This window comes from Coloeus monedula (genome assembly GCF_965178545.1).
Source record: "Coloeus monedula genome assembly, chromosome: 2".
NCBI lineage: Eukaryota > Metazoa > Chordata > Aves > Passeriformes > Corvidae > Coloeus > Coloeus monedula.
In genome coordinates this window covers 55,621,772-55,693,860 of record NC_138782.1, presented here as the reverse complement: position 1 = coordinate 55,693,860, position 72,089 = coordinate 55,621,772, and the positions used below count along the sequence as shown (strand labels likewise).

At 42.5% G+C, this 72,089-nt stretch overlaps 2 protein-coding genes across 2 annotated transcripts; both read left to right on the top strand.

Annotated features, from left to right (window-relative positions):
• Positions 1-13,256: 13,256 nt before the first annotated feature.
• CITED2 (Cbp/p300 interacting transactivator with Glu/Asp rich carboxy-terminal domain 2) lies at positions 13,257-15,957 on the top strand. The gene is made up of 2 exons (XM_082277065.1): positions 13,257-13,383; positions 14,016-15,957. The coding sequence occupies exon 2, from the start codon at positions 14,023-14,025 to the stop codon at positions 14,743-14,745; it is 723 nt and encodes a 240-aa protein (XP_082133191.1). The 5' UTR covers positions 13,257-13,383; positions 14,016-14,022; the 3' UTR covers positions 14,746-15,957.
• Positions 15,958-32,649: 16,692 nt separating this feature from the next.
• TXLNB (taxilin beta) lies at positions 32,650-68,931 on the top strand. The gene is made up of 10 exons (XM_082303269.1): positions 32,650-32,820; positions 38,144-38,560; positions 40,501-40,592; positions 44,386-44,556; positions 50,113-50,307; positions 51,968-52,087; positions 57,255-57,329; positions 62,518-62,610; positions 63,728-63,823; positions 64,911-68,931. The coding sequence occupies exons 2-10, from the start codon at positions 38,158-38,160 to the stop codon at positions 65,706-65,708; spliced, it is 2,043 nt and encodes a 680-aa protein (XP_082159395.1). The 5' UTR covers positions 32,650-32,820; positions 38,144-38,157; the 3' UTR covers positions 65,709-68,931.
• Positions 68,932-72,089: the final 3,158 nt, after the last annotated feature.

The window sequence follows — 72,089 nt, the reverse complement described above, 5'->3', positions numbered from 1 at the left end:
TTGCAGCTATTGCACTTGAGCAGCTCCTATTTGGGGCAATGGGTGCTTGTGTGGGAAGAACTGCTGTGGAAGCAGTCCCCATAATGCACTTATTGACAAGATTAATCCTCAGTTTTCCTTCAAAGTGATTGCAACCTGCATCAACATTCCAGTGATCTTAGATGGTTTCTGTGTATTTTCCCATATGGTTTTAGCAAGAAGTTTTAAAAAGTTATATGGCAAAAGCTTGATTAAAAAGAAAATAAAATCCCTAAATTGGGTCATATGTAGGACATTCCTCTTGGTAATCTCTCTGTATTATAGAACAGCCTCACAATTTAAATAGAAGTCAACCCAATTTACAAAATTGGATTGGACAAAACACTAGAGAACATGTTACAGTATAGGGAGTCATCATGCATACACAGTGCAGATGTACTACTGAATGACCTAACTTGCCCATTTGCATCTCTAATTTCTATGATACAATCTCCATTCCACACTGCAATTATTTGAGAAAGAAATTAATTTCTTGGTTTCAAGGAAGTTGGTAGAGGAATAGAGGGGTAAAGAGAGGAAATCGAATTTTGCAGAGCCATGATTCCAAAAATAATTCAGCAAGGAAAAATCCTGCAGAAGAAGAGGGTAGAAAGTTATGGAAGAGAATTGACATTCAGCATGCTGTTAAAACCTTGCATTGCTAGAATAGTGGCAACAAAGTCACTCCTTGTTTCTATTGCATTCTAACTGTTCTGTTCTCTTCCACTCTTCTTTGCCATTTGTTTTTATATTTACTGTTCCATATACCAATTAAGAATTCTTAGCAGGTCTTCCAAGCAGTAGAAATTTAAATTAGATTACAAAAAGAACCTCAAAAGCAGAATGAGATTTTAAATGGATCATTGAAACTAACTGCAAAATTCTTTTATCAGAAGGGGGGAAGGTAATACTTTTTAAGAGTGCTTTAAAATTAATCCAAAATGAGTGTCACTTATTTTCAGCATGTCAGATTTGGAAGGTCTACTCTGAGGTTAATGTGAAAGTGAATGTAAAAATATTTTAAGCTTTTTATTCGCCAAACTGGAATACCACGAAATGAAAACTTTAGGAAACCAAGGTGATATCAACAGTATAGTATGTATACTATACTCTACATACATATAGTATGTACAGTGCCCTAAAGCATATTCCATTGAGGGAACTGAACTGGGGTACAAGTTGCTCAGGGTAAGAGTTCCCCTTCTGCCACACAGAATAGTGAAAAAGGTATCCGGCTGCGCCTTACTTGAAGGAATCTGCGGCTCTGCCATGTAGTTACTCTGTGTTGTGTAAGTCCACAAAATAGGTGGTCCAACCTTTCCCCCACACTACCGAACTCCCATCTTTGCCTCCTGCCCCATGCTGGCATGATGGTCCTATGCTGACCAGAATCACAGTACATTTTGCCATTTAAACCTGTTATTTTTTGCTAGCAAAAGCCAACAAGTAGTAAGAAAGTCAACCTTCAAAAATTGCAGTGTCTGCTGTTTGGGACACAGTGGCCTTGTCTGCACCAGTGTTTTTTTCTGCAGTCTCTGAGGATTTACAAGGCTGGTCTAACCCCATCAGTATCAGGGATGCTTGGTGCACAGCTGCAGATGGAGCTCCCTAGCCAGTGACTGTTTCAACTCCATCCACATTGCCAAAGGTTAAACAGGAGCTCTGTCCCAGCACTTACCAGTGCTTCACAGCCTCTGAATAAAAAAAACCACAACAAAAATGAAAAAAAAAAAAAAACAAAAAAAAACAACAAAAACAAACACCCACATCAGATCCCCTTAAGGAAGAAAGTGTGTCCCTTCCTGTGAAAGGCCTCAATTTCAGAGCATCTCTGCTCTCTAGTGCTACACCACTTCCCACACACTGTCACAAGTCTCTAGTACTTGGTGCCATTATTTTCTGGCACCAGGTGATCTCAAACCCTTTCTTTTTTCTAAGTAATTTTCCATTCCCCACACCTATGAAGAAGAGTTTAATAAAGGTGATTCACCTAAAGCTAGGTGATCTCTGCACACAGTTTTGGCTCGTTCCCTGGGCCCAGCCAAGGGACTGACCACGGAGGACCACAACTCTCCTCCAGGCTGACAATTCCCAGCTCATGGGGACACCAAGACAAGCCTGCTCCAAATCCCAAAATGTGCCCAGCCACCTGCTCCAACAGGCACAGCAGCAAGGAGCACTCAGGCAGGTGCTGCCAGCGGAGGTGGTGCCAAGGGAGGGGAGGGTGATCCACTTGAGGCTTGAGGAGTTGCAGGGGCTGTTGTGTGAGGCCTGAGAAGAGGCACCGGGGATGAGTAAGGCTGGGGTGAGGCAGTTGTGGGGCAGCAGGCAGAGAGGAGCCCTGGAGGGGAAAGGAAGCCCAAGCTCATGTGCCTGATAGACCTGGTGTCTGAGAGAAGTCTCTCCTGCAGGCAAAACAGAAACCTGAGGAATTTTCCTGAGGGAGAACATGGTAGCCTCTGATCAGTACCAAATTTAGTCACACAAGCATGGAATCCCAGGGTTAAAAGTGAACCCTCAACAAGGCCCAAACTGGGGTGTGGGTATTTGGATGCATCCTTGATGACGAAACGTCATTTCTCTATCTTTTTTTCTTCAGCTTCTGACTGGCTGAGAGAGCTGCTTCTTCAGAGATTGCTACTTATACAAAACACAACAGCCTGCTGAAATGGATTTAGTTTATAAAGTAGCTCCCCATCGCAGCAGCACTGCAGTAGTACAGACCTGAAAGTCACCTGTATAGAACACTGAAAAACAACACACATAGCAACAAAATCTTCTGGGTCAACAAACAAAATTTTGTGAAAAGAAAGAAGGCTTTGATGTCAGTTCTTTGGATTTTGAGCAATTTTACGGAGTGGTAACAGGGAACCAGGGAATGTTACTTAAACAGTCCAAAGGCTTTGAACAAAGAGTGTTCACAAAAGGCTACTAAGGAAAGCCAGTTGTCAAGAGCAGAAGAGTGGGTAACACCCTGCCAGTCATGGATGCAAATCCAGTTAGGGGATAGCACGCAGGGGCAGAGCAGGAATAATTGGTTGGTTCTCTTCACAGCATTTAAGTAGTGGGGTGTCTCTAGGATCAATACAAACAGTGGCATTGTTTAATGTACTTATTGAGGTCCTACTAGAAAAGCTGGATCCATAAGAGCAGTGGGCAAGACAACGCTGTGAGGCACCTTGGTAAGCCTTGACAACACTAAGTAACTGAGTAACGTGTCAGCAAAGGGAATGCAGTGTAGATGAGTGCACAGTAATGCACCTTGGAAAGCGTGATTTAAACTACTCATATACACAGATGGGTTCTGAATTAATTGTAACCTTTCAACAGAAAGATTGAGGCAGCTGTGTGGACAGCTTAATGAAGATGTCTGCTCAGTGCTGCAGTGGTCAAACACAGAAAATAAGCTGTAATTAAAAAATGGTTGACAGAAAATATTGTAACATGATTATATTAAAAACATTCATAGAAAAATCCAGTCATCAGCCTCAGAGGGATGCAGAAGAGAAATCTGCCCAGAGAATAAACCGAGTGACCTTGTAGAGGTCAATCATGCCAAGTGCTGCTGATGTCCTGAGTTACAGACTGCAGTGCATCCTAGAATCTCAGCACCTTAACTGAGCAGATTGATAACTTTTAAAGAAAGAGTACATGAAAGTTTGTTCAATGAAGGACAGACTGGATGCGTCACATGGCATGTTTATGTACCTTGTTCAATAATAAGGAAACATGTAAAACGACATAGTCTCTCAATGCAGACTGTAACTAATCTGTAGAAAACTGGTCATAAACTGTTACTGTGGTAAATAGCTTTGTTTACCACCAAAACCGATGAGACTTAAACATACATTAAAAAAAAAGAAACACAGTCTCTCTGCTCATGTAAATAGAGTCAGCCCATTAACTGTTGTAATCAGTCGAACTGATTATACAAGCCACGGAGGTACCATTTCATCAGTTGTACAGAAGATAAAAACGACAAGAGCCTTCAATTTCCAATGTTCAAGAGTTGGCAGGGTTAAGACACAAATCCCTCAGATTTATGTCTCCACCAGTGATGATATAGCTGGCAAGTTGCTTTATATTAGAGTTTTGTCCTCTCAGTTGTACGGTCATGAGGGAATCCTTCCTCAGGTACAGTGTTGTTGAATGCCTGGTATGGTTGAATGATGGTTGAATGCCATCACGAGTTCTCTAAAAGACATTACTATTGGCATTGCTAGTTAGGCAGATACTGAACTTAGTGTACCAGCAGCTTTTTCTGTGCTATGAATACCTATCTTCAGGCAAAATACATGTAACTGAATTTCAGATGTCCTTTTAGCTATTTGTTCTTTCTGAAATCAAGTTCACTTGTGCTGTGCAAAAAAAAAAAAGAGTGAGGAATTGCTAGCCATAATACATGAGAAGCAACACGACAGTTAAAAATAGCATTAATCAGAGCTATAGACTTGAGTTTAAGGCAGTATTAGTCACAGAGCCATTTGTTTTATTCTGCAACACCTAATATAATACTCAAGACCATATAATTTTCAAGATTAATAATAATAATAATAATAATAATAATAATAGTAATATTCTTGAGCAGTCAACTAGCCTGGAGACTTTATACAAGAAAGACAATGAATGAAATGTTCAAAACATTGCAAACTGTCAGGAGTTTTGCCCTTAAATGTGAGGACTTTTAGAAAATCTGTAAATGAAAATACAGAGTGATGGATATTCCTCAAACTCTTGGAGGAGTAAAAGCAATATGTACACATAGTAGTAATAATCCTCTTCCTACCCTGGCATGGGAGTGGTGGGGGGGGAAGGAGATTGGAACAGCAGACAACCTCATTGAAGTAGAAGTGTAGGTCGGCCTTCACCCTTGGAGGAAATATGTTTCTTAAGATCTTGAAGACAACTTCAGATGGATGCAATAGCCCCAATACATATTCATGCTATCGCTGAACACCTTCCATACCAGACCAAATTATAGGATGTTTGTTTTATCCTGTATGGGCATTAGAGTGAGGGAAGTTGTTGGATTTAGCATTTTCTGTCTGAATGGAAATTGGTTACTGGGCTGTCAGAGTCTGGAAGGAAGAAAGAGGCAGTGGATGTGGTTATGCAAAGAAGTTGTTGAAGAACATAACTTCACTATGATTGATAATATGTTGCTGGAATGCTGCCATTCACCCTGTGAGAGATTTGGTGGGGGGTGTTGCACGTAGCTGCAGGAAATGGACTATTTAGAAGGAAAATTGCAGTGATCTTCCTGGACAAGAGCTATGAGGATTGAAAGTTTGCAGGGATAATTCATCCTGGAGCAGAAAGGAAGCAAGAGCCTCCAAAGAGTCTTGCAAAGGTAATTGGTAAGAGGCACTGGGAGTGGAATATTTAGGACACAGGGAAGACAGAGATGAGATGGGAGAATTTTGTCCTGTTGCTTGGATGGGACTGAACACAAGGCTATTAGAAGGGTTACCTTTTGGATGAGATTAAAAATGCCAGAGTGGATCCTGCCTGCACTGAAGTCAGTGATGATAATGACTATTTCTACTGACATTAAGGTGGCCGGAGCCCCACTCATGATCTGAAATAAATGCAGAAAACTAAGATAACTGTAAAATCTTTTGATGTCAAATATTTGTGGCCACAGTAGTGATTCTTAGGCATTACCCCAAAAAGATCTCTACTAGGCATTTTCTAGGAGAAAGGTATCAGTTGTTTCCACTTTACAGAGAGGTAAACTGAGGTCTATGGAGGACTTTCAGAAGGAGAAAGGAACTTGGGTGCTTAAGTCTGATTTTAATTACACTGCTGGAACTGAGAGAGAGGAGAGAACACATACCCATGTTTTGATGAGACCACTACACAAGCTATTAAAGGACTTGTTTTCCTTTCTGATTACATTTGGCCATTTAAATCCATCAGCTTCTACTCTAAAAGGAAAAGAGTGCATGCTCAATTCTAGAGTAATTAGGTAATGTTGGTATTACGCTCTGAAGCTGTGAAGTGCTAATTTATGTAAAAGGCGAGTAGTAGTATTATTAGTGCTTGAGTATGATATCATCAGGCTGACGAATGAGAACAGCAAAGTGTGAAAAATTACATACATCTGCTGTGCCTGCCTAAAAACAACTGAAACCAAAAACAATTGAAAAAACATTGATGGTGTAGTTTGCAACGCTCATAAAGATATGACTGATAAGAAAACAGGGTTTATATTTCCAAATAAGGGGCTACCAAACTTGAGTTTTGAGTAATTTTAGGAAATATAAACTATTTTGAATATTTACATTTGTTTAGATTTCATTATTTTTCAGGGGTTTGACTGACTTACTGTACCTATTTCAGAGCAAAACTTAAAACGTACTAGAATCAAGTCTATTGTTTCCAAATCCTAGGGCCCACAAAACAGCTACTTACACAAATGGAAACAACATTTGCTGGTGCCAACCAAAATGATAGGCTGAAGGAAAACAGGAAGTAATCCACATAGAAAGTGTGCAACTGATCTTGAGAGGGATAGCAGCAAGGCTCCTCGCAAGCATCGAGGACGGGAGAAGCACAGATAGGCATCTTCTACACTGAGAATGGGCTGTCTGAGCAAGATTAACCCTTGCCACAGAAAACAAAGATAACCTATCAGTGTTCCAGAAAACAGACAATGTGAAGTGCTGGATTGAGATGAGACCCAGTTTGAAATATAAAGCCTCAAAATACAGCTTTGCAGTAAAAAGGTTCTCAGTTAAAGAAAGGCAGTGAAAATCCACTGAAAAGACAGGTCAGACTGGAATGATTCCCAGATTCTTCATACTTGTAAAAAATAAACCACTGGAGAAGGTGTATGCAAAGTAAGTTGCCTAAAATGACAAATGAGATGCAAAGGTTTATTGCTTACAAATTCTCCTGAACCCACAGCATATTTCTAAAGGCCTGGAATGGATGGTGTTGCCATTACCACACAGTACACACATTATAATTATTTAATTTAGGAGAAGAACATAATCAAATCAAAAGAGAAAATGTAACTGAAACTGCAACTGTCTGCTGACAATGTATGACACGTGACTCCAACACGGCAGCTGCTTGTAACCCTTTATCATCAAAAGGACGACTAAACAACTTCCCTATTTCTTTAAATAAAAATTTTAAGTGGCAGAGTTGCTGGAGAAGCCTCAATGACCATAGTGATTATATGGAACAACTACTTTCCTACATACTACAATACCATTTTTGCACACACTTGTTTGCTGTATACTGAACTCTTGTAGTCCCATGAAAGTCAGTATTTCTCGCGTGATTTAGAGAGATTTTGCTGCATATGATACCATTAGGTTCAATAAGCATATCCAAAGTACGTGCTTATCCATATCTAAATTGGTGTTCAGCATTGCAACAGAACATTTCTCTTATATAACCATTATGTTCATTTTACTAACATTTTCTTCAAGTCAGAAATATTGAATTTGAACTTAATCAATGGAATCATGTAATTAAGTTTTTTACTGGGTATTACTAAATTCCAAGCCAGACACTCACACACAGCAGTGTCTCAAGTGGACTGTTGCGCTGTAAAGATGTGATCACCTGAAAATCTAGTCCCAAGTACAGACAGTTGCTGGATCTAAGTTGTGTCAATTTGATTAGCTAGTGGTCTGAGAAGTTAAGATTTTGTCAACCTTACTCATACTGAGAAGAATCTTACTTCCTGCACAGCCTCACCAACTTAAAATAGAATGTTTGTATGCAGATGCAAGAGAGTAGGGTACTGTGTGAAATGATCTGCCCAAAAAGTATGACTTAATCATGCATATAAATGTATCAGTACTGAGGCCTATATTTGTAATCAAACATCTTTTTCTTTTTTTTTTTTTTTTTAGCATTCCATTCTAATAATAAGTTTCAATTATTTGGTGGACTTCAAATAAATTACTTGTCAACTACCAGTTCAATTAATTACAGAATGTATACAACAAACACTTTAGGTGTACTCATCCAGGTCTAATACATACTTAGAAGTATGTGCACTGCTTTCTGATAATTTTTAATTAAATAAAGCATCTCATTCTACCTAAAAAAAAATTTTAAAGTCTTTCTTGACCCAAACCAGTAGTTTTAGCACATGGCTTAGTCTCCAGACGAAAAAATACTTGTTCATACAGCCTAGCTCTGGTGACTGCTTTCCACCTCTGTGCTCTATTTGAAGCTTGTGTTATTCCGTTTACTACAGAAGATGTCACTGCTTTGTCAAAAGCACCTGAATGTTTCCTTTTGTTACTTCTGGTTCCCACTGATTCCAAAATGTAAAGAGTAGTGAAAAGGTCTGTGTTGGGGTTCTATGTGACAAAGTACAAATGGAATGATGCTTGATTCATTATTTGCATATGTGTGTGTTTATTTTAGTATTTTTACATTCTCTCGTGCCTCTTCAGGAAATAATGTTCTTAATAAGTGTTCCCAGTTTTGCAGAGTTACTTTTTGAAAAAAGATACCTTGCAATGGAATTACACTTAAGGAAGGCTCTCCCTTGGGATCACACAAGTTTGAAAGACTGCACTGAGAGGGCATATAAGGGTAAAACAAAGGAGCTTGCCATGCTTCCCAAGACATTCTCACATTAATAAGATCATGCAGATAAAGGGTACAAAGCCACATTCATTATTATCAAAATAAAATATACTAGCACATTACTATCTTGATCCATCTAACAAAAACACAAAGAAATGTGGGTGGGAAGAGAGTAGCACAATTTGCATAGCCTGTGTTCCTTACTTTTGACCAGCAATTTTAAGTGTACATCTTTGGTTCCTGGCATACCAACAAGAGATGCAAGCACATCAAACCCTCTAACATATCCCCTAGTGCTTCAAGGAAGTTCCTTGCCCTGGGTAACTCCTTTCAGAATGATTTGTTGCTAATAAAGCACACCTGTAACCCCAATCCTCAGCACAGTAACCACCTGCAATCAGCACAGAGATGGTTTATCCTGTGAAACCTGTCAAAGAAAAAATTAATCCCATACAGACTAATTGAGATAGCATATTCTATGTGTCTTTCTGCCCTTCCACTGACTTTCTGCCACTAGCCAGCTCTTAGGAACACAATACAGATTTGCTTTGACATCACTCCAGTAATTCCTGGTAACATAGGCCACCACTGAAAGAAATCCCCAGTGGGTCATCTCTTCCTCACTTGGGCTGCCCACCTGTATGCCAGGTGCACTACCTCTCTGAACAGTGGCTTTCCCTGTGAGACCAGATTGTTGGAACAGGAGACTTAGATGCTCAGCTCTGGAAAATGCCTGGCTAGTGTCTGGACCAACAGAGGGGAGCTGTGATTGCTTTAGGAAGCTTGTGTGATATTGAACTAAGTAAACTGAGTTAATCCTACGTTTTCTGCCATAGTCTGGACTTTGGGGCTTTGGGGCTGTTCAAACAGCCAAACTTGCCAAGATAATTCCTTCCCACCTGGATACACAGAGGATCTCATTACCAGACCATGGTTACTCTTGTGTCCAACCTTTCCACTCAATCCCATAAGAATAACAGGTCTCTCAGTAACACACGTCAAAAAACAGAGTTCCCTTTTAGTCAAAACCCCAACAGCAAAAAAAACCAAAGTGTTCTTCTCACAAAGGGAGTTCCAGGCAAAAAAAAAAAAAAAAAATAAAGCATTGAGAGACCAAATAAGATTTCTCTGCTTCCTGGGTGCCCATCTGGACCAAACTTGTCATTGGTTTTCCTCAGGGTGGGCAGTGAAACTAGGGGGAGCCATCCAGCAAAGAGCTGGGGACTTTCTGCACCACAGTTCCCACCTCCATCCCAACTGCCAGGTGCCTCTGGAAAGGGTGGGATTGAAGGTAGCTTTGAAGGGGTCAAACATGAGAGCAGCCAGAAAATCATGGCTTGTCTTCTCAATAGCAGAGCATAATCATTTCTACTGAAAGGGCATTTCTTCCAGGATATCATTCTAATACAAAATTTCCTATCAGATAACCCTAGCAGCTGTCCTGACCTGGATTTTCCTGACTGCTTTGTGTCAGCGTGGGAGGGAACACACAGAAACTCACCTCCACAATCATCTGGGACAGACAAGTTACAGAGAGTTAGGGATTACATTTCCGAAGTTGCAAAAAAAAAAAAGATCCAAGTCCCCTGAAATTGGTTGCCCTGGGTATCTTGTTGCAGGGATATACCCCCAATACTCAACGAGCTTAAACATTTCCAGTAAATATCCGAAAACACACCATCTGGGATTCTCCTTTGTGATTCTCCTTTCCTTCCTTTCACCACACTCAGCAGACATTCCACTCTGGAAGGAGTGAACAGAGCCACATCTGCAAGCCAGCCTTCCAATCCAAAATGTTAACACTTAACCAAGGATACATCTTTTTCTTTCTTTTCCATCATCATGTTTGATATTTCTCAGTGATTCCTCCTAGATGGGGCCTTCAGTCACATTCTGCTTTCAACTCTACTCCAATTCTTCACTTGAGCAGTGACTCTGTGAATCTTGCTGCTTTCATTCCCACCCCTGGCCATCTCCGGCTTTCTCCTGATATGCAGTGCCCTGCTTTCTTGCTGTCTGACTGAGGAACCAACTCGTATGCAGAAGACTTTGAAGAATATGAGTGAAAAGATTTCTTTAAATAACCATGGCTTAGATCAGGAGTGGCAAACAAATGAGATTCAGGGTTTCCTGAGAGCTCAGTGGTGATGGCCTCATGCTTTGTCCTGCCTTCCCTTAGCTGCCAGTCACAAGTCTTCCAGCCATTTCCTGGAAAGCAATCAACTGACTGTGTTCCCACTTTGCTGTGGCCATAAACAGTGACAGACTTGCCTTGCCTGGCACTGCTCTGCTGAGCCTTATCGGGATCCCATTGCAGCCCTCAATGAAGAAAGCACCATCCTGCCTAATTCTTTATACGTGGGCTATAAATACCTGAAGTTATGTTTTGTATGAGTGAGGTGTCATGGAGGCTGTGACTTCCCTACTATTGCTTCTGGCAGTCTCATGCCAATTGTCCATAACTCACTTTGGCAAGCTGGCAGCTTCCAACACCTGAAAGCTGAAAATAGGAAAGGGCATTTGCAGGGTGGTGATACAATGTGCGCTCAGCTTTAAAAAGGATCGCAAACTTAAAGCAGTGGAGAGCAAAAAGGCATACCAGTACCACCATGGATATGTGACATTAAACAAACCACCTGTCATGATACACAGCTGACTACTTGCCAAATAGAACAGGATCTTCTTATTATTCATTGTTTTGTCCTGCAAAACCTGCACACCAACGAGAAGGAAAAGTCTCCAGAAGGGTACTGTTACTTTTCTGACCATCCCTGGCTGTATTGGAGAGCCTTATTCACTGGCAGTTTCCAGATGTCCACCTACTCATGTGGATTTGAAGACCAAAAGATGAAATCGTGGTGGGTACCCTACTTAACTGCTGCAGGAAAGGGAGCTGCAGGATAAGGTAACTTCCTTGAAGTAACTCACATTTTTAAAGCTTACTGTCCTCCCAGCAGTTTGATTTCACCCCTGTTGTTCCTCACAGCTGGGATGTCAGCCAGGTATTTTCCTGGCATCCCATGTGTGCCCAACCACTGCCACCTGCCCACGTGGCTTTGCTAAAGGATTGCACCAGCCACAAAGAGACATTCATGCATCACACCTCAGTGCATTCCAGCTCTGCCTCCATCCCAAGGAGAGACAAGGCAGAGCTAACCTTCCTTTTGGTTTCATAAGTCACTGTAGCCAAGCAAGAACCCGGCCCACCCAAAAGGGGACAAGACGGCTGCCACATGGACAGCCTCTTGAAGCATCCCATTTGCCCTCACCTGTGCCTCCCCAGGGAGGTCCTCCTGCACTGTGGTGCATCCTTGCAAACCACATGGAGGAGGAGAAACCCCATCCCAGCCTACGTGATGGCCGCTTTGACCTCAAATTCACAATTCTTTGTGCCGGGGGTGTGGGGGAGTGTCCTGCCTACCACTGTCACTCTCTGTGTGCCTGTAGATGGCTAAAAGAAGAAAAACAAACACGGGAAGCAGAAAGCCAGGCAAAAGCACTGTGGAAAAGTGGGCCACCATCCAGCACTTCCCTGTGGCATGCTTCCCCCAGCCCCTCAGCTCTTCCCTGCTACTTCAGCATGGCTGCCCTTCAGAGAGGAGCTGGAGGATCCTGGAGCAAAAGGCAGGAGCGCCGGCCTCGGGGGTGGGGGACGGCTTGGATACGCATGGCCCTTGCCGGGACTGTGCAGCGAGTCAGGGCTCTGCCGGGCAGGGGGAGCGACAGGGGACGTGCCCAGCCAGGGCGATTGCCCGTGCAAAGCGTGTGCCCACCCGCACTCCGCATGTTCTGTTTTTCTTTGCCATTCCAATGAAAACAATCGTAAATAACGGTAATAAACCCCACCACACCGGCCAAGGGCAAGAGTGGGTGGGCACTCGTCCTGCACAGCGCGGGTGCAGTGGGGAAAAAACAAGAGATGGAAGGACGTGCGAAGTGGGGAGCGTGCCGGTATCCCCACACACACCTCCCGCATGCGGCGCCCGTGTTCGTGGAAAAAGGTGGATTTCGGATCTCGCCTCCCGGAGAGGGGCCGGCCCCAAGAACGCCCACGCGGGTTCTGGGGCCTCACGCCGGCGGATCCGGGCACCTGCACCGCGGCGGCGCCGGAGGGACGGACCTCGCCCTGCCCGGGCAGCGCTGCTGGAGCGCTCACCCCACGCGTGTCGGCGGCCGCCGCGCTGCAGCGACACGAGCGGACGGGGCGGAAGGGGCAGCGGCGATGCCCGGGCGCAGGGCCGGACGGGGCCATGGGCGGCGGGAGAGCGGCCCCGGGGTGCGCGGCGTGCCGCTCCTGCCGCCCCGCCGTGGAGCCCCGCTTTGTTCCCGGGGGAGGCGCTGAGCACGGGGTGCGCGGGTGCCTTCCCGACCCGCCTGGCCCTTTCCCGCGTGTCTCTGTACACGCGTGTGCCCCGCTGCCTGCGCGCGCGCGCTGGGTGTTGGGTGTTTGGGGTTTTTTTTTTCCTTTTCTTCTCCCCCCTTCCCCTCCCTTCCCCCCCCCCTCCCCCCCCCGCCCCGCTTGCTCCAGGTTTTACTTCTGGTTGCCTGTAAGGGTTTTGCTCCTCCCTTCTGAAATCCTATATTAGCCGCGGCCAAAGCCGTGTAAGGAACACAGCTCATTGTTGGCAAGTGCCGATGCGCCTCGCGGAGGGGCGAGAACCAGCTCCGGGGCTGCGGCAGCGATCGCGGCGCCGGTCACGTCAGCGCCGGGGAGAGGGAGTCGGAGAAGCCCTCTCTATGCTGGGTGACTCTCGCTGACTTGATTCCACCGCCACCTTTGAAGGAGAAGAAGAAAGAAGCCGGGAGGTGAGTGCGGCGGTTCTCGTGGCTGGTGCCGGCTGTCCCTTTTGTGTGCAACAGAGAAAACGTGACTGTATAAACACGCGAGGAAAGGTGTTTCTCAGCTGCCTGGCTTCACGTCCTTATCTATGCATTACCGTATTTTTACCAAAATAATTGAGACTTAATTCCAAAAGTTGCTGACAGCGGCTAGGTGGGACTTGCCAATTCTTTGCTTGTTCCCCGCAAGTTAGTGAGAGTGCCGTGGGAATCCGCTGCCTTCGCGGGCGAAGCCGGGGGGCTTGGGCGCCTCCGGAGCGTGCGGGGAGGCGGCGGCGGTGGCCGAATGCGACGCTCCCCGCTGATAGGTATGCGCGACTTGGAGTGGGAAGACGTGCTGCCCGCCGGATTAGCGGAGGGGACCGGGATTTTCGTTCCGCGGGCTCCCCTTTCATTTTTCCCTTTGTACTCCATGGTGGAGTAGTACATTGTAAATTTTAGGAGATTTTTTTTTTCCCTCCACCGGGAAGGAGAGAGGACTGCAGGACCAGCGAAGTAATTTCTGTCAGAGCCGGGCAGATGCAGCTGGTCCGGGAGAGGGCGGCTGGATGTCCGAGGAGGGTGTATTTTCCTAATGTATTCACACGCTAACTTTCCAGGTGAGCCATGGCAGACCACATGATGGCCATGAACCACGGACGATTCCCCGACGGATCCGGCGGGCTCCACCACCACCCTGCGCATCGGATGGGCATGGGGCAGTTTCCCACCCCCCATCACCACCACCAGCAGCAGCAGCCGCCGCAGCAGCACGCCTTCAGCGCCCTGATGGGCGACCATATACATTACGGAGCTGGGAGTATGAACGCGAGCAGCGGGGTGAGGCACGCCATGGGGCCGGGCAGCGTGAGCGGAGGGCACCCGGCCGGCAGCATGCCGCCCCCCGCCCGCTTCAGCGGCTCCCAGTTCATGGCCCCCCCCGTCGCCAGCCCGGGAGGGCAGCTGAGCGCCAGCATGCAGCTCCAGAAGCTGAATAACCAGTACTTCAGCCACCACCCCTACCCCCACAGCCACTACATGCCGGACTTGCACCCCGGCAGCCACCAGCTGAACGGCGGCAGCCAGCAGCATTTCAGGGACTGCAACCCCAAGCACGGCGGCGGCGGCGGCAGCGGCTTGCCGCCCGCCGTCCCCCACGTCCCCGCGGCAATGCTGCCGCCCAATGTCATAGACACGGACTTCATCGACGAGGAGGTCCTCATGTCCTTAGTCATCGAAATGGGGCTGGATCGCATCAAGGAGCTTCCCGAGCTGTGGTTGGGACAGAACGAGTTTGACTTCATGACAGACTTCGTTTGCAAACAGCAGCCCAGCAGGGTGAGCTGCTGATTCATTTAAAACAAACAAAGGACTTTTATCGGTGCGAATGAAAACATTCCCCTAGACACGGTGTCTCACTTTTCAGGGCTTGAAAAGGTGAGAATCTGGAAAGCAGAGTCAACTATGCGCTTGTATAATTTTTTTTTTTTTTTAAATCGCTGCCACCTTTTTTTTTCTTTTTGTAGCTTTGTCACTCACCTTCCCTCCTGTAGTAATAATATCTAGCGAACTCTGCCTTTTTATGTTGGTTGCCCCCCTTCCGACCTCCCTCTCTTAATTTCCTCGCAGTAACGTGCCCATAATTATCCCACAGTGCCGAACTGTTAGATATTAATCTTGGCAAATTGCTTAATCTTGTGGATTTTGTAAACGATGATTTCCAATGACTTGAACTGCATTCAAATTCTGAGTGAACAGGGAAAAAAATTGCATTAGTTGGTTGCATGAACTTTGAAGGGCAGATACTACTGCACAAAAGCTGCCATCTTGCTTAATTTTTAACTATGCATTGCAGTGCAGACTTAATTTTTTTTTTTTTTTCTGAATACTCTAAACTGGAAGCTTAACAGATGTGGGCCAAACCTTTCCAGATCAGGAAAAGTAATACTGTTACTTAAAAAGTCTGCTACCCATTCCCCCTCCCCCATATGTACAGACTATAATATGGTGTGGATGGAATGTTGACTAGTGGCAAACATTCACAGATTTTTTTTTTTATTTTTTATTTTGTTTCTGTCTTCAGCGTTTTGACACTGTGCTAATATAGTTTATTCAGTACATGAAAAGATACTACTGTGTTGAAAGCTTTTCAGGAAATTTTGACAGTATTTTTGTACAAAACATTTTTTTGAGAAAATATTGTTAATTTATTCTATTTTAATTTGCCAATGTCAATAAAAAGTTACGAAATGCTTTAGTTTTTCTAGAAGTCATTTTACCAGTATTTTTCTTCAAAACTCTTCCCCACTGTCCCTGGTAAGTGGAACATCTATCTGTACAACCGTGTTGGTGTGCAAAAAGACATTCCAAAATAGAAAATACACTACACCCATATATATGTCATGGTGAACTCGGTAGATGAGCGGGATTTGAGCATACTTACAGCATAAAGCCTCATGCGTTACATTGTAATATGCCTGTCAGTGTGGTTTTCTGAAAAATAAAGTTGCCAAGGGTGCAACTTTTTTTGTGACTTGCCAACATACTTGCTTTAAATGTAGTTGTCCAGAGTTATGATGCATAAAGTATTTATTATATTTATCTATTAAACTTGTAATTTTATAAATCTGCTTTCATTTATATAGTAGACTTTGTTCTTTTGTATATTCATTATCTCACCTGGAAGACCTATGTAAAAAGTATTTGTAACATGGGAAGGGAGGGTGGTGGATGTCACCCTCTGCCTCTCTCTCACCTCACAGGGTTAACACAGGAGATTGCTGCATCAATCCAGATCTGTGTGACACTGGAACCGATTTCATTTCATTTCCAGTGACTTAGGAGAAGGGGAATATATCCTTGAAATATTCCTCAGTGGGACATCTCTGACCCCTGTCTCCCAGAAACTGCTACCAACTGAAGCCACTGACACAAATCCATACAGGTCTACTTAAAATATTTTGGAGAAAAATGCCCATTATTTTAAGGCAGCTGACATTTAGTGCCAACTGTTGCTGTCTTCTGCCCTCACTCGGCCTTTGGCAAAGCTCCTGCCCAAGTTACTCGTTCGGTGAGGGCTGTGGGATCAAGACCCTAATAATATATGTAATCCTGTTTAGCCATGCTTCCCAAGTTTGATGGAGAAGAAGTACTACCGAGCTTTCTTTTTGCTTACTTTTTAATCCATGTCTTCTGAATTAGGAAGAAAAACAGCATGGTGGATGTAGTTAAATTTTAAACCTGGTCACATAAACAGGAGGATATCACCACACAATGGGAGTGTAAATAGAAGTGTTTTAAATCAAGCTGGGAAATTAAACTGATTACTAAGACTGTCCCAGCTGGTAAGAAAAGTGATACTTGGCCTTCTTTGCCTTACAGACACAAAGCAACTAACATGTTTATGAATGTAAAAAAAAAAAAAAATCAAGTAAATATTAAAGTATTAGCAGAGGTAGAAAGAAGGAAGTTTATGCTTCTGGGGAAAATTGAGATAACTAAATGCACTCTGCAGGCAGTGACAGTCCATTCCTAGAAAACTCTCAATACCAAGAATTTTAAAAAAGCAGCCTTCTGATTTCAGCCAGTGGTTGCTAATGTTTCGTGACAGTAAATTTTACATCAAATGACAGTAAATTATAACTTACCAACTCACCAATAACGTAAAAGAGTGTTTAGAAGAATACAGCTGTAGTTTTAAGAGCCATTGCCCAATTTGCCACTATATAAATCCTTTTTCCATTTTAAGGCTGTTTGATCTGCGCACGTTTCATTGCCCTCTTCTGCGGGAGTTAGGGAGGGTGATTTTTCTGATTCTAATCAACTTCTTGTAAAACAGACTATCAAATTATGTGCATACCAAATTGCATAGATGTTTAAAGCCTCGATGATCTTCTAAAACCAAAGGGAATACTCTCACTTTAATGATAGGCACTTTTGCTTCATAAAGTTGGTTAAACAACAGATTCTTCACACTTGAGACATCACTACTTATGTCTGTCAACATTAAATCCTTCCATGCAAGCTTTTCCAAGAGTAGGCAGTTCCATGGGCACACTGGTAGAGTCTATTTGCATACAACTCCATGTAAAACTGAGAGCTGCTGCCTCTGAGTAACAGCAGCTACTGAAAGCACTGGCTTTGGGCAAGGCATCGCCAAGGGGGTTTATGATTTCCTAAAAGTAGACCCTGGGGAAATTTGCCAAACAATCATATCGTCTGCCTTGTCCCTTAATTTCTAATGAAGAGTCAGATCCCAATGGATAGCACAAGTGTGTATTTTTTTATTCATTATATCATCTACTGAGCAATATTGGGGGCCTGACCCTCATCTTGCCAACACGAACCCCTTGGCAATGCTCCCACTGGCCCCATAGCTGAGGCAGTAACAGGCTTTCAAGCAGATTCTCTCTGTCCTCCACACTGCTTTGAAATAGACTGAAGTAATTTATTATTGGAACCCAGCGATTAGTGAAGGATGCACAGCGACCCAGTTCTCCAGCTCCTCACGAAGGACACTGCCGTCTCGCGTCCCGCTAAGTTGCTGTCAGTACAGGAAACTTGACCTCTGTACTTTGGCTGTTTTTCAAGAACTTCCAACATGGTACATGAGATCTGCTCCTCTTTAAGCCACGGCCATAAATAGACGCGCTGCTTTATTTGGAAGGGAGGTCAGCCCTAAGCCGGCCCGCCACGCAACGTGCGCTCGGTGGGAAATTAGGCGCCGATTAGCGCAGTCCTCATCCTTTTTCCCCGGGAGTCAAGGATTCACAGGTGGGCACTGTGCTGGAGGCCGCAGGAGGGGCAGCTGCCCGCCCACCGAGGGGCTCGGCCACTGCCCGCCGGGGCCGTGGGCGCTGCGGGAGCCCCGGCCCGGCCCGGCCCCTCAGCCACCTGCGCGGGGCGGCCGCGGCGCCAGGGCGCCCCCCGGTGGCAGCCGCGCTCTGTGCCGCCGGCCCGCTGAGGGCGCGGGGGGCGCGGGGCCGAGAGCCGCCCCCGTGCCGGGAACCTCCGTCCGCGCCGCGGCGAGGGGCTGCGCGGGGCCAGGGGCCCGCAACGAGGCGTGCCGGGGGCACAGGAGGGGCACGGCTCTCAGCCAGGGCAGCAGGCCCAGTGCTCGTCACTGCTCTGCCCGAGGGACCCCTGGAGAGCCGTGCCGGGAGCGCCGTGCCGGGAAGGGCCGTGCAGGGAGAGCCGTGCCCGCAGACGGCGGCCCTGCCCAGTGCCCGGCCCGAGCGGGGTGCGGACTCTCCAGAAATTTCTCGGCGTGGATTTACAGAAGCACACAAACCTTGTGAAAACATGCCTGTTGGTCTCAGGTCTTATTAAAAAAAAAAAAAAAAAAAAAAAAAAAGTTATATAAACAAGGATTATCCCCTTCTTATCTTGTCTTGCTAGGGGGATTGGAAAATTCCAACATCTGGATTGGTGGAGTTCCTTTCATTTGTTTCATTTTTTAGTCACTCTTCTTTTTTTTTTTACTTTTTCCCCAGGGAGGTGTTTTCCACACTCGGTTGGATACAAAGCCCTGTGGATCGCTGATGTTCAGCCAAAGGCTGGTGTGTGTGGGGCCCCACAGAAGTAGTTCGTCAGGGCATACGTGACTTCTGCATCAATGTCTGGCTATAGAAGTCATCCTATTCCCACCTTGTTGCTACCCTGTTCCTCCTGCCCTCCGTCTCTGCTCCCTCCCGACTGTGTGGCACACCAGGGCTTAATGTGTGAGCTGGTACCCAAGGGGGCAATACATCCTTGTATCAGAAACCCCAGGAAGATCAGGGGGGCACAGGCATTGAGGGGAGGGAAATTAAGTCAGAAAAAGTAATTCTTGTCCCTGACCCTACAACTGTCCTTTTTGAAGCCTTCATTTCTTCAAAAATACTGCGGGTTTACTGCAGACAGAAATAAGAAATGCCAGTGTTACAGATCTGGGCTACACACACCGTCCTTAACCTCATCTATTTCTGTATCATCACTCATAGGGATAGCAGGGTGAACAAGGACTAGGTAACATTGACAGGAGCTGTTCAAATGATAAGACAAAGTATTTTTTAAATAGTCTGGCAGATATATTTGTCAGATAACACTGCATGTGCAATAAAACTCAGATGAGGAATCAGAGGAATTTGGAACCCAAGGCAGCAGCATTTTATCAGGATTTCATGTGTTCTAAGTGCATCATTTTGTCAGTACAGAGGAGGTGTTTTACATAGTTTATGAAAATATATTTACACATTTCAATATGGTGTCACTATTGTGCTCACGCGCAAGATAAAACTGAGTCTCAGTAACTGCAACAATAACAAAATACATCAAATGTCTGAACAGACGAGCTGCTGTTATGGTAAGTTCTCTGTTATTCTCTTTGCCTCATTTTAGAAAAAAATTGCAACACTAGGTTTTTAATAGAGTTGGTTCAGTCCCTCTCCATCTGCTGTGCCTTTCCCCCTCTTAAAAAATTACAGAGGGCCAATTTGATCACAGGCCTGAAACAGATTTTGAATTACTTATTTACCATATTAAAAAGAAGCAAAACATTTTCCACCTTTTCCACCTTATCATGAAATGCTAACCACTTTTCACACCTTTTTCTTTCACTGGGCCATTTTGTTATCTCTCTCTATTGGAGTGTTCATTTGGCAACATATTACCTATTTTATAAGGAATAAGGTAGAATAAAAGAAACTTTCAGAATTGTCAAGTTCCCAAAACTGTGGCTGAAGTTATTAGTTTGAGTACAAAGCATTTCCTAAGCTCAAAAGCTAATTACTCAGCATACACTCGTTGAAATAAGAAACTGAGGCCATTTTAACAAAGAGCCTCCTAAGAATTGCCCTGAGTTTCCTAGGGCAGGCTGCTTTGCTAGCATTAGTGCACTGTGCAGGAGAGGGGAAAATTTCTGAAAGTATATAAAATGTCTTATCTGCTGCTATTCAAACACAAGTAACACAGAGTATTTCAGATTTCACTCTCTCTCCCTGCCAGGATAAGTATTTAAAGGCTTGGTACTCAAAATCTCTTCTATTTACTTCAAGGTACATTATTTGGTCTAATAAGTGATATTATCTCTGCCTACAAACCTCATACAGTTGTATGTCCTCCATCAACTTTGTATGAAGTAGAGTATGTACTTGAAGACAGAAATTAATGCCTAGGATTTTCCAATTATGGTAAAAGACACCAAGATTCTGCACACATCTGTTTTGTACAGAAACTAAATAGTTATATTTTAGGATTGCTTATAGGATTATAAGGGTTATATAGTTATATTTTGGGTTGCTTATCAGCAGGTTGCACTAAGGCTAGTGTGTGATCCAACAAGGAGATGAAGGGCAAGGTTCAAACACAGGTATGGGGATGAACAGAAACTCTTTCTAAGTAGCAGGCAGAAAAAAATTAGTGATCATCACAGAGAAAGTTTTAGGGAAAAGGTTTGAAGACCAGTAAATCCTTAACCACATGCTGTGAACAGGTTCCTATCAGTGGAGTGGTTGGGACAGGTTGGTTTTGCCTGTTGGTGGGGCACAACACTGTGTGCCAGAAAAGTGGAGAACTCAAGAAAACATGAGGTGTTAACCTTCTTCACAGACAATTATTTACAAGGAAAGCCTGAATTTTCTTTGGTGAATGCAAGTGAGCAAAGCTGCTGTTGGATGGAGCCAATGAAGTCTGCAGTTCTGAGCACCTGCTTCTCTGCCCTTGGGCACGGACGTTGGGATATGTGTCCCTGCTCCTGGAATGCAAGTAGGGAGCAGTCCCATTCCCATCACTAGTCACAGTGGAAACTGTTGAAGCCAAAACACAGACTTGAAGCCTGTGCTCAGTCCTGCTTCTAAAAACCACCTTCTCTCTTCTTAAACCCCTTTTAATACACTATCTCATCTTCATCTGGTGGGACTCTTTCAGTGGCCAGGAAGCACCACAGGCCTTGTACTGCCTCATATCCTCACTCTGGTTTAATCACGACAAATGTAACCATTGAAAATACTTGGGGCAGCAGCATGTTTGCTTTGGGATGCACAGTCAGCCAGTGTGGTGCATTATTGCAGCTGTGCCCTGGGATGGTAAGAGAGGGTGACAACTGGTCTGTCACAAGTCACCTTGTGTGTGACTTTGCCCTATAAGGAGAGGAGCAACCTCTGACAGGCATCTCACCCCGTCCCTGGCTCTGCAGGGCAGCCTGCCATCCCATCGCCTCACTTCCTGGTCTCTGTCTGAGCTGTCACCTTTTGAGAACCTTGCCTGACATTTTAATTAAGCACTTTACATGAAGGATGCCAATGCACAGATAATCACACAGATTTTTGCAAGGAGCTGTTTCAATTGTTGATACTTACTTGGAGATGCTTAGTTTCAATTCACAGTTTATGTATTGAAGCAGTGGAGTAGTTACTTACCATGACAGATAAAGCCTCACTGTCAGTGCTGCGGAGAGGCTGCAGTACTGGGAGCTTGTAGCTAGGTGTAGCTGAAGCCCTGCCTGTCTTATTGATTAAAGTATTTCAAAGAGCAGCCTTTTAATTTGATTTATCGTATACATTTTAACTGAATGAATGTAGTCAGAATGAATAGTGATGGATGCTTATGAAGTAGAGTTTTTACCTAATGCAAGAATTGCAGCTTGGCAATTCCACGATGCATTCACAAAAATTAGATTAATACACACAGCTCTTCAACTCAACTGATTCATCTAGCCCAAACCTCTTAGTCCAGGGGTCTTTTTGACATGGTTTTGTTTTACGTGTAAACATTACAAGCAATGAAGTCCTTTATTAGAGGACTGTGTTGTTTTCCCCCAAGCTCTGTTACCAAGGTCTGTGTTTAAAGGGCAAGATTGGCTTCACAGGAACCAGTGAAGCAGAGCATTTCTAAATTCCAAAGCTGATCTCTTAGTATTTTGGCCTAAGGAAGGAAAGGAGACTACTTTTCTTCCTTGCCTTTCCTTCAGATCTCTCCAGCTCTTACTCTACATAACAGCTTTGCCCTGAATGGCATTCTCATAACTGTGATTGAAGATACAGCAAAGTTCAGGAGGCGCATTCTAGTCTCTCTCATTTTGTGTGGGGTTTTTTGTTTGTTTGTGGTCAGTTTTCGTTTTGGGGGTTTTTTATGGTTAGCTTTCAAAAGACAGTGGTCTTGAATTGTAAAGATTAACAGGACAATTTAATTATTCGCCTGTGATTTTTCCAGATAAGCTTTATAATGAAAATCTAGATCAGTGATCTTTGGGTCCAGTTCTGACCTAGGTAACTGCTTGGCCAGTGAAGTCCAAGTCAAAAACCAAGGTCTGACTGATGGCTTACCCAGTGTAGCCATAGCCTTGGGATTGCTTTTGGAGTGCAGGCAGTACTTTATGCCAAAACTGCATTGCATATTCTAAGTCTAATGCAGTTACTTCAGCTCCCCACTAAGTCACCCCACCAGAATGAGTGGGCCTAAAAGTGCTCAGAACACATTATTCATTTTAGGAGGACTATACCATAGTGGTGTAAATTAGTCTTGGGTCTTTTAAGTCCTTCTTGAGAGTCTGGAGTGGTGTTGCTGCTTCATCAAGTTGAAGTGTTGCATGAGCACAGCACTGCAGATGCAGTCATGAACCATCCTCTCTAACTCCAACGCCTCGTGTAACAGTGGTAATTTCAGATTGGATTACTTCACAATCACTATGATGACTAAGAGTCTATCTGATGTTCTTATTAACTTAATTCAAATATAGTATCACATATTTGAGTATAATCTTGAAGTGGTGTTTGGGTCAGGAATGGATTAGAGTATGTTCTGATCAATATTTTGCTCTGACATTAACTTATTGGTGTTTATTACTGTTAAAATCACTCTGATAAAGAATTACTGAGACCTTCTGATTACCTTTTTTCCTCAGTCTAAAGTGAAATAACTTGAAAATGTCTTCTTTCTTAGTCGTGTGGGTTTTTATATCACCCTGGTAGCAGGTGGCCTTGTAACTACTGAGAAGGAAAGAAAGGTAGATGGAAATGTGATTGACCAACATTTTCCTAATTTATTTTTTACTCTCCCACAAAAATTAACAGCTCCAAAGTGCTTGTTCAGTGACTTTGGTCAGCCTCTTTCATTGTGAGGAAATTGCATGTTGCTTTTTAATAAAGCTTGAGTACATTCATGTATCACTTTCATATATGTCACATCCTAGGGATATAGACACTTTTGTTTTCCTGGTTGTTCTGCTAAAATAATAAAGACATAGGTGTATATAATATTTAACATTCAAACCAATTCCCACTGCCAGTAAAGCATCATTGTTATCAGGGAGATTTTGTACTTTCCTTTAGAAGGGCAGCTTATACCTCCTTGTGCCAAGAGTTACCAGATTCATGACTCCTCAGTGTTCGTTGCCTGAGACGGGTGATCATAATGAAATGCTGCATGACTTTCTTCCACTTTGTTGAGGAAGGTTACCTGGAAGATTGGTGACCTGTGGGTATCCCTGACACTCGAGAGTCTAGGAAGGAACTGGGTGATAGGACAGGACTTTGAAATTGATAGAGCCTCACGAGGACCCAGCTAGTCAAACATTAGTTGGTGACATAAAAGGAAAGAGAATATAGAGAAAACCAGACTTAAAAGAACTGCATTTTCTCCTTGCTTGCTCTTGGCTGGCACATAGGAGGTTTCTGGGGGTCTTACTGACTGGTGTGTCCGCCAATAGCTTTTCCTCTTTGTGACTGGCAAAAAAGTGAGAAAGGATAGGACTAAAGACTGGTTTTATTTTTTTTTCTCTTTTGTGGTTGGTGATATAGTCCATAGTCTTATGAATGGTGACTATCATTCTTGCCTGCTCAACTAGCTATCTCCTAGAGAGAAAAGGTTATGGCACAGAAGCCAACACTGAAAAGCCTGAAGGCACAATCAGACAGTTGGAGCCTGCTGTGCCAGGGAAGCACAAGCACGTAACAGAATGGTGGCTCTGGGTCACTTACTCACTGGCTGTCTTGCAAGCCAGGGAAGACAGGTGAGAGACCTAATGATGAGGGAAAAAAAAAAAAAGAAAACAAACTGAGAGAAGGCAATATTTACTAGTCATTAGAATATTGATATTACAATCCTGGGATTTTATTTACATTCTCCTGTGTGGGTTGTCATAGTCACAACCTCTGAAATCTCTCAGAGATCTCACAGATATTTTCTGAATTTAATGAAAATCAGAATTACAGATTTCCATGGTCATGTGGACTACAGTTTGTTTGTACAGAAATAGATTAGATTGGTTAACATTTGGGCCCTCCAGTTCTATATTAACTTAGCCCTCCTTTGTTAACAGCAGTGTGTTTTAGACCATCTTTATCAAGCTGACTGGACAGGTCCCATGAATTTGTCAACTCATGTAAACCCTTTGCAGAAAGTGAAGGCACATAAAGCACACAAAGACACAGAACATTTTTGTGACGTGGACCTCCCTTTCACTCTAAGCATGCAACTCTGGTCCTCATGTATATAAAAGCAAGCATGCCACAATTAAAATATAAAAGAATCTAAGCACATCTTGTCCCCATCTGCATGACCTTGGGCAAGTCGTTATTTATTGTTCATTAGCATGTAACACTTTATGTCTCATTTTATCCTTTCAACTAATGAGTACAGCGTGCTTTTTGCAGTTCGCTGCTGCTTGATGGTGAAGGTACTTAATAAGGTTACAATCTTGCATGCAAGCTACTACACAACTGGAAAAAAATTGGAAGCCACAGAAGTAAACCATAACTAGTGATGTACCTTGCAATGCTGTAGAAACACAGACAATATTACAGATTGGCTGATGATGAGTTTCCAAGCGAACTAGAATTGTTCTCTCTGATTCCAAGTGGGGGGCTAAATAGTTAATTTTCTTCCCTTAGTTCAGCAATTCCCCATACTCCAAATAGTTTGAGAGTCTCAAATTACATAACTGCTCTGAGGCTATTGAGAAGCACTGAGATCTGACCCATCCTCTCCTTTAGAATGCTGTTAGAGGAAAACCACTCTTTAAATTCATAGTAATAGAATTTTGGAGACACATCTGAAGACACCTAAGGCTAAATATTATGTGTGTATCTGTCTGTATACTCCTATTCAAGTCCAGGATCTAAATTAGAGACCAAATTGCCTTTCTCAATAAATATGACTTGCGTAGTCTTTTTATGTACACAAAATGAAGATTTACTATATTCTAGCAAGTTGGGGACATTGGTGCCACCTCTTGTGGCAGCTTAGTAAAATTTGTCCTTCAGCTTAGTAAAATATGAAGTTCACTCTCACCTGATCTTTTCTTTATTCATTCTTTCATCTCTTGGGTTTTATTTTCTTCTTTATTCATTTGGTCCCACAAACATTATTATGTTTAATAAGGTGCTTCTACATAGACAGCTAGAAAACCCTTATAAAAAAATCCAATTGACACAGTTTCACGGTTCTGATCTGCCAATGCCAATATACCTCTTGCATCCTTTTGCGTTCCCCATGTAGTGATTCTCTTTCCATGCATGCCTTAAAATAGGTCATTGGTGTTTACATCAGCAGCAGTTTTAGACATCCCACAGTAGTGTTGCCAGTTCTGCTGATCATGAGATCATTCCTTCTGAACTAGCAGTTCATCATCCACCCTGTCATTATCCTATAAAATAAGATCCTCATTAGGACTTATTTCACCATCACTGTCTCTTATTTTCCCACTTCTTTCTACAGATCTTTATCTTTCACCACAAATGTTCCCCTAATTTCCAAGCTCTTTTAAAGTGTTATCTCAATCTGTGTCATTTTCATTGTGTCAGCCCCTAATCTTTCCTCCAGTAGTTGTAGACAGGTTAGTCATAACCTCAGTGTTGTTCAGCCCTCTGCCCCCCTCAGCTTCCTTATGATTATCAGCAGAATTTGGACCTTGTCCTTCCCAGAGAAAGATGCTTGGCTTCAATTATGAGATGCTTTCCTGCCCACGTACAGCCCATACAGCTGAGAGATTCAAGCCTTCAATTTCTAATTTGTTTTATTCTCTGTGCTGCTCACAAGCAGGTGCTGCTTGGGAAATCAATGACAGCTCCACACATGAAGCAGCTGCAAGACTGAGCCTTTAATGAGTCTTTTCCATTTCTAATTTTTATAAGCCAGTTCTAGCAGCAATCTAAAATAAATGATACATATTGATAATGAAACTGATGCAAGTGAACATTACTAGCAAATGGAAGGATTTAGAAAAGGGAGGAAAAGACAAAGAAACTACCTTTCACAAAGCAAGTCAGTATCACATTAACATACCAGAATAGATATTTTCTTCTCTACAACTCACCCTTGACCAACTTACCACTGGCATTTAAAAGACTTCCCAATTACATTTGATATGTGATTTACAGCATGATCACATGTGAATTGGGCACAGAGATTTCCCCCAGGAGGTTCACAAAATGCCTGAGGCTGATGGTTGACTTGGCCCAACTCTGTTCCCACTGAGTGTTGATAGAAGACCATTTCAAGCTAGAGGAGCATAATTTTTAAATGAAATTACATTACAAAAATAGATTGTTTCAAGATTCAGTACCTTTCTGAAGTTTCATGCTATATTTGTGTTTGTTTATAATGGTGTAAATAAGTGGTAACTTCACTGCAGTACCAGAATAACTGGAAACAGCTAATAGTGCTCTTTCCCTTCCCAATAAATTACCTTTATATATTGGAGAAGAGTTATTTTCAAACTGCTGATCTGCATTCAGGTGTGACTGCCTGCCTCACCTGAGGGTTTTCTTTACCTTTGTGTGATTTTTCAAGTGAAGCTATTCTCAACTCTGCCAAATTCTCCAAGTAGCACATAGCATAATGTATTTATGTAGAGTCTGTCTCTTGGGCAAGCTGAAGTGGTGGAAATTGCCCAGAGAAAATTGAAACCCTGATAATTGATTTTGCTAGCTCTTAAAGTTTCAAAAGACTTGAATCTTTCTAAGAATAAATCAAAAACTGCTCAGTAGCAGACCATGGGGATTCCCTCCAGATTCTTAGAGTGGTTTCCTTGCTAAAATGCAGAAACTATATTCTTAGTGATGTAGATTAAGAATTAAATTATTTGCTTAAAATAGTTAAGTCTGTTGCCTATTGGGGTTTTCTGTGTCACCTAATTTGGCTGAGTTATTAAGTGCCATTGGTAGCCAGGATCTTTGAGCTGTGGAAGAAAAAAACATGGCAAACATTAGGTATATGACAAACCCTTCAGGCCATAAAATCTTATTAGAAGACAAATCACAACCTTCCAACCCTTTTGAAATTGATGTGGAGCTAGGAAATCTGTAGAAAATTGATACAGTGCGGAATGCAAATATATTACTCCCTCTCCCCTCCTTTTTTTTACACTAACACAGGACTAAGCAGGAGAGAAATTATTCCCAAGAGACCACCATGGAAAATGTCCTATTGGTCCAGGTGCTTACAACATTTCTATAGAAGTAAATTAAACCCAGTGGAGATTGGTCTTGACAAACTTTTCATTGGAACATCATAGGACTCTCCCAACACTGGTTTAGTTGTAGGTGCCAATGGCAGAAAAACGCTGCCAGATGCAGCAACCTTCTGACTTCTAGACCACTCTTCACATGTCACTATGCTTTTGTGTCTCAAGACCCATTGTGAGGGCTCTTTCTAAATTCAAATTACATGTTTTGCATTTATAGGCATTTCTAAATTCATCATCAACACTGTATTTTCATTATATACTTTACATGCCTGCTTGTTACTGTATATTATCATGTCACAAGTATATTCTATTATTATGTAATGACATAAGTATATTATGTTCATATTTAAACAGAACAGATCAACTTTATTTCATAGAATCATGGAATCATAGAGTGGTTCAGGTTGGAAAGGACCATCTAGTTCCAACCTCCCTTCCATGGGCAGGGAAATTTCCACTAGACGAGGTTGCTGAAAACCCCATCCAGCCTGGCCTTGAACACTTCCAGGAATGGGGCATTTACAACATCTCTGGGCAACCTGTTCCAATACCTCACCAACCTCATAGTAAAGAATTTCTTCCTTATAACTTATCTAAATCTACCGTCTCTCAGTTTGAAGCAATTGCCCCTTGTCCTATCACTATCTCTCCATGTAAAAAGTCCCTCTTCCTCATTTTTATAAGCTCCCTTTAAGTACTGGAAGGTTGCTATAAGGTTTCCCCACACCTTCCCTTCTCCAAGCTGAACAACCCAAACTCTCTCAGTATTTTTTCATAGGAGAGGTGCTCCCACATTTTTGTAGCCCTGCTCTGGACTTGCTCCAACAGGTCCACATCTTTTTTGTGCTGAGAACCCCAGAGCTGGACAGGTGGGGTGTCATGAGGGCAGAGTAGAGGAGGAGAATCACCTCCCTTGACCTCCTGGTGATGCTGCTTTTTATGCAGCCCCGGATGTGTTTGACCTTCCAGTTAAGTGTCTAATATAATTGACTGAAATAGTGGTATTACAGCAAAAGGTTCTGCCCCATCACGCTACAATTTGAAAAACCTGTATCCGTCAAAAAATAAACCAAAAACTGTTCAGGAGGAAAGCCATGAAAAACTCGTTCAGTTTCTTAGAGAAGTTCCTGCACAAGAATAAAAAAATTATACTCTCACTGATACAGATCTGGCACTGAAGTAGCAGACCATGGCAGCGCACTGAAGTCTGCATCCCTGTGTATGACAGGGCTGGGAATGCTAGTCTCCAAATTTTCTTCTGCTGCTGGCAAGCAGGGTCTCATGGAGCAGAGCAGCTACAGGTTGCAGAGGGGAGACAGCCCTTTCCTTGCCAGTGCAGAAGGCAGGAGAATCTCTGCAGCCTCTTTGCCTTCTGTCAAAAGTCTGGCCTGCAGGACAAATCAGTCTGTATGGCTTTCAGGGGATATTAGGGCTTCTGTAGAAACTAAGCTTTCATTTAGGTGGAAGAGGAAATAAGGCTTGCCATTTACATTGCTTGTGGTGAAAAAGAAACCCTCAAAACTTTTTCAAGTGGTTTTAACCAATACAGTATTGCCTTCAGAGTCTGCATTTTTTAAAGCCCTTGAGCATTTAAGAGAGAGACTCTAAACATGAACCATCAGTCTTTCACCTAAACCATCCTGTGGGACACAGAAAGAGCACACGAAACTCCCAAAAGCAACATTGGCACTGGAGGGAGTGAGGAGAGCAGGGAGCATCAGCAGGTGAGGGCTGAATGTCAGACCTGTGGAAAATCGCCTAGGCAAAGAAGGGAAAAGGTATGTCAGAGAAGGATAGGAAGAAAAACCAAAGCTTCAATAATGTTGACTTAATGATGAACTTGTCTTTCCATTTAGTAAGGCTGGACACATTTAATATTATATAGAGCAAATGATAAATATAGGTGGAAATTTTTTTCCTCCCCTGGCTTCAACAGATTTATGCTGCTGATGATTATGTTTAACTCAGAAATAGGCAGTTTTTGTGACATTCCCTGTGACCTCCATGGAAATCCCACTGTGCAACACAGAGAGTGTAGGGTTATTGATATGCAATCCAGCTCATAGCTGAACACGCCTGTGAAATAAACTCAGTTTTATTACTGCAGATTCTCAAGGAGTCATCCAGCTTTAATGTGAGGAAGGTACATTTCTCCTCTCTCTCATATATTAGAGAATGATTTCTTTCTTTTCCCCAAAACAGGGACATGAAATGCCTAAAACATTGCAAAAGCTGAAACTTCAGACACTGTGCAGGCTTCACAGAAAGCATTTTCAGTCCACTCTCTCCTGAGCTGGCCAGATGTAACCATCCCAGCATGAGGAGTCCAAGTGCCAGTGAGCTGGTTGTCAGCATGTAAATTGCCTGCATGGCAGTTTCAATACATGCCTCTAAATTTCTCTGTCTGTGTCTCCCTTTACATTTCTTAAGATGCTTATTTCAATTCACAGCCCAAAATCCAGCAGATCCCTTTTAATCTTCTGAAGCTACACCTACATACTCCCCACAAACTTAGGAATAAGGATTTTATCTGCGCCTTTCTATTTCCTGACTGCACCAGAGACTGTTATATTTACTTGCATTTTTAGGAACAACTCAGAATATGTAGCTTTGTACTACTTGTAGCTGATTTTTATAATGAAGACAAGGACCCCAGCTAATTTCTTGTTATCAGTACACTCTGATGTCTGAAGGACATGACCAAGTTCCCAGTGCCCAGTGAATCCCAGCATGTCATTTGAGCTGTGATGAGGGGTCCTGTGCGTGCTGTCAGGCTGTTGCAAAAACAAGCTGACATGTAATAGCTAGTGAAAGAGAGCAAAGCTGAACACATCTTGCCTTGTGTTTGCCAAGGGGTAAGAATATGCCAAAGTAAGTTTCTGCAGCTCAGTTGTTACTTAGTTCCTTGATAGCTCAGTTGTGCATTTTGATCTCAGAGCTGATTTTATTACAAAAGAAAAATTAACAGAGACTGGAACAGGAGAATTCTTCAGTCAAATCAGGAGGAGCACAAAGTGCCCATACAAACAGTCTTATTTTCACTGTTATTCTGATCTCTCACACTGCCCTGTCACAAACATCCCTAGAGTTTTATCTTCTCTCAAAACACAGCCAGCCAGTTTCCAACCCACTCCAAAAGATTTTCTACAGGAGCCCCTGACCTTGCAAGCTCACTCCTTTTCGGTATCCCTAAATCTGTGACTTCCTTAGGAACACTACCAAGCCACCACCAGTGTGTCAAAGAATTGGAAGAACTGATTTTCCCTTAAGACACAATGTCTGTGCACCCTCAGATCATAGGAGCTTCCTCTTCCAAGTATAGAAGTAAGACTGATGAGAAACCACCCCAAATATGAACTTTTTGCCCCATTGTCTCCACAAATATAGGAAGACCTTTAGTCCTCTCCCATAAAAGTCTGAGATGCTGCTAACATACAGACTATTTCTGAGCTGGTACTTCTTGATACTGAGCTGCCCAGTACTGCTTTCTCTGACATCCCTTGTAAATCAGGCACAAAGCATTTCTGGTTCCTCTGTTGCCATGGATTGGTTTGAAGGCTTACTCCAAATCATTGTAGTATACATTTGTTTTGCCACCTTTTGTTTTTCGCTGGAGACCAAGTCCCATTTCTCTTCTCATAGCCCTGGCTCCACTTCCAGTACCAGGCTTTCTTTCCTCCATTGTTTGCATATCTGTGCATTAAACTGACCTACATCTCCTTCTAGGGAGTGGGTAGCAGATGGTGCTTAGGTGATATGGCATCTCAAGATGGTGCTTGAATGGCTTGTGGGTCACAGACGTGGGAAATGCTGGTTGCTGCATAAGCAGCGTGCAGCTGAGCTCCCTGGGGAGTCTCTGCTTGTTTGTATCAACAACTTTGGGCCAATATGAGCCAGCATGGTCACATGCAGAAAGTAGGTCAGGCAGGTTATCTTGGCAGCAATATTTGTTTGGGAGCTGCTGGGATCGGGGGGGCAGCTACACCAGTCACCTCCTTCAGCATTTCTGCCTTAATGGAGAAGTTGGTCAATGCAGTGGAGGAGCCCCATGGCGGCTGGCTCTGGAGCACTCGTCCTGTGAGGGGTGGTTGGGTGTTCAGCCTGGGAAAGCTTTGGAGGAGATTATCAAGAAGATAGAGACAGGCTCTTTATAGGAGTGTAAAGTGGGAAGACAAGAGGCAATAGGCACAAGCTGGAACAAGGGAGGTTAAGGCTAGGTAGAAAGAGAAACTTTTTCAGTGCCCTGACAGGTCAGATAACAGGCTTCCCAGGAGGGCCATGCAGTCTCCATCCATGGAGGTTTTAAAGACTAATTTAAAGCCCTGAGAGACCTCATCTGAGATCACAGCTGAGCTTCCTTCAAACAAGAGCTTGAACTAAAGACATCCTGTGGTCTCTTCCAGCCAGTGAGCCTATGATTAAGAATCAGCCAGTTTTTAACAAATCCTGCCCAAATCCCAGGCTACAAAGGGCAGTCACAGCTGGGAGTTCACATTTTGGAAATCCATCCCAGTCTTTGTGGTAGACACAGAAAGATTCGACCCACTTCGACCAATCCATAGTCAATACAGACAAATTTCACACAGCACAATGCGTCAAGTCATTAAGGGATTAAGGCTTAAATTTGAAGGGTAGCAGCTGTGTAAGTTCCCTTCCTTTATTTTCTCTTTCTGAGGGCCCGAGTCTCTAATGTCTCGTGCTATCTGTGTCAGAGCAGGGAATAGCCAACATAGCTGGCTTACACTGCCAGCCAGCAGGCAGCTCCCCCACGCGCCTATCAGAGACAGTCCCCTGCACAGTGCGCACTCAGCCCCTGCACTGTTTGCTCCTCCTGTGTCATTCTGTCCTTCCCTCCTCACTTGGTCTTCCTGTCCTTCTCCCCTCAGTGGCAGGATTATAGAACCAGTGTCCTGTTGCTGGCGTGCCCTTGTCTGAGCTTTCTGCCTGACTTTTTTCTCTGCTCAGCTCTTCTCTTTGCTCCGGTAAGTCTGATGAACAGCTTCCTTGCTGTCACTGCTTGGTGGCATGGCACAAGGGCTTTAATGTAAGTACTTCCCTTTGGGACTGTCAACCCGCATTTTCTAGGAATAGCCCTAGGAAAAGTCTGGGCACCATGACATCTGAGGAAAACAGGGAGGTATCCAAGGTTGTTGGTGAAAGTAAGAAATGCTTAAGAGTGATCAGAGAAATTTAAGATTACTTTCGTAGAGCTTGTGTTGAAGTGAGACTGGGGGCCATGGGTGGTCTGCTACAACAGTCAGTGATCAAGATTCAGGACATGATTCAGCAACATGAGAGGTGAAGTAGGAGGCTTCAGAAAGCCTCCAAGTCTGGTTCTGAGCCTGTATGGAAGGAAACCTGCCATGAAACCTCCAAACTTTCGTTCAGTTTTGTGCTAGAAAATTGTGCATAAATCATAAAGCTATTCAAATGCGTGCTGATACAGCTGGTTTTATCACCACTTTCTGAAGTAACACACAGGGCAGTGTCTAGACTGTAAGAAGGTACTTGTATTTTTCTGGAGGGTGATTGGAGCTACAGTAGCAGAGGCAATTCCAGAGTTTAATGTCTGCTGCTTCGAGGTGTCACTGCAGACCAATCTGGTGTTGTATGAGGATAAAAATTCAGATTTTATCAGCATATGTTGGCTGGTGCAAATATACGTAAAGCTTTGTTTTAGAGAAATGTGTGTGTATGTGAACTTCGAGCATAAAGTGCTAAATACCATCACCCATTTTAGAAGAGCTTAAAATAGCTCCTGGCTGCAGAGCAGGTGCCATGTGTCCTTCTGCTGAATACATAGCAAAAGCTAAATATAGCCCAGTCTGTAAACCCTCTAGAAGTTCAAGCTGCAAGAAGGAAATCAGAAAGCAAATCCCATGAGAAGGAAGGGGAAGCACACTGCTTATAAAAGATAAACAAAACTCTGTAACAGTCTCCAAGGCAGCCTGCAAGAAGCTAAGAAGAAGATGCTTAACTTGTGTTTTGGTCATGCCAGGAGGGTGCCTGGGCAGTGGTGTTGGCTTCAGCAGTGCAAGAGGTGGGCTGGTACACCCCAGCGCGAGAACAGTTCTCCTAGCAGCAGTGGAATGGCTACTGCAGCTCTGCTAAATCAGTCACTGGCCTTTGCCTACTGACCTTTTACTTTGGAAATACTGGCTGTTTTCAAGGCACAGTGAAGGCAAATTGTGCCATAAATGTGAAATATTAAGGGATATAGTTACAGACAAACAAACTCAGCATGTAACCAGACTGATCTGAGGCACACGCTTTTTGCTGTTGCCTCTGGGTGCAGCGGTGGCTATGCTGTGTGCTCAGCTATGCTGAAATCTCGGTTTCTGTCCTGGGTTATCCCAAGTTCTTAACAGAGGAAGAAGGAGAATGGCAAAGAGTCTCTCACAGTGAGGAGGCAGCAGCACCCTTGGGGGTGTTTCCTGCTGAGGGAGAGGAGGACCACAGCGACTATTTGTATGCAGCAACTACAAGTGCCAAGTTTCCAGCCAAAACACCAGGGCCAAGAAAGGTGCTGATGTCACAGCTGTGGAACAGTTCCAGGATTTGGGAATGCAGGAGGAAAAGAGTAAACAAGATGCAACGGTCAGACTCAATCAGACTGGTCAGTCTTCCCCCTCGCCATGAAACAGGATAAGGCTGTGTTGGAAATTCAGGTGCCTGGAGGCAGCAGTAGTGGTACTAGGAGTTGCACAACTCAAGAGGTGGGTAGTCTAAAATTGGGCAAGTCTGAAAAACCAAGGAATTCCTCTTCTGGACTCAGTCACATAATTTTTAGGCATTACTGTGTTTAAGATAGCATATAATGTAAACACTTTGGGTCTTGCTGAGATTGACACCAAAAGTCTTTTATGGCCTGATAAGGGAGAATTCCTTATGTGCATCAAGATGAAGCAGGCTAGAGCACAAGGGAGAACTGGGGCCAGCTGCAGTAAAATCTCCCAGCATCAAAGGCTGTAAGCAGGCAACTCTCAGCTGCTATGTCTCCCTCAGCATAAACTGCAATGCTGTGGAAGCTGTTGTGCAAAACAAGGTAGAGAAATCTTCACAGGGATTGTGTTTGTGCTGGAAAGCGGTTATCAGACCTCTGGTTTAGCCTGAAGAAGAACAAAATAAAACATTAGTAGATTTATTTGTGTGTGTAAATAAAACCTTCAGTATGACCCAGCAGATGGGCACCTTTAGGTTGGAAGTTCATTGCTGTGTATTTCTAGGTTTCCTGCCTCCTTACCCTTCTGGGCTGGTGAATGGAAACTCAGCAGATGTGAATTGCCATGGTTTCAGACTGATTATAACTAATCCCTTTCTAGCCAGGAATGTATGTTAGGGAAGATTTCCTGCAAGGCCAGCTTGTAAACATCTTGTGTTAGAACCTTGATTCTAAACATCCAGTTTCTCTTTCATTCAGCCATGTTTTTCCCTTGTTACTGAGACACACCATGCACACATCAATTGCCACTGTTGATTTAAAGCCTACTGTATTTGCAGATATGCTTTGTGATTCATGTAAGGGGAAACCTTTAGCCAAACAGTGCTACCGCATGAGTGATGAAGTTGGGAGTTGGGAGGCAGCCAAGGGAGAGTTGGGGTGCAGAGAGAACATCGACTGGAGCCTACTTACAAGGAAGGGGAGATAGTCAGAAAAGAAATTAATATTTGGAAATGGAGCATTTTGCAATCCTGTTCTCCCTCTGTGATGAACATATTACAAAAACAGCTATTTTAAATTGGAAATATACTTTATGAGAGTTTTATTCTGCCTAAACAAGAGCTGGTAGTCCTGGGTTTTCTAGCTGATTGATTGCCAACTGCCAATTAGCTCAAATTAATGATTGCAATAGTAAACACTAGCCTGGACATGTCAGAGATAAACACATATTCTACAGAGCATCTAGCTTAGCCTTTACAATACTCTTACTGACCTTGAATTAGTTGGCAGTCAATTAACTCTAGTTAAAAAAGAACACAAACAGGAGGGTAACATTCGTGCTATCTGGAATTATTTACCTAAATTGCACATAAAGGGTCTAATTTTTCAATGTAAATTAAACTCAATATGACATCAGATAGATATAATTTTACAATCATTTTGCAGTGATATAATGACTATGCCACAAAGAGTAAAGGAAAGAATGGGATGCAATTGTGCGACAGGTCTGTGAGACCAGGTCCAAATGCATTCTTGAGCCATTTCTGCTGGCAAGCTGTATCTCTGGGAGGATTGCAGGGGCATGGATTTATAGCAAGCACTTCCTGAGCCCCGCTCAAGCACTTCCTGAGCCCCACTCAAAGCTTTCAATTATTTGCTTGAGAGATGATAACTTGTTTGACTATCTTATCTGCAAGCCTGGTCATATAGCTAGAAAATCAAATCTTGAAAAATGTTGCCTTAGTGATGGCCATCACTGCACTTCCAAACATCACTTTGACTGTGGAGAGTTTAATAACACCAAGTCATTTATTACAGTAAATGACATCTCTCTTATCATATAATGCCTTTGGCCATGTTAGTTTACAATTTTGAAAGCTGTAGAAATTTAGACACTGTAGAAAATATATGTTACAGCCTGTTTGAACAGAGAACAAAATGCTTCCCAGTTAGCTCCGTGTTTTCAAAGCAAGTTGTCTTTTAAAAAATAAGAAAGCAACCACTTCAGATGCTGAAAAGAACCAACCAAGCAGGCTTCTTCCCTTCTTCCTTCCACACTGGCACCATAGTAAAGCATATCATTAAAGAGAGGAACAAAAATCAGTCTGGAAAAGAGAGAGAAAGGACTTGTGGCTGGAAAGAGTACAGAATCTGCGGTCAAGCAGCAGTGGGGGCTAGTTGCAAAGCAAGGCCCAGCTGTGCACCCCACACCCCTGCACTACTTCCTGAGGGCAACACAGAGGTGCCAGCATCCTCTCCCTCTGAGAGGGAAGGGGCCTTCACTACTCTTGAGTTTTCCCAGTGCCCAGGATGCTCTTGCTGACACCCTCATTGCCAGGTCCTGGGTAAGCCAGAGCAGGAACATAGGTACGCTGGGGGCTCTGTATTTGCCTGGCTGAGTGCAGCTGCTCAAAAATGCAAGAAAATGAAAGCTTCCCTTTGCAAACTGGGAATAAATTAGCTGAAATTTGCCCCATAAAACACCACAGACTATCAAATTATGTTGTGTGGTTGATTTTATTTCACTGTGATTTATTCTGTATTTTTTACTTTGTCAAAGAAGCTGTCAGCCACATGCAGCAAGTACAAGAGAAAGATGGTTTAGAGCTGTTTATCTTATTCTTTGCTGTTATTGTGATGGTACCAAACCACGTCTCTTGTAGATCAAGCACCATGCTGGGCTTTCCAAGGACACAGAGCAATTTTTGGTGGACCAATTTAATTTAAAATATTTTTCATGATTGTTGGAACCCTGGGTTTAGAGAATTTAGGTTTCTGGGATAATAATATATATATTTGTGACAATATGGAGGACTTGAAGTGTGGATCTTCTTCTTCTTCTTCCTTTCTCCTTTCTCCTTCTTCTTCACAAATCTAGGGGTTCTGTTATTGGATAAAAAAACCTGCAGTGCAGATCAGGAAAGGTTAGTTATTGGATTATAAGTAAAAACATACTACTTGGTATTTCATAATTGGTTGATTTAGGCTTTAAAAGGCCTTGAAAGTTAGAACTCGGGGCCATTTTCCACCCTGCCAACTAAGAGGCACATCCAATGCAGCTGTATTATAGATAGGATATAATAAACAACTAAGTCCGAAAAAGAATTCTTGGTCTCCTGCATTTTGATTCAAACTCTGAGAAAAAGAACATGAGATTCAGAGGGAAAACGAAAAAACAGAAAATTAACACGTGATTATTGACTTAAGATGTGCCAACAGGAGAGAAACAGGAAATGAAACATGCAGCTCTGAAGTGAAGCTGCCCACATCGGTAGCCAGCATTGCAGGTAAACAGATCAAGAAAAGTAAACATGTGGCAAATAGTGTATGAGGAAACAAAAATGGTATAAGTGACTGGGGTGTCATTTCATGTGTCATTGCTGGCAGTAGGAATAGGAGGTTTTCATTTTTAAATGTTAGATTTGGGTTTTCTCTTGGAAAGTATGTAATTTGCTTTTCTCTTTGCAGGCAAATCACCTTGGTTATTTATCTATGTGTGATATATTTGTCAAGGCAGAGTCAACGGATAAGCTGCCATCCCAAATTTCACACAAAATCATTCACATGCTGGCCAAGTTTTAGGAACAGCTTGATGACTAATTCTGTATGCCTGTAAATTAACCCTCCATTTGGTTTTTTGTCAGGTACTGCACCAAGCATGGAGAATGAACAGTCTTCCACCTCACCTGGGCAGGACATCCAAGGGCAGAGTGGGGACAAACCTGCCCCTGGCCTGCCATCCCCTGCTCCAGCCCCCATGGAGCAGACAAGCACGTGGCCCGAAGCAGCCATGTGTGACATCTCAGAGGAGCTGAGCCGGCAGCTGGAGGACATCATTAAAACCTATGGGTCTGCCACAAGCCTGATGGAGAAAGAAAGCACTGCTACAGGAACCGACAGGCCTGAGAAGGGAGAGCCAGGCAGCTTGGAGGATGCAGAGTACGAAGATGGAAATGAGGAGAGTGAGAAAGAGAAGCCGGCTCCTGGGGATACTTCCAAAGCAAAGGAGCTCAGTGGCAACAAGGAGCAAAAGCTGGAGAAGAAAATCCTGAAGGGACTAGGCAAGTATTTACATGGTCACACACCCCTTCTGCAAACTCAAGTAAGAGCTCCCTGGTCCTTGCTTTTCACCATGTTAAGTCTCTGGTGTGGATGATAGGGATCTCCAGCTACGCTGAAAATTACAGTGACCATTACAAATTTTCTGTAACTGATCATTATTTTTGGCATTACCCAATATGCAGGCTATATCAGATATCAGTCCTTTAAAAATAAAAGTTTAGGATTCTATCACACAACACTGATGTACTACTGGGCCACCCAAACTGGTCAGCCAAAGCTGTCAGTCCGATGACACACTGCACAAAATCTCTTTTAGATGAAGGAAAACCCAGCCTCTCATTTGTATCTCAGTGAATGTTTTCTTGTCCTGTCTCCTCAGGTATGACTACTCACAGGTCACAACAGTAATAATGGTGCTACTATGTGGCATGAGAACCTGCAGAATAAAGTCACTGTCATGCCCAGGTTATTTTTCATTTAGCAAACCCCTGGACTCATCATATAATATATATGAAATAAGCCAATACATTTATTCTCTAATACCTCAGCCCTGGGACGGCTGTTAGTTGAGCTAGAAAGAAGTCTCAGCAAGTTTTTGTATACATGTACTTTCTGCTGGGCAGCCACTAGAGAGCAATGTAGTTACATCCCAATCTAACATACATGTAAATTATTTCCCTTCCTACATTTAACTCCGGCCAATCTTCAAGTCTCTCCTTTGCATGAGAACCCGAACCGAAATGCAGACTAAGCTTGTAAAGAAATCACCACAGGACATTCTTACAGACAAGGAACTAAGCATAGGACAGAGCATGGATGTTTTTGTCAAAAATTCTTTGAATGTCCAGAAGAAAGTTCCTCAGTTTCTATTGCCTTGGCTTTGGTGCAGTTACTGGTACCTCAGCAAGCTCAGTGAAAACCCTACCAAAACACAGTTCTCCATCTGCACTTGTGACGGTTCACACCAGCATATGATTTTAGTTCACTTCAACTTATTTGTGCTGATGCTGTAGAGAGAACTTAGTGTGAAATAAAGGATTTTCTCCATAGACAGTACTCCTGGACTGCACTAGACTTGAAGAAGAAAAAGTCCAGCCCAAAGCAGAAGGCAAATTCTGTCTCACAGCCTTGGGAAAGAGGAGCATTTGAAAAAGCATGTCCAAGCCCCTGGCACCACCAGCAACTATATCTCCAGGGACATCAGGGACGCTTTGTACTTGATGAACAATCAATGCTCAAGATTCCGCTTGTACCTGGGGCCGAAATGAAAACCAAGAGGTATCAGAGAAGAAGTAATACCTAATTGGCTGTGCAGTGATTTAGCTCTGCACACCCAGGGAGTTATTAGGCTGTCTCTGGTATACAAGCTCTCTTCACCACATCAGGGAACTGATTTACACCAGTATCACATAGCCCAGACCTGGCTGGCAGTTTCTACCACTCTCTGATTGTTTACTTCCATACCATAGTCTCCATATCTGACTTAATATTCCTGATGTCTTGTGTGGGTTGATCAGCAAAGGACCTGAGTACACCAGATTTGATCCACTTTCACTTGCAAAGAGATCTGTTCCTGAGCCTTTGGGGTCCAGGCCTTTTCTGTCCTATTTCAGTCAAATGTGCCATGTGTCTGACCTAATCATATTGCAAAAACATTGAATGACAATGAGATTACACAGGACAAAAGCATTCCACAGACAATGATTTTGCTAGAAGAAAGCACATTACTGAGGTCTGAAATGGAGGAAAGTTCTAGCATGTTTGTTCTTATGGGGCAAAGACAAACCCAGAAATTTATAGCAAAAATTATTCCTTTCTTTCCAAAGTGCCTCATTTCACCCTGTGTTTTTACAGACGCATGCATCAAACAACCAAATTTCATAATAGTACATCAGCTACAAACCACCTCTAGCATCAAATCTGTTTCTTTTTTTCTAAGGAAAAGAAGCCACCCTACTGATGCAAAGTTTGAATAAGCTGAATACTCCAGAAGAGAAGCTGGACCTGTTGTTTAAGAAGTATGCAGAGCTGGTTAGTACTGCATTGGCTCTTTTCTGTACGAACTGTCTATACAAGAAGGTATAAAAAATACATGACATGCAGCGTGGTCAAACCTCATGTAGCAGTAGTGTCTGTCCTGATAAGTGAATCCCAGAACAGTTGTCATGGTCAGATAATTGTGGGTGAAAAAGAGAAAAAAAGTTAAAAGTGAGGAAAACAAGACTTAGGTCAAAAAGTTGATAAGGCAGAATATTTGTACTTTAAGGCAAATCTACCAAAATGACCCACACTGGAGACTGGTGTCTAGACTCCTGCCTTCACCTCCTGCAAGGAGTTTTGCATGCCTCTGTTGTGAGTATTGCTTTAAATTATGTATTGGTGATTTCATCAAAATGAAAATACAACAGGACTTAGTATAAAGCTTCCTATATTAGGAAGCAGATAATAGACAACTGAGACTACTTGTAAGAGAAGCCACAACACAATGAAATAAAGAGTCAAAGCCTCTGCCACCATAATGTCACCCCTGTAACAATGCCACCTACTTGACTGTTCTTCCCGCACTTAAGATGGGTTATTTTCAGATGGAGGGATTTTTTTCTGTGTAGTCAAAGGACTATATGACCATAAGCTGTGGAAATCTTACAAATGAAAAGGCTTCAGCATTTTACACTTTGTGGAGTGCTGAAAATTGTGTGAAGCAGAACATGAACTCTGTAATTGGTTTTATGCACAGATGTGTCCATGTCTCATCATAATGTGAAGTTTAGCTGTCACTTTTTTCATGTAAAATCCTCTGATTTCATAAATTTGGCTCAGGCTGTTCATAGTTTATCTCATGCTTATAGGGACTTCATGCTCACGGATTAACTGAAATAGGTCTTCTTCCTCTATAGAGTACTCTCCACTGCATTCAAATGGCATTGGAGTACTGTATAAAACAGAGGCCATATTGCCAGTAGCCCATGCAGGAGAAAGGTGCTAAAACAAAAATACTGAACACTTGTTTCTGACATACTGTGCAATGTCACTAAAATAAATCATTCAGTAAATACAACTAAAACCTTGTTGAAGACAGCCTTACCCTGCTCACTCAGAGCAGCTGAGGGACACAGTGTGATTTATGGCTTGTCAGCAGTTGGCTGTAGCTGTGGCTGCTCTCCCTGCTCCCCCTTGTCCATCCCCATCACACACTTCAGATCACGTCTTGTTTTTGCTGAGTTGTTTTCCAGCCAGATCAGCTCCCTGGTCTGGTGAGCTGTGTGGTGACATAAACACTTGTTGCAGTTCAGCCCAAGGGAAGGTGTGGCTGTGTGACAGATGTGCTAGCAGTGGCTTCCCCTGCTTTAGGTAGTGCTGGGGCTGACTGTGGCTGCAGAGGTTCCTAGTCCTCGGGTCCCAATGCAGCACCAACCCTTCCCCACAGCCACCCAGCAATGTGTTATTTCCCTGCCAGCCCATGCCCTGGCCCAGTCTGTACGACTGTGTGCACTCAGCAGGCTGGAGCAGGGGCTGGTGAAGGTAGGAGCCATGCCAGCAGGGATGGGGAAGCAAGACAGCGCAGCCATTTGGGCACAAGCTCTGCCACGCTACTCGCCAACAGAGAACACTTCATTCATTAAATCCAGTGTATTGGGTTAGTAAAGCAGACTGTGGTTTACTACAGCTTTTGCCTACAAACAGCTGTTGCAGAATTGTTTGTAACTGGCTTATTCTTAGTGGTCTTGAGAGTCTCAGAAGTGCTGGGTGGGTGCAAGAACGTTATGCTAATAACTATGAGCTCTGTCACTGTCTGCAGTGGAATCAAGATAAAACCTTTTTTCCTAAATTGACTATTTATTTCTCTAGATCAGCTTTCAAAAATCATAATTCCTTCTATTTGCAGTTAATTTTAGCTTCTATTTCATTAATTATTCTTAAAAAATTATCACTGGGGACCCTTTTGGCATTCCTATTTACCAGTGAATTGCCTTTTTCAGTGCAAAAGTAACACCATGTCTTAGATATTCCTAAGAACTTTGAAATATAAGTTTCCAGTGCACGTAATACTAATGGGGAAACAAAAAGCAAAAAATGCTTGGAAAACTTCTCATATCGTGGTTAAGACCGACTTTCTTCTGAGCCCCCTACCTCAAGCACAGTTTGAGTGAATCATGTGAAATTTGGATAAATCATTATCCACTGAGCACAGGCTGTGCATGCAAAATGTGAAGCAAAAAGAACACTTCTTATGTTTTTCAATGGAAAGGGGAAGTGGACAAAAACAAGCTTATGAAGGAAAAAAATCTCAGCCTTAATTACAGAAATGTAATTTTTTTCCTACAATACTAGAAAAATTATTTCAGCTAGTACAGCTTGATTAGATGCAAAAGTCCTTATTGTGATCTACAGGAGTAAAAATAGACAATGCACATGTTAAAAGTTGGACATAAACTGTAAATATACTCCAAGCTTGTGAGAGCATTGTTTTGGGGTACACTTAGCTGTGATTTGATTACTAATACACAGAACTCTCTACTGTAAGCATAAATTTTTAAACATCTGCAAAAAACAGATGAAAGTGTAAAGTATGATGCTGTTGACTGTCTTGTTAGAGCCCCACATCATTCCCCAGTGCTCACAGACTTTCCCAGTCATACTGGGGTTAATAATTAGTACAAGTGGTACCATATTATTAGATAATGTAGCCTTAACAGCCACTGTTATTAAGGTTTGCATGTTTAAGCTCATGTGCTACTGTTTTTCAATCAGAAAACATCTGGACTTCAGAAATGCCTTGCAATGTATGCACACCTGTGATACAGTGAGGAGGATTATTGTGTGTTGGAACAGGAGATGAAATCATTAAAAGCTTCAGAGGTGAAAGGCTTCTTTGACCTGACCGTTAGGGGGTTAATTTACAGTACAGGAATTCTTTTCCAAACATCCAGTGATAAACATGTATCAAAAGAAATGACCAGACTGTGCAGGGATTACTATTAGCAATTTTGTTGCTGGTCCACTTTGCTCCCTCCAAATACACCTGTCTCCCTACCAGCCTTCTAGGGGAGGCAGGAGCCATGCACCTACAGAACAGCAGGCTCCCAGGGGAACATCAGGGACTGTCCATGTTTTCTCCAGGAATTACATGGACACAAAGAGCCCAAAAGAGGTTTGATTCACCATGACCCACCCCCACTGATGACAAGACCTCCAGAAACACAACTGATAGGTGCTCCCACATGGTCCTGTGAGCCAGGGGAGCCTGACAAGCACATGTCATTTTGGGAAACTCTTCCCTGAAGAAAATTCTCCTCCATCAGCAACAAAGCCCCCACACAAACAGCATTCCTGGTCTCCAGAACATCTTTTGTTGTTTTTTCCAGTAGGTTCCTGGGTATTTAGGAAACTGCTTCTTTTTCAGGAAACTGTAAAATAGAGTGAGCAACTACTGTATTACCTTATAATCTGGAGAAATCTCACCACATAAAGCACTACTGGCTGCTCTAGTTCCAAATGTTGAAACAAAAATAAAAACCTCACAGATGTCCTTCAAAGAAATTCAAACCAAAGAAGAAAGAGCTAAAATGGTGTGACAAGAGTGTTAAAAATTATATTCACCCACCCACAGTACAGCATACTTGGGACTGTTGCAGCAAGCAGGCTTGGGAGTGTCCAGGTTCCTCTCCTCTCCCATTAGTGCTGGTAAATACAAATCATTTCCTAAGAGGTTAAGAGAGTGTGAAGACTTTCCCCAAACCAAAAGAGCTCATTTTCCTTTCTTTTCTATCCCTCTTTGTTTCATTTTAATCAATTTCCCCATTTTAATCCCCGTTTTGCCCAGCTGGAAGAACATCGTGCCGAGCAGAAAAAGCTGAAGTATCTACAGAAGAGGCAGGCCCAGATCACCAAGGAGAAGGACCAGCTGCAGAGTGAGCACAGCCGAGCCATCCTCGCCCGCAGCAAGCTCGAGAGCCTGTGCCGAGAGCTCCAGAGGCACAACAAGAACCTCAAGGTGAGTGGGAGCCTTATCACAGTACCCAGTGGTGGGCGGGAAGATGTTGACACCTTCCCATTTCCCTCTAGTGCCAAATCAAAGAGAATTTTACATCTTCACAAGCAATATATAATTATATATACACTCTAATCTTGAAGTCCATTTACACCAAGACCCCTTTATTCCTCATTTGGAAATATCCCAGTACTTTTGGACACTGAGTTTGCCCACACTATCTCTATGCCCTCCTTGCATTATTAGAAGCTCAGTGCAGAGAAGAGCAGCAGTGCTAACAGACCAGGTCCCTCACAGTGCAGATGCAAATGCACATGCATGGACAGAATCACAGGAACACCAGCTTTGCTCCAGTGGACTCAGAGGAGACTAGGGGGGGTTTTCATGTAATTCAAGCACTTGGACTTTTTCAAGTAATTTGTGAGGGTCAGTCAATCGGGACGTTTGCCTCATGACACCAAACGTCAAGACAGAAAGAATGCCAACATTATTTGTTGAAGTTGTTTGGATTACAAGAATCAGTTCAAAGAGGAAATTTTCAGGAGTGTCAAAAGGCTGGGATCCACATGCCATGTCTGCCAATTGCTTGGTGCATCACGCCATTTAAATGTGAAATGTATAATATGATTATGCTCCTTGAAAAAAATATATGTTCAAGAAGCATATTTCTGTTGTGATTGTCCTTTTTTTCTGAGTGCATGTTAGTGATGGTGTTGGTATTAGTATACAAAAGGCCTCTGTTTGATCCATTCAAACCCTTTCTTTATGGGGATATAGTTATGTATAGAATTACACATTTGAACTGTCAGCAGCAAGAATTCTACCTGATATAACGTCTAGAAATGGTAATTCATTTTCATTCATTTCCACTGGCTCAGGAGTGGGCCTTCAGGGTCTTGCTCTGTCTTTCATTGTGTGCTGGTAAGAATACAGCTGGGAGAGGGAATAGGCACACATACACTCAAACTGTGCGCTAGCAGAAGGATAAAAGCAGTTTAACAGATAGGGAAGCTAGAAGCAAGACTCTCTGTGCTCAGTTATGGTCATGCAGAACTGGTAGTGAAAATTAAATTTGTGCTTGTCATTTGTATTAGACCTGAGCTATTTCTCTACATTGATCTACAGTGATTTACCAGGCCATCTGTGTGTAAAATCTTTCAAAAGAAATACAAACCACTTTTAAAGTGAATTAAGAATACAGTGTACAGTGCTTTGCATAGCCTTAACTGATATTTCTAAACAAATCATATCAGTGCAACAAATCAGTGCAGACTGGGCTATAGAGAAAAAAATAGTTCTATTTGGAAAACATATTTGGAACAAATTTTGTTGAATTCCTCATGCAGTTTCCCAGTTACTTTATGCTTACGAATCTTACTACTAGAGAGAATTATTTTTTTCCTTTCTCTTTGTATATCAATATTTCATTACACATTTCATCTTTACAATTAGGAAAGTCTCTTTCCAATATCTTTTCACCTGTTGGACTGCTTTACTTTGTGACTAGGTTCTCTAAATAAATCTATAAATTTCAGACTCAGTTCTTATTTTTAATCTGTGTCTATTCCAGGTGAGCCAGGGAAGGTACCTGAGGTGATCTGGTATTAGGAAGAAGTGTTCAAATTTTCATCATGACTTTCTAAGAATTTGGAGACCTTTTAAAAAACCCAGAATACTATCTTTCCTCTGGTTCCTGTGCTATCATTGTAGAAAAAAACCCAAAGTTAAAAAAGACAGTAAGACTAAATACATTTGCAGAATGCATGAGGAATAAAGTAATAAACAAAGGCATTCATTATCTTTATCCAGTTTTGTCTCTCTAAGAATTTTAGCATAGTTCTTGGAATATTTGCCTTTATGCTTTAGCTCCTGGAAATCTGTGAATGTCCAGAAACTCATGTTCTATTTATTTGAGTGCAATTTTCTTTCACTTATGACTGTACTGAGAGGGCCCAAAATCAGAAAATCCATCAAATGTTATTTTTAAAACCTGATGCTTAAATATTTTTATTTTGGTTTTGGCAGGACAGAGAAGCTGGTTCATAATTTTTTAGTTCTTGAGATTAGCACCTCTGATTATGTTCCAAAACATGGAAAATAGAAACTAGGCAATTGTGTCATTCCAATAGCAAAGGAGAAACCTGGCCTGCCCAGATCAGAAACCCCCTCTGACTTACCATGTGGTACATTATATGCACATCACGTCATGTAAATGTCATCTTCACTCATCTGGTGTGTGGAATTCCCATTAACTGCAGATCCGTGCAGCCAAGTGGTGATGAATATGCAATGCAGAGCTGCATTGAAAATCCACAGGGCAGATCAAAGAAGAAAAATTTCTGGTTAGGACTGGATACCAGCCTCAAATTCTCACTTACATACAGTCCAGCTATTTTGATTATTTCCTTGCAGTTACACAGATGTTTAATTCTCCCTCCAAGAAAAACAGAATAAAGGTTTGTAAAATAGTGGAATGTGTTCCCACTGCAATAAAGAGCAGCTCTGCTAAGAGCAACAGCAACTCATTTCTCTGCATGGAGTTCGTGTTCTGCCAATTATCTGACAGTTTGGTAGCTATTTAGCATCTTGTAGTGACATGAGCATCTCAGGTCCCTCGTCCTTCCTGCCACCAGGCATTAAGCAATGACTTTCATACAAATGTCACAAAAGTCAACAGCTTCAGTTATGGGCTCAGCTCCAAACTGGCTCAGACTGTGGTGTCTGGGAATGAAGAGCACAGTTCATTGAAAAAAAGCATTCCTGATATGGAAAAAAGGCTGATATGGCTTCAGCAGACCAATAGTCTTCTGGAACTGCCCCAGAGAGGCACAAGAACGATTCCAGTGTCAATCACATTCTTCTATTTGCAAATAATCTCACATTCCTGTGCTAAATCCCAAACTGCAAAATATCCTGTCTTAATTTTAACAAGGTTTTACTCAATACATTCTTACATTCTTGGCAGCAAAACATGAGAGCAAAAGCAATATTGCACTAGGACACAAGAATATATGTTTGAAAGGGTAAACATGGAGTGCAAATGTTCAGAAGGGCCAGAGAAAAGAGGAGTTTATGGCTGGTCTCTGCACAGTGCTGTAGCCACACTTGTCCCACTCAGCCAGCTCCCCTCACCCACACCTACCCTTAATCTGTGGCTGGGATCTCAAGGATTTAACTAATGAGGGTCCCTGAGGAGCTCCACAGGACACATACCCACCCCCCTCCCCAAGCAAACATCCTTCTCAAGTATATTTTTCTCCAAAGCAGAAGAGATACAGAGAAATACTGCATCCTGCAAATAAATGCTTGCTGGGTCAGTGTCTTTAACCTTGAATCTTTGTATTGTCTCTGTGCTCTGAATTGTATAATTTTTCTACCTCAGAAGAGCAGGAAATAAGATCTTCTGAGTAACACATGTACAAAGGGTTGGGTTTTTTACATTTGCATGATTGGTAGTCTCAGGATGTCTTGTTTCACCTTGTACTAGAACAGTTTGGTGTGACATACGCACAATCCACCTTTCTTCATTTTATATTCATATGGACTTTTTCCTCTAGAGAGCTTTAAATCACAGTAGTGACATGTTATAACACTACTTGGTCTACTGAAACAAAATATTTTTGAGGAAGGATGTTTTGTAGCCATAGAAATAGGACTTCAGACATGCAAGTTCAATTTCTCACTCTGACTTCTGGAAGTGAAGCACCTTCTATCTGCTCAGGGCTTCACCTATGTAATGGAGAACTAAGAGGTATGAGGAGTTTTTTAAACTGTATATTAGAGATAAAATGGAGTTCTGACTTAACCAAAACTGCCTAGGAATTCAAGTTAAATTTGGAACAGTTTCAAACAAAAATAAAAAGGATGACATTGTTTGTGAACATACCCTTTCAAAAGAAATTTAAATGTTTCCTTTTGGTAATGCTAAAGGACTAGATTTAAAACATCTTCTGAGCAGTGTTTTTAACTTTACTTTGGAAGAGCATTCTCCTGCTAAAAAGATATAAACGAAAAATACCTGCAAACCACTCAATTTCTGGTCAAGAAAAATGTTTCAAAATCATTCTCACCAGCTAAAAAAAAAAAAAAATTGGAGAGCTTCTCTTTCATCTTGCTGCAAATTTTCCATGTGTCCAATTTCCATGCCACGTACTGAACCAGAACTCAACCCCCAACTCATTTGCCCAGCTCCTCATGGAATTCTTCCTTCCTCTTAGGAGAGAGAGTCCTTCTGGGCTCACACTTTGTATTACTCTGTTTATGAGTATGCACACAGGTTCTTGTGTGAACTGCAGAGCACAGCAGGGCTCCATGGTGATTTCTGTGCACAAGGGTATTATTAATGGCTCCATTGTTTTTCTTCCATCATCCAAGGCACTGTCATCTCTATAGCTCCCTGGACAGCAAAAGGACAAACATGCCCTACCTTGAAGAGCAGCTGTCCTAGATCAGGCTCGTGTTGTACATGCCAAGCAGAAATTGGGTCATCTCGTATTCACCTTGCTTTATGAGCAGGGCCTGAATCAACACCTGCTATGTCACATTCATGATACAAATTATACCTTATTAGAGCTGGCTAAGGCTTTATTCAAATATATTTATAGAAAATATCCATATGCAGTGTTATCAGAGATTTTTATGCAAATTACTATGCTAGTTGAAACCTTATTAGAGTATGCTATTTGCATGCTGTGGAGTGAGTTCTTAACATGGTCCTGGCATGATTTGTAACTACAGCAGATATGGTCCTAGCCATTCTATATCAGGATTACATTCCCCAGAAGGGCAGACTGTCCTGGAAGAAGATGAGGAAGGAATAAAAATAGCCTGTATTTCTGGATGCAAAGCAATAAATCCAGATTCTTTCTGCATTGTCTTTCATATAAACAAATCCAAAACAGAACTTCAATAACAGGGAAAAAAAATAAATCAGAATGTCTGCTTTGATTCTGTAGGAAACAGCCCACAGGCTTTCCTTGATTCCACTAGCTAGTAAATCAGTGCAAATGTTCATGTCAGTTAAAAAGTTAGGGAAGGAAAATTGAGAAATTGGAAGAAATTCTTCAGAAAGGGATGGATTTCTCTTAAAAATTTAAATCCCAAAGGCCATGAATTTGATATGAAGATTCCTTGTTAGAAGGAGGCATTTTAAAGGGTGATTTTTTAATTCAGTTAAAGAGAATTTTGATAAAAGAGCTTTTGACTGCTTCCACTAAATGTCTTCTTCCAAAGCAAAAGCTGTGATGCAGTATCATGAAGCAAGACATGCATGCATGTCCTCTCTTTCAGGCTTGCTTTGATCTGAAGCTCTGCTCTACATGCATCTTTATAAATGCAAATTCTTATTTCCCTAATTTTTTCAAGGCCACTGTGTAATTTGCTCTGTAAATTTAGAATCATGCCTAATGTTGGAGCAGATGAAAGCAAGAAAATCTCCAAAGAGGAGTGCAAACACATATAATCCTTCAAAGGGAAGCCTTATGCTACTCTGAAACAGTATTTTTCTGGAACTGCTCATTATGCCTCTCACTTACTCTGTTCTCTCCCATTTAACAACAGGAGGAAACAATCCAGCGGGCACGGGAGGAAGATGAGAAGAGGAAAGAAATAACTAATCACTTCCAGGGCACACTGAGTGAAATCCAGGCTCAGATCGAGCAGCAAAGTGAGAGGAACATGAAGCTCTGCCAGGAGAACACGGAGCTGGCAGAGAAGCTGAAGAGCATCATTGACCAGTATGAGCTGCGGGAAGAGGTGAGCAATGCCCTGGCTGCTGGCTGGGACAAGCAGCACACCCGGCTGTCCCAGGGAAGGCAGGAAGCACGACCAGCAGCCTGGCCATTAGTGGAGTGTCTCACAGAGGTAACAAGGGCAGTCCCCACCCAGCTTTGCCCTCTGAGCAGGACTATGCCTGCAGCAAGCCCTCCGGTCTCTGCGGGTACGGAACTGTGTGGGACAGCGCCCTGGCCGTGGCAGCCACGGCAGCCTTGCCGCTGTGGGGAGAGGGGCTGAGGCACCCAAGCAGCAAGATGTGCCATCTGCCAGCCCCATCACAGCTCCCCCAAATCCCTGGGGACCTCCCCTAGCATCCCCTTCCTCCTTCCCACTAAGCTCCCACTGAGCACATCCCAGCTCCCATTTCTTTGGACAGCCTGTTCTGCAGGTGACAACAAATATATTTTGTTCCCTCCAGAAGCAGGTTGCTGAGAAGGGCTCTGATGTAAACTATTTGACCCCTCCCCCAAAGCAGAAAATTAGGATGACAGATACAGGAGACCCTTTGAATTGAAATAGAATTTTTTTGCAGGCAAAATGCTCACTAAGATGTAGCAGATAATAGATAGATGGGAAATTATTCTTTCTGTAAACATTGGAATTGGCCAGAAAATTTTGACACCAAAAAAATCCTCCAGTAAAATCCCAAACTAATGTTTTTTGGTTTTTTTTTTTTAATGACAAACACTAACAAATATCACAATGGGTCTTTTTGTAGTTTCTAAATACGTTTATTGTGAGACTCAGTGCAATCAGACAACATTATCATACTAAATAAAACATAAGTAATCTGTCTTTACAACCTGAAATAACTGATACAATACCTGCTTTTCCAAATCTGTTGAATCATGTATGAAGTCTTATACCAAATGAAGGAAATGTACACTCCTATCTTGTGGTATCTATGAGAAAAAAATGTGAACCAGAGGGACACACTCAGAATAATTGCTCCTATGAATTTTATCTGAGTGAATTAAGAGTGAAGAAGGCTATCAGCAACATTCATCTCCTGAAGGTCACCACAGAGGCAGGTATTTTACAGGCTAGATGAGGCCTCTGGTTTGCTTGGTCTGATCTCCAGATCCCCACTCATTTACTGTCACCCAGGCCTCCAAGCCCACACTGTGCAGGTGTGGCCAGACCAAAGGGGATGTTCTGGGCTTTTATTTACACAGAGGATGTCATGGGCTGTGCACATGCTCCCAAGTACTGCAGGTGCAATGTGTCTACACCATTGTCCACACTGTGGCTTAGATCCACCAGCCATTTAACAGCTAAGAAAAGGTGTGTCCCCAGCATATTTATTATTGATGAGCAATTATTTGATCTTCAGTCATATTAGATTATACTGATGACTTCATATGTAGACCCTAGAAGTGGCAAAAATGCTAAGGCTTTTTTTTTCCTACAATAAATCAAAATTGATAATGTATCAAGTTTCCCTTCCCATGCTAATTCTGGCATAGTTTGTTCTTATCAGAGCTGTAATTTTTTAGTAATTGCAATAGATTGGGTGTCTTCTTGTTTTGCAATGTTTTTGCCATATAAGTGTTCCAGTAAATAGCTGTACATGTACGAGCATGAAGGTCTATGTAAGATAATTAAACCTGCACATTCAGCAGAATTTATTTTTTTACAGCACCTTGATAAAATATTTAAGCACAGAGAACTTCAACAGAAACTGGTGGATGCCAAGTTGGAACAGTCTCAGGAAATGATGAAGGAAGCCGAGGAGCGACATCAGAAAGAGAAGGAATATGTACCTGTCCTTCTAATTTGTCTGTCTTTTATCTAACTTGAGGCCAAAACAAGCCCTGCATGCTATTTCACTAATATATTGGTTCTTCAGGTCCAATCTGGTCTACAGTAGCAGAGAAGTTTTTATAGCTACCATCAATGCTCAGTGCAAAGGAACAGCCTCTGGAAGGCTGCTTGCATTAGCATTAACAGTTTTAGAAGCACACTGCAGAGCAGTGGGTAAGAGCCCAAGCTGCTCCAGCTAACTCACTGTTATTGTGCAGTTGGTGCATCGTGATGTTGGGTCAGGTGATGCCATTAGTTTTCAATTTTCTCTGGTATTTGATACTCCGTCTCCCCACATGATAAATGCACACATCTAAACCATCAGAGAGGAGACCAAGAATGTGGGATTGAAGTGAAATCCCCCAGATTCAAAGCCTCCCCAGGCATCCTGCCATGGGTCCAGTTTTGACAGTGAGGAAGTCCACAGGAAGCACTTGATATGACAAAACCTCCCCTTCTCTGTTTACCTCCCTATATAGATTTGCCAGTGCCTCTTTTAGGTGGGCAGCAGCTTTGTCTGCTCTTCCTCCCTTTCCGGTGGAGGGGACATCTCTAGCAAGGGGACAGGGAAAAACAGGTCCAGGAGGGATGTCCCTTGCAGGCACAGCTGTGATGGGAGGAGGACACTCCTCCATCTGTAGTCTCACACATTTTGTGACTCAATCAGACTAAAATTAATTTTCTCAGACTGCCTGGTATTTTCATAGCAATTCTCACATCTACAAAGGATCGGAGTTCAACGCTGGCACATGGTCCCTCTTCTCAGTGGAGGCAGCAGCTCTCAGAGGGAGTGACAGGCTCTCATTAGCTGTAAGAAAGCTTTAGCTTTCACTAGTCCTCCAGCTAACTCAGAAGCAGCATGAGAGAGCTCTAAAGAGAAGACATTTATCCTTTCCCCATGTCTGGGAACAGATCTATTAGCACAAGTCTGGCTAATGAGTATCTTAAAATATGGATGAAAATGTTGGGCTCTAAGCCCTGTGGTTAGAGCACAAGGGAAACACAGCATACACCTCTCACCAAAAACAGCCCATAAGAGCATTTATTCTCTTTCTCTGCACTGATCTTGAAGCTGGAACACCCACTCCTGCTCAGCTTTACTCCCAGCTAAAGAGCAAGGGTAAAAAGGAGTTGGGGCTTCTCTGTGCAGATGTGCATATTGCCGCATGACAATTTGTAGTCCAGCTGACTTATTCCATTTCACTCTGACACCTACATAAAGCCAAACCCCAAAATTTCATTCATAACCATTGATTCTTGGTAGATTTAAACTCCAGTAAACATGTCCAAGAAATCACTTACGATGGCAAGGCAAATATAGGCTTACTTTACTGCTGTCACTGGGAGTTCTGCTACTGAGTACCAGATTTCAGATACTGGGGGAAAAAACATCCTCAAAACAGAAGACATAAAAGACCAGGCATTGGCTCTGTGGAAAACTGGCATATACATCCTTGTGTCAATGATCTTTCTTGCTGCACCTCTCAGAACATGAGTTTTGGGGCTGCTTGTCACCTGTGATTGTCCCTGTTTTAGTCAAAACTTCTTTGTGTGCATCATCCAGAAATGCAGTTTTGGTATTTTCATTTCTTTTAAAGCACTGAAAGTCATCACTGTCTACAATTGGGAGTGGAAGATTTTCTTTTTGGCTTTGCTGTGTGTATGAAATAACAGGTTTGAAAACACACTACAAAACCTTTACACAGTGGGTGTATAATAGCATGCACAGTGTACAAAGAATATTTTTCCCATTGTCCAAATTAATGCTAAAAAATCCTGCCCTTGAGGTAAGCTGGTGATGTATGGCTAACATCACCTCCAAGCAAGGTAGATTTAGCTACAGAACTTCAGGCCAAAAGCCATGCAATGAGTCAAGGCATAATTAAGCATGTCACGATTCATCACAGGTAGCCGAACACCCAGAGATCTGGCCTACACTTGACTCCCACCTCCATCCTATTGATGTGATCTTAGTCCCACCCACCCAGCTATTGTGCTAGGGTCTGTGGGAGTAATGTATATACATGTATGTATGAAATCAAGGTGCTTTTGATGGAGTTTTCTCACTCAGCTGTTAACTCTCTCCAGCTCAGTAATGTGAAAAATTAGAACAGTTTTCAGAACCTTTCTCTCCATAGAATTTTCTCATCCCTGTGCATGACCTTTGCTGCAGGATTTTGTAAATGTTCTTAAATGAAAATAATTGTATTCTTTTATCTATTTGATTACTCTTTGAAGGCTCACTTTGATGCTTTCCCATGCACTTCTTCCATGTGGGAATCTCTGCCCCCATGCAAAACTACTTAATTTTTCAAATATTATTATGGGATTAGGGTTAGGGTTAGGATTAGGTGCTCAGGGTTAGGGTTAGTTTTAGGCTTAGATTTAGGCAAGGAGAGATGTCCCCTCTTGCAGAGTCTGTACACCTCAAAAGGACCTCATTTCTTGCACCATTCACTCTACACATGCGTCAAAGAATGTGATTCTGAATTTAATCAGCAATGGTTCATAATATGGCTTTCACAAATGTCAACTTGACCAAAGGATGCAATTTTACCACCATCCTGGAACTGGTCAGCACTTCTTGGACATCCTCTCCCCCATACCAAATATTTTCAGCACTTCTAATACAAACTTTGATGCGCAATTAATTGCAGTTTAAAGTGTCTGAGGCTTTCAAGAATATGACTGCAAGGTATTGGTCAGATTTCTATATAATTGTAATTTACCAAGTCTGACAGCAAAAAAGCGAAGCTTCATTTTCACTAAGCCAGCCCCTGTGACTGTCTGGGCCTCCAGCAGCTATCCTAGCTCTAATAATAAATACAGTGTAGCATCACCACACTTCACTAAAGTGCTGCTCTGTAAACACCACATGCAATATTTATTCATTTCTTGATACTTCAGCCTCCTTGTTACCACTTCATAGTCTATTAATAAATGTATCGGTTCTGACTCGTTTTCTCCCAGCTTGGTATTTGCAGATGACCTCAGGCTGCATAAGAATGCGTGCTAATTTGAGCAAGCCTCTCTGTGGCTTGCTTCCATTACAGAAGAGTTTATTAACTCTTGGATTTTCACTGACTGCAGAAGCTATGTGGGTCAATAAGAGAGAGGGATTTCATTAAGAGGCAAAAGAAGCAGTATTTCTTTGCCTTCTCTGTCCATCTGTTACGCTGCGGCCAAAGACATGGTGCAGGAGGTGGGATCTTTTAATTATTCCAGTCACACTGCGTATGGAGGTAACCCTAGCTGAGATTAAAGCAATACTGATAAAAGCCCAGTTCTTGGAAGCAATGACTGGTATAGAGACTGGGTAGCTCTGAAGGTTTTCAAATGGCTTTTCATTAAATCATTCAAACCCTATAAATTCTAAAAAGCACTCTAAAAAAAGTAGATATCAAAGAAAGGTGAAACTTAAAAATCCAGGTTTCATCAAAACTTTTAAAAAATTGATTTTTTTTTTACATATGTAAAGCATACCCTCTTCCGAGAAAATAAATGAATGAACCGATGCTCATTTAACCCACACCAGTTCTTTTTACTGGCTATGGCACAACCTGTTTGAAATTTTAATCAACAAGATCTGAATTCAAGGACTTGATTTATCTCCATTGAACCAAACATCAACTTAAATTCTCAAAATAAATATTAAGAGGCAGGTATAAAACAAATACAACACGGCGTTTCTTCATAGTTGAGCTGTAAAACATTCTTGTCTAGGAAACTTTAGATGGCAAAAATTCAGTGGGTCCAAATCAAAAGGGAGAATTGATGGAAGAAATATTTTTCTAGAGCTGATATATATATGTTTATATGTCTAATTCAGATAGTCTCTGTGCCACAAACAGCTGGAGGCAGTCAGCATTTTAGGGTTCATCCTCAGCTCTTTTACCGGGTGGTATTTGCATCGTTTACATGTGTTATTTCCAATGAAATATTTAGAATAAAAGCTTTTACTGGGGATCAAATACATTTTCTGCATGTGCTTCTACTCACCTTTCAGTTCCAGTACAAGTAAGATCCACTGACGTACACAATCCTTTTAATTTTCAATATATTTTTAGAGCCCAGCTGTGCTATTTTAAATACAATTTACAGTACAATTTAAGTACAATTTAATCCAACAGAGCAAAATCCTGTGGTAAAATAACTTCTTTATGTCTCCTTTCTCAAGCTATCATTAGCATTATTTTTCTAAAATGTATTTGGCCTGACTAATAAAACACTTTATAAATGTTTGGTAGACAACAGGGACATTTCTTTAACACTTTGGTAAATGTTTCCTGCTTTCAGATTAAACCAATTGCTAAAATACTACTGTGTACTACTAGTACAGCACTACTGTGTGGAAGTGCTGGCTCAGAACTGTAGCTAGGAAAGGTCTCTGCACGCCTCATTGCTACAATTCATTCAGCCTCAACCAATCCTCCACCTGCTCTATCTGCAGCCTGCATGCCAGAATGTAATTTTGCCAATCACCTTGGAGTAGGGAATCACACCTTCCCAGGAGCAGCCAGGCAAGAAACTGCAGTCAAGCTCCTCCTGGGCTGCCTACTTAACCCGAGACATTTATCACCCTGAGCTGGAATTCTCCACTTGCCAATGCAAACAGAGCCCAGAGATAACAGACAGCACAAAATTTATGACATTTACTATGCACTGGCTTTCTGAAAACTTGCAGATTTTTTTTGAGGCAGGTCTGACTGTGACAATACCCACATGCTAAGTCATGGTCATTATTGCAAAAGGAAGTTTGCCATTCACTGGAGAGCAGGAATTTGGCTGGAGCTGTGCTGAAATGAACATGCCAGAAAGTACCATAACCATTCTCTAGAAGTCTGGTGAAGATATGATTAAATACCACACTTCTTATAGCCCGCTGTACTGCACACTTAATTCCAAGTAGGTTTTGAACTCCTATTCAAATATGCCTTTGGAACCCATATAGCCTGTCCCGTATCTCAGGATAATACTAAATACTCTGTCTTACCTAACTGCTCCAACTATATTCACCTGAAAGCTAGATCACTCCTTATCATAGTAAGAGTAGCTGGAGGATGAGGATTTCCAGCTGATAAACTAGGGACCTAACAGTTTTCTCTCTGTCGCCCAAAACACAGCTCCTGAACCAAGCTGCAGAATGGAAGCTCCAGGCCAAAATGTTAAAGGAGCAAGAGACTGTCCTACAGGCACAGGTGACGTAGGAGAGGTGATTGCATGGTGTGCCTTTGTTTGCCAGTTTTTAACCCATGAGGCACATTCCAGGTAAAGTATCCAAACTACTTTCTGTGCATTCCTTCTAGCCTCATTCTACATCCCATAGACTATTGCAAAGGAAGCAGGTTATTTTCAAGCCAACTGTAAGGTAATGCCCATACTGCAAATCATACTCTGACAAGCGGGTTGTTTAGTCTAAAGAAGAGAAGAGAAGGCCCAGGGGAGACCCTTTTGCAAATTTTTGGTATTTAAAAGAGGTTTATAATGATGGAGAGAGACTATTTGCCAGAGCATGTGATAGGACAAGGGGTAACAGTTTTGAAGTGAAAGAAGAGAGATTTATATTAGGTATGAGGAAGAAATGCATTGCTGGGAGGATGGTGAGACACTGGAAAAGGTTGTCCAGAGAAACTGTGGATTCCCTATCCCTGGTAGTGTTCAAGGCTGTCTGGATGGGGCTTGAAGCAACCTGATCAGTGAAAAGTGTCCCTGCCTAAGGCAGGAGGACTGGACTACATGATCTTTAAAGGTCCCTTCCGACCCTAATCATTCTATGTGCTATGATTTATGAGTGTATATAGTACTCAACCACAGAACAACGTGTGTGCCTCGATTATTCACCATAACTACCCTTCAGGCAGGTTTCTAATACAGCAAATCACTGAAGCACATATGAATCAGGAAACATGTTTACCAAACTGGAGCTGCTGTGTCCATATGCTTTTATGGACTGGGGTGCAAAAGCATAATTTTCACTAACTTTAACAGGAATTCTGTCTACTAAGGGCATATAGAAAGGGGTCTCTAGAATTTCAGTGCTTAATTGTAATTTGAAACTTTCAATAAAATAAAATTACTCACCAAAATTACACCAGCAGTCAAGCTGGAGTGAAAGACAGTAAAACCAAGAAATAGGCAGAATATACTACAATGCAACAATCAACCTTGAATAGTCAAGTGAGACCTTGAATCGGTGAATGAGAACACTAGATGACATTAAAAAGAGAGAGTATCAGTAGATTTTTCTAGATTTAAGAAACACTTATGTAGATTTATCTTCCTTGACCTGTCTGTGAGAAAGTTTCCCCTCTAGCAGAACCTTGAGGGAGGTGGTGTCAGTCCATCAGCCCCTCTTGCAGCTGCCAATCTCCTCACCCATCAAGAAGCGCCCTCCTAGCCCTTGCTCACAGTTAATCATACAGGGAAGTTGTCCCAGCTTTTCCCTTGCAGATGGTCTAATTGCTACCTGTTGAGCAGTCAAGAAATGCTGGTGTTAAACTGATAATTTGGAAACATGTTAAGAGGGGTTTTGTTTTTCACATGTTTATTCAAAGGCTGAGATAAGCCAGTGGCACACTGAAGAACATCATATAAACTGCTGCTGACAATAGATTGACAGGTCCTGCAATCAAACCTCAAAGGCCTCCAACTGAGTCTGTCCCAACTGCAAACCTGCTCCTGATTTTCTCAGAGTGGTTTTAATTAAACTTTCATGTTCAACCAGAAGAAAAAAAAAAAATATGCAGGCAGACCTCTGTAGCCAGTTTAATGAAACTGGAGGTATTGATAAAAACTTGAATATATTAGGCACACATTTGAAACAGAAAAAGTGTTTTCAGAAAAATCTAGTCAAAGTAAGTCTGTAAAGGCATTGAGAATACACGTGCCCCTTGCAGACTTGTGCAGACAAAAATTAGGTGATTCACTTCCTGAAATGAAACATGTAGTTAGGTGTGTTGCTCAAGTGTGAGAGCTCTGTCACTTACACCTCAGCTGGGAATAACATTATTAGTATTATATTTTTAAATTTTTATTATTTCCTCTATGGTAGCACCAAAGGACCTCCCTCATGGACCAGATGCTATCATGCAGGGGGGTGTTGTGCAAGTGCAGAACAGAAAGAGCATAAAGAGTTCCTTGATGCAAACAACACAAAGCAATAAATAGATATTATGTGCCATCCCTGGAAGTGTTCCAGGACAGGTAGGATGGGACACTGAGCAACCTGGTCTAGTGGAAGGTGTCCCTGCCCATTGCAGGGATGGTCTTTGGGGTCCCTTCCAACACAAGACTTTCTATGATTTCTATGATTCCATGAGGAACAGATGCATGGAAATTTAAGAGAAGACAGTGGGTCAGTGAGATCGGGAGAAGCCATAATATAACCTTCACAGTGAGATATTACTCTGTTTCAGAGGAGGCGATGAACACCCACTGCTTCCTTGAGCTGGAAAGAACTGGGGACATCCTGTTCATGCCAGCCTGTCTCTGGGTGGCACAATATGCCTGAGAGAGCCAAATCTGGCGCCCCAAATGGTGACAGGGATCTGGCACTATCTGAGGGGGTACACCCAAACTGTGGTGCTGCTTCCCAGGATGCTGCATGCTCTCCCCAGGCATGATGTTTAGGCAGACTATTTCAGCTTCACACACTGGAACAAAATAAAAATATAGAAGTCAGTCGAGACCTTTAGTGCAACCACTAGGCCATGGCAACCAAGAAGAACATAACAAGGCCAAAGGGGTGTCCCCACTGTAGCACCCTCTCAGCATGGCAATGCTGAGGTGCCCCCACTTCCCAAGGCCTTGCACTCACAGCTGTGCTGCCTCTGCCGTCCCTGCCCACACAGTCCTGCTGGATGCAGCAAGGGAGTCCTCATCTCCCTGACCTTGGAGCACAGGTACATGCTCCTAGGGAGAGACACCTCTCACAGCCTGTTCCCAGACACTATGAAAACATTCCTTTATTATTCAGCTTTAAATTGCAGAAGCTGTTCTTGGTGCTATGGTGCTGCCTAGGGCCCCAGCTGAGGTCAGAGCTTGCCCTGTTCAAATGTTAAAGGTTTTTGACCTAATTAAACAATACGCAAAAATTGGAAGGGAAAGCAGAGACAGAATTGAGGTGAGTTTTTTTAAAACAGACCTGGGCTAGGAGCCTCAGTTGTCTGACTCCCACCCCTGCTCCATCACCTGGCTTTGGGATGCTCAGGCATTTCTCCTTAGAGTTATGACATCTCTTCCAAATGTCAGTGTTCCACTGATACACTTGGTATCAGTGTCCCACTTAGGCTGTGGAACTCGGGCTGCTAAGACAAATCCCTCTGAGTTTTCGTTTGTGCCTAGGTCACAGCTCTGGCTACAGCCTTGTATAAATTCAGACAGGCAAGCTCCACACCAGCTAGCTCTGATATTGGCACCACCGAGCACTCCGTATGGGTTAACCTCCGGTGTCTTCACCCAGCTCCATGGGGTAGGGTGAAGCCAGAGCCCTCCTCACAGCCTCCAAAGCCCTTACAACCCAGGTTGTACTTAGCTAGAACACATCCACTGTACTTTGCATTGGGGCACCATAACAACTATCTTGAACGAACATGATACATAATTGATGATACCTAATTTCAAAATCAGAATTAAAGCCACCCCACTATTAGCAACATTCTGTAAATCTTCTTTTCCTCAGTAACTGCACAGAAGTATCAGAGGAGGGGGTGAGTTAGCTGGCACCACACTAAAGAAAAGCTTCTAGATAATCCTTTATCCAGCTCCCTGCTGGTGTGGAGAGAGAGGGCAACCAGCTTCCACCCACACACCAGAATACTGCAGGCTGCTCTTGAACCTCCCAGTGCTCTGCACCCACCCTGTCTCAGCCACCACATGTGACACCATTACTTTCCCTAAGAGCTGCCAGGCTGGATAAATGAAATGTCTGATCACCTAAACACTGCTGGGACCAGAAGGTTCCAACCACTGTTCTGGCACCAGAAGGAAGGGAACAAGCTGGAGCTGGTCTTCTTTTCCAAAGGAAGAAAAACCACCAAACAAACAAACAAAAAAGCCCCACCAAACAAAAAAAAACCAAACCAACCAAACAAACAGAACAACCAGAAAAAGTTGAAAACAAGAAAATCTTACAGAAAAAATAACCTCAGATCTTTAGAACATTTGTTCCCCCAAAACCATCTGATGATTTTGGATACAAAAAAAAAGTAATAATGACAAAATACAGCCACAGATGAACTTTCACAGGGCTGCCAGGTATAAACTGATAGCAAAATATGGAGCCCTGGTAGTCTGAAATGCTGCCACATTGCAACAGAACTTTCTTCTGCTCTGCTTCATGAAGTGAAACTGGCAGAAGAGGCTGGCTGTGGATGGCTTTCTCTGTCTTTGTTGGCCTTGCCTACAGCTGCAGTCCAAAACAGAGCTGACAAGGTGCTCTCTCAGCTCACTCAGGCTGTGGTGCAGGGATGCATCTTGAAGGAATCCAGTGCAGAGTCACTGTGGTGTGAAAGTGAAGGGTGGGCTTTGCTTACATGCCAGATAACATAGAAAGACACTCCTCTTGAACAGGGGAGTCCAGTGAAGCACATCAAACACTGCCTGTGCAGCTCCTGGCCACAGCCAGAGCCATCAGGTGGAAAGATGGAAGAGCGAGACGGCAGCGTGATGTGGGGATGCCTCTCCCCCAGCTCACTTGGACATCAAAAGCATCATAGCCAGGGTAGCACCCAGGTCCCAGCCTGGCTGGAGGAGTAATCCACAAGGCAGGTGAACAGCCAGGCAGCCAGGCAGTATTGAGATCCTCTGTTCAGGGCTGAAACCCCCAGGTTAAAGCTGGGGTTTGGGGATGTCTACATGGTGAAGCAAGGCTTAGAGCTCAGGCACAGCTCTGCTCACGCTGGCTCCCACCTTGAGTTAATCCCACTGAATGGTCCTGCATAGCATCAGTGGTTGGACCAGCTCAGGTTAGTCCTTGCCCGTGGAAGTGGGCCAGGGATCAAACCAAGGAAAATGTTTTCAGAAGTCTTTATATCTACAGAATTACTTTTTTCTGGGCACTCTGTATAGAGACACCATAGCTGCAACATTCAGGAGAACAGGGCATCCATAATTCCCAGGTACTTTTAAAATCACTTGCCTGGCTCTTTCTATTCTTACTCAGTTTACCTTTCTGCAGTAGAGGAATCATAGTAGTTTGCAACCATAAAAAGATGCATAGAGTTTCTCTTTCCTGATGTTTGTGCTTCATGGTCTCCAAACAGAAGCTAATTTCCATGTCCAAACACAATACTTATTTTATTATCTTCTACCAAAGTAGAAGTTCACCATCCTGGATGTTCTGAAATTACTGAGTGGGTTTTTTTTTTTTTCTCTCTGTTAATACAGATCACTCTCTACTCTGAAAGGTTTGAAGAATTTCAGAAAACATTGACCAAAAGCAATGAAGTGTTTGCCACATTCAAACAGGAGATGGAAAAAGTGAGTAGGAGCTCATGCTTGAACTCTGTAATTGATAGTTTCTTTTTAGATTCTGATATTTCTTACTGTAATAATTCTATCTGAGATGGGACCATTTCTGCACATTTTGAAGAATAATCTCATCAACATTGAAATAAGATTTAGGACACACTCAGCCACAAGTGACAGCAGGTTAGATTTCAGCTCTGCAAGATGAACAGCAGAAAGGAGCGCAGAAAGCTCTCCGTTTTAGCTAAAACTGAAAATGCCTGGAAGAATAAACATTTTACATAAAATGTAATGTGGTGGTTGGGTACAGATCCCTAAGACATACCAGAGGGGGAATCTGGAGCCATATTTATCAGACCATGTTCCCAGGAGTGAACTTCTGGATGACTGACACTGGTACAGAGAGTTTGACATAGGCTACATATCTTTCTACCTGAGTGTGTAGGCAGAGCTGAAGCCCACCAACCCCTTTCCACCATATGGAAACAGTCCAACAAACAGTTTCCTTGCAGCTGGGGTTCTTATTTCCTGTGATGAATGGGAGTTAAAACCCCGTTCCCACCCACATGTTGTACCTGCTTTCATAATTAACAGCGTTCTGCTCTGCCACCAAGGCTCAAAATCCTCATGCCCTGATCCCGGCAGCCTCTAATGATTCTTCACAGAGAGTTCTGTCTGCAGAAAACAGAAGGGAAAATGGTGCTATTTAGCTAGTGGTGTGTTTTGGAGGTAGTATAGAGGGGTGCCTAATCCAGGGGGAACTTGCCTGGCCTCGATGGCTCAGAAGAGCCCATCTTTAACTTCCCAGCAATCTAACACTGTGGTCTGGTAAAGAGACGAAGATTCCACCATTGCTTTGCCTTTTGTTTTTGTGGTAGTTTGTATGCTGGAAGTTGGCTATAATCAATTGGTCCTACTTTTGGGACTACAGACTAGAGGCTGAAAGTTATATAGCAGCTACTTAAAATGAAATCCATCCCTTAACATAAATTATTACTTAGCACAGACACTACAGCCGCTGGTAGAAGAGTTATGAGTAAGGCCAAAGACTTGAATAAAGGGGCTGCCCTAATTTCATCTGCACCATGGAATTTCTGTTGTGATTCAGCTTTTCTTCCTGATTCTATAGATGACAAAGAAAATGAAGAAGTTGGAAAAGGATACTGCTACATGGAAATCCAGGTTTGAGAACTGTAACAGAGCATTACTGGACATGATTGAAGAGGTGAGCAGTCTTTCCCATATCAAGATGCATCCTTTTCCCCACATAAAGCTTTAACCAGGAGATGAGATAACCTGAAACTGCCAGAAGTCAGTGAAAAGTTTCTTCTTGAATGTAAGGATCTCTCTTTCAAGCTACCTTGACAATTGGATGTCTTTAAGGAAAAAGACAATCCCAGCTGCTAGGGCTTTCAAATTGCGCAGGCATTCACTACATCCATGATAAACTGAATTATGTAACTCTGAATTTTAAGTGCTCTAAAAATGGGTGATTCTTAATGCTCTCCCATAGAAGCAAATTGGCATTAGTTCACTTCATGCTACTTTCTGCATAAGAGCATCTACCCAGGGAATTAATGTGTTCTAGCTAATGAACTTTAAAATCATGCCTTTCATTAACTTCCTGTGTAGTCAAACTCTAAGAGTCAAAAGCAAGTATTGTGTCTCACCATACCTTTAAATGTGCTGTCCCAGGGGCATTGCAAAGGAAGTTCATAAGCACATTGGAACTCATTCAAAGAAGGTAAGAGGCTGCCTGAAATTTCACCCCAAACATATGCTGAACTTGGACCAGATCTTTCTGGTTAGCTTTGTAGCTCTGTGCAATTGCTACTTCGATTTCTGTATCTCTTGTTTCCTCACTGGGTGTAGAAAATGCTTCAATTCAGGATGCTCTCGCAGAACCCAGAAGCAAGATAAACAAAAAATATAAAGGAGCTTGTTTTTCTCCAAATTCACACGCACACCTACCAAAAGTCCAAGTAGGCTTTTGGATGCTTATCTGTATGGACATCCACTATGCTTTTCCATCTCTTCACATCATAAGTAGGTATTCCTGCAAATGTATTTGAGTGAAATTGATCTGAATATGTATGCAGAATGTTAATACACTGTGGTTACAGGGATGAATTTCCTCTTGAAGCTTTCCAAAAGACCATAGTTATTGAAGAGCAGTTGGTGAAAGCCAGCCACCTGGCAGCATCCTCTGAGGGCTGCTTAGATCTCAAATTATTTCCTAATTGCCAGTTCCACTAATGAATTGTATGCACCCAAACTGAGCCTGTACCTTTGCCTGATGTCTTTGTCTACAGAAAGCCATGAGGTCCAAGGAATATGAGTGCTTCGTGCTGAAAATCCAGAGGCTAGAGAACCTTTGCCGTGCTCTGCAGGAAGAGAGGAATGAATTGTACAAAAAAATAAAGCAAGCACAGTTCCCAGAAGAGGTGAATGGAAACAGCATCTTAGAAGAAGAAGAAGATGATGACACTGATACAACCCCTTCCTCCTCTGAGCAGGCAAGCATTGAGCTGCATGAGAGTGACAAGAGGATGCTGAAGCAGCTGGCTGAAGCTTTCAGGGTGTCCCACAAGGCAGAGGAGTCCCTCCCAAGCAACAGCAGCAATCCAGAGACCTGTGACACTCAAACATGCAGTGCCACCCTGCTGCCAGAACCCCCTGCTCTTTTCCTTCCACATTCAGAGGCTGGGAATCACTGTGAGCAGCCCAGCACAAGCACACCAACACCCACTGAACGCACACCAGCACCCACTGAAAGTATGACAGTGGCCACCGAGGATGTGTCAAAGCCCACCAAAAGCATGCCCTCACTTCCAGACAGGGTGCCAACACCCACAGAAAGTGTGCCAATGCCTCCCGAGAGTGTGCTAGTACCCACTGGGAATATGCCAACACCCACTGAAAGCATGCCAGCAACCCCCGAAAACGTGCCAACACCCACACAGAGCACACCCACTCCCCTTGAGAATACGCCAGGACCCATTCATTGTCCACCAAAAGCTGCAGAATGTGCAGATGACCCAGGAAATACAGCTGTCCAAGGTCAGTCTGCAGAGCAAACAGGGGACACAGACATGGAAGCAGTGGACTGAAGACACCATGTTTCCAGGCTTGTCTTCGGTAAACCAGAGCTCTGCTTTGTCCTCTAAATGGAGACCTTTTTATTTTTTAAAGAAACAAAAATTGGTTCCTAAAACACACTCATGTATCTGTATGCAAATGTAATGCACTTCTCTTTGCTACCACTACCCAGTAATAATGGGTCTGCCAATTTTGCAGTCCTTCATCTGCTTGAAGTATAATATTTTCTTAATGACATGAAAATACAATGAAATCACAGGATCTTTTTTTCCCAGGCATGATGAGTCATCTCATTCAGCAAAATAATTTTAGTGTTGCAGTACCATGTTTCCAAAACCATTGCAATTCTCATGCATATATTTAAAGACTCACGATTAATTCTATCTATTTGTTTTGACATTGCATAAAAGATGGCCTACTTGGACACACAAGTGATTTTAGTAAATGAGGTGAAATGAATCTGTAATTACAAAGTAAAATAGTGAAAGTATAAATGTGGGCAGCCATATCCAAGGAGCAGTTCAACAACCAGAGGTGAATTTTTGGGCAAGGAAATGACCACTCAGCACTGTAGCCTAAATACCCACAAGCTTTCAGCCTTACCTTCCATTGGTCTTTCCTGCTCAGTGTTCTAGAATAGGTTCTGTTTTCAACAGAACTACAGGGAAAGGAAAAAGATCTTTTCTAGATTCCCATAAAATAACTGAAAACAATATCAACTTCCAAACTGATAGCAATTTCCAAGGTAGGGGGTCACAACTCTCTGTCTCCATCCAATAAAAAACTGCTACACTGTCATACTGTTTGGAATCACAAGCCCAACAGTGGTGATCATGCCTGTTTCCAGCTCACAAATGAGATTAGAAATTCAGAAGTTGGTCGCAGATCCCAGGTTCTAGGCAAGGAGCAGAAAGCAGAGGGGAAGGTACCAGGATGTATTCCAGAAGAATAATCCTGAGATCATGCTTCTGGATGGTGCTGTCCCTCCCAGTTACAGCCACATGAACCACAGCTTCCTCCTGGCACTGCTGCACGTGCTAATGCTCCCAGCAGAAGGATGAGAACACTTGCCTGTCACCCCATTCTAGAAGCAGAGCACAAGTCAATAACCCAGAAGCAAAGAGGAACCAGGAAAGTAGAAATATCTCTGACAGACACCTCCAGGGGCTGGCTACATTCTCATCCCCTTATCTCGTCTAACTGGCTCTTCCCATCTGCCTGCCAACAACTCTTGCTTAATAATGTAGCCACCTTGCCAGAAACTGGTTTATTCTGGTGCCAAGAACAGAGATGAAGAAGGAAGGAGGAAAGAGAGGGTACCTACCCAGACAGCTCTACTGTCTCAAGCAAGGAGAGTAAGGAGGCTTTTAGAAAGAAAGTTTTAAAAATCCTGTGGACACATTCCTTGTTTCTCATCTCCTTCCTCTGAATTCCATCCAGGCCTTTCAGAGTCTCAGCTGGATAGCTTAAGAATTTGAAAAGGGCAATTAAACTCTTGTTTAAAGATGTTTAGAAGTTGAAAAGGGAAATATTAAAATCAAAGAAACCCATGTTTATAGACAATCCCAAGAAGACCCTGAAGACGAAGTGATTCATTCAAGCCAAAGTTGAAATACACATGAACCATGAGGAAAGATGTCATTTTTGGCAGACCATGGGAAACAGTAGCCATAGAGTCCTTCCAGCATGCCACCCTCCTAAAATGGGGTTTGAATCTTTGCTTACTGCCAACATGGTTCCTACTCTGGTTAAATATGCATGTGCACTGTTTGGTCCAGCCTTTTCCAGAGCTAACTCTTGGAGTATACAGAGTGTAAGTTGCCACACTGTGTTTGGATATGGCCTGTAGCTATTATCAGTACAGTTTTCAAGTGTGAATGCTTTATGTTAGATAACAAGACCTGCAGGATTTATCTCATGTCTTTAATCATCTGAAAGTAGATAATGTGAGTCGTAGTTATCTTAAGCTCCTTTTATAAGCCTTTTACAGTGAAGAAGAAAAAGCATCTTTTGAGGACAAGTTATCTCATGGTAAGACTGGCAGCCAAGTCAGAAGGAATTACTTTCTCTCTGAAGACGATATTTCTCTTCAGATTCTAGAGCCAGCCTAACACAACAAATTTAAATTTAATATGCCTACTGTTAGGTATCTAAATTAGGCAACATGAATCCCATCAAATATTCAGATTCAAAGCCCTAAGCGAATGGCCATCTCTAAAAACCAAGCCAGTTATATGCCTGTGAAAACATTAATCTGTAACAAATCTTTATCCTAAGATAAAAAGTTATACTCACCTGATACACTTTTTTTAGTTTCCATTGACTGAAGGTGGTAGAAATATAGTTTCCATTACAAGTTTTGTTGGTTGTTAGGGTGACTTTTAAAATTAATGCAATTTATGTACTTGTTAATGTTTTGGGTGTTTTAATTCTTGATCTTGTTTGATTCTGTTGCCATTTTAGTAATTACCTGCATGAAACCAACTTATTTTTCTTTAAATAGGCCCTTCTTTTTCTTCAAATAGTCTTCAGTTGTTGATGTTTTCTTATTCATTCAAATGTTCAATAATAATGGCCTTGCAACTTTAGATTGGTTCCATTTTGCATAACCATTATGGTCACATCTTTAATTATGTAACTGATGTCTCATACCTTCCAACTTCAGCGAGCAGGGAGACAAGGATCCTGCAGATAAAAACTTCCTACATAGTTATGATTTATTCTTACAGCATCATTCCTCATGAATAAATACATAGTCTTCTGGGAAAATTACTCCCCCTCTATTCCACCTTCCTCATTTTTGCCCTTGTAATTCTAACACTGCACTCACATACTTGCAATTCCTATTACTATGAGTTTCTCTCACATGCCTGTTGCTTCTCTTCTTTAATACCATGTACCAACTGCATTTTATCCCAGCAGTTTCCTGCTCATTTTCAGTGCACACATACAACACTGAAAGCACAGGAGAGTGACCTTTATACCTTTTAGTTTCAGGATTTGGTTTCATGTGTTTACAAGGGATAGGAATTGTAGGGAAAATTCTGGCTGATCCCAGGCTGCAAAGAGCATTTAGAGTCAAACTGTGGGGATGGTTTATGTATAATCTCACAGCCTGTAGAGCTGTGGAAGGCTGTAGTACCCTCATAGTGGTGGAAAATCTGTAAAATTTAACCAAGCACCTGTTAATCATCCACTGCATCAGACTGGAAGATTAAATCACCATCACCATGACAGGTTTCTGTGTGCTAACCTTCATTTTCTCATTCTTCTTCAACATTAATTCCTGGCCTCCCTTGCTCTTTTCTTCCACTGGTACCCAATATAAAACTGACTCTGCACAGTATCGGTGTCCTTGTGAAGGCTTTGGGATGGCAGTCTGCACAACAGCTCTGCTGCACTTCCCTCAAGGTGCCTCTGCACTCAAGGCACAGAAACCCACAACATTTCTGTGGTCATCTGGAGGCAGCAAGTGGCAGTGAGACGTGTCTCCCCAGTGTTCATCATTATCATCATTATTCTACTAATCTGGCAGTCTCACCAATCCTGGTGTGTTCTGTGGTTGCCTCCTTCAGTTTTGCTTTTATTTCACACAGTTACTCCCTTACCATCAGGCACAGATTTGGGGGTGAGGAGAGGTGGTGATGGTAGCTATTTCTTCCTTACTAAACCCATCCATTGCTGCACTGCTTCCAAACCAGCAATAGTCCTTATTGGCAAAAGTTGCAAGGAAAACACAAAAATATTTTGCCTTTATGCATGTCTGACCTTTTGTCACCTCAAAAATATAACAGCTCCCCTGCTGAATATGTAAAATACAACATTTTTCAATAATCAAGGGTTTTTCCAAATGTGAGGGAATTTTCATGATGACTACTAAAATCACATTCATTATGTTAACATGACACTCTCACCTAATTTCTGATCCCCATAGCAGACCACACCACCAATAAATCTCGTTGATGAGAGGTTAGTAAGAAACAGATGATTTGTTTCAGCTTAACTTCCCCCACAAAAGTGATCAGAAGTAGACACAGGCATGGAATATACAATCCAGATGACAGAACTGCAGCAATAGTGCAAGTGTGCACACTACTGATATTTGGAGATGGTCTGAAAGAAAGGGCACAGGAAGAGACAAAAGAGGTAATGGTTCGGAAATAAGAATAGTATATTTTACAATATCTACATCACACGTATTTGAACAAGGGTATAGAGGGAACACTCTTTGCTCCTACTCACAGGAGCCAAATGCTGTAAGCATGCCCAGCCAGAGCAACTGAACTCCTGCATCCAGACTAAGCCAGTCCTGGGTTTATCCAGAGGATGCTAAGCCAGTCCTGAGTTTATCCAGAGGATGCTACAAAGGGATGCATGTACGCCCACTCATGTTGCCTCATGACGTATGTGCTCTGTCCCATAAGTATGTCCCATTAAGGAGGGAACAACCCCATTATTCTCCCTGTCACAACTACTTGCAGCCCTGTCTGGAAGACTGGAAAAAGCTTTACATTTCATTGTATTTGGATACTAACTGGTGGGGTTTTTTTCTTTATGCATCTCTTATTTGAGATTACTTTCTCTGTTTATCCCATTTAAAATATTTTTATGCTTTAAAAAAAAAAAAGGCTTAAGTGTGAGCCAAAGTTAGTTAGATTCAGCTATGACGTGCAGATAAAATATCTGTAATCCAGACTGTGAGAAAAGCAGCCTTCGCAAAATACTCTATGTTTAGCACCAAAAAAAGCATTCTAAGGTTGTACTAAAATATTGCACCTTGTGGCCATGAGACAAAGAAGAGATGAAGAAAATAATCTCATGTTCTCAGATCAAGAAAACAAGTTCCATATTAGTAGATTTTTTTTTCCTGGGAAAATAATATAGAAAAAAAAGAGGATAAAAAAGGATATTGAGGAAGCCCCCTTGAATTTTGCATGAATCATTTTATACACTGATTATCAAAATCACCACAGAATGTGCTTTCAGAGTATCCCAGAATGCTTTTCAAGCTGATTTACCGCAGGCCTGGTTCCTACAGTATATCACCATGTCCTGCAGCCATAGGGAGGAGGAGAAGATCCAGCAGGCAGGAATTGTGCAGCAAGATTGATTTATTTAATTATTTTACAAACTCTTTTATAGACCTTTTTCTTCATAGTCTAATTGGACAAAGGACCAGCCACCCCTTGGGGGTGATTGGCCAAAATCCTAAAACATCCATTGTCAAAATATTTTTTACTATACCATAAACAAGACTTTTCAAGGTCGCAGGTGGCTTGGTTGTTTACATTCCCTGCTACCTCTTCTGTGAGAGAGAAAAGTCTCTCACGGACTTAGAAAATAACAAGAAGTCCTCGCTAACAGCATTTTTGTACCTACAAAGCTGTAAGTGTTAAGGAATGACTTATGACCTTACTTTGGGCTGAGGGCCACATGCTTTGGGTTGTAATGCAACAGTAATACACTGCAGAAATACAGAAAGCATGTCACTAGGAATAAACCTTAAGAGGAGAATCCAGACAGAATCTGGTAGGAATTAAACCTTTCAGTGATGAGTTTATTCCCTAATTGCTTATTTTTTCATACTTTCCCCTGACAATTCTGGCACTGCCACCAGCGGAAGATAAAGGTCCAGCTATCTGCAGGTGTAAATAAGGGGAGCTGCTTTGGAGCCAGCTGAGGTCCACACATTGGCTCCAATGAGAATCCCATCCAAAGGGCTGAATTACTGGGCCAGTCCTCTATTCCTGTGAAGTGAACATTTTACTCAGGCAATACTTCAGGGGCCCTGCCACAGACAGAATGGATTTCCTCCATTAGAATTTAGCCAATACTTGCATTAATGAAGCTATGCTTAGAAAAAGTGCAGAAAAGAAATTTTTATTGCTCACAAGGGGTCACAGCCTCCATTTTGCAGCTCATCCAAACACCAAGTGCTGCCCTGCTCCAGATCACATTCTCTCCTCAGAAAGAATGGAAGGCAGAGCACCATCTTGCCTATGAAGACAGGCTGAGAGTGTGGGGATTGTTCAGCCTGAAGTAAAGGCAGCTGCCAGAGGACCTTGTAGCAGCCTTCCAGTACCTAAAGGTGGCTTATAAAATAAAAATGGAGAGAGACTTTTTACAAGGACAGGTGGTGATAGTAAAAAGGGGAACAGTTGTGAACTGAGAGTAGGTTTAGACTAGATATGAAAAAGAAATTCTTTCCCATGAGGGTGCTGAGGTACTGGAACAGGTTTCCCAGAGAAGCTGTGGGTGCCCCATCCCTTCAAGTGTTCAAGGCCAGGTTGGATGCGGCTTTGAGCAACCTGGTCTAGTGGAAAGTGTCCCTGCCCATGGCAGGGGGATTGAAACGAGATGATCTTTATGGTTCCTTCCAACACGCAGCATTG

Excerpts from the sequence above, each read along its gene's own strand:
- TXLNB (XM_082303269.1), top strand. The coding sequence starts at position 38,158 with ATGGAGAATGAACAGTCTTCCACCTCACCTGGGCAGGACATCCAAGGG. Across the intron at positions 50,308-51,967 it reads AGTATGAGCTGCGGGAAGAG|CACCTTGATAAAATATTTAA; the intron begins GTGAGCAATGCC and ends ATTTTTTTACAG. Across the intron at positions 52,088-57,254 it reads ATCAGAAAGAGAAGGAATAT|CTCCTGAACCAAGCTGCAGA; the intron begins GTACCTGTCCTT and ends CCCAAAACACAG.
- CITED2 (XM_082277065.1), top strand. The coding sequence starts at position 14,023 with ATGGCAGACCACATGATGGCCATGAACCACGGACGATTCCCCGACGGA.